This window comes from Ceratotherium simum, chromosome 3 (assembly GCF_057802395.1).
Source record: "Ceratotherium simum simum isolate JZ-2026a chromosome 3, ASM5780239v1, whole genome shotgun sequence".
NCBI classification, from domain to species: Eukaryota; Metazoa; Chordata; class Mammalia; order Perissodactyla; family Rhinocerotidae; genus Ceratotherium; species Ceratotherium simum.
In genome coordinates this window covers 46577447-46649535 of record NC_141902.1, presented here as the reverse complement: position 1 = coordinate 46649535, position 72089 = coordinate 46577447, and the positions used below count along the sequence as shown (strand labels likewise).

Here is a 72089-nt window from a genome sequence, read left to right as displayed (position 1 = left end):
AGACACAGAGCGCTTCACCAGGTGATGGGGATGGAGAGTGTTACAGGCAGATGGAGTAGCCTGTGCAGCTACCACGAGTGCACGAAGGGCGCTAAAAACAGGTCCACATGGCTGGAAGGAAGAGCGAGGATCTGGGAAAGGTGAGAGCGACGCTGGAGAGGTGGGTCCGGACTGTGGTGGGCCCTGCAGGTCATGTACAGGATCTGGGTCTTTAACTGAAGGACAGCGAGGATCACCGAAGCTGGGACAAGAAGATCAGATTCAGCTTTCAGGAAGCCAGTCTTGAAGGCTGTGTGGAGAATGGGGCAGAAGGAGCAGGGGGGCCGGGCAATGCGGGTGGGAGGCCATACAGTCATCCTGTGTCCCGTAGTGGCCACAGTGGCAGTGGGTGTGCAAGAAGACAGAGGACAAAGGGGTAAGCCTGATGGCAGAGTGAACTCTCCCTTGATCTCCACGAAATCTCCAGGGATGTTCGCAAAACTCACAAAAGGCTTGCCACGATGGGTGTCATGTGGAAACTGGAGAGTGGCTGAGCTCTGCAACAGGGTGGATGCGAGAGAAAATGGGACAGAGGAGCCAGAAGCTGAGCGGACCACAAGACTGTCACATCCCAGGGCTTCATCAGGCTGTGGAAATAGGTAGGATGGCAAGGAGGGGTGGGATGTCTAGGGAATTTCACCTAGAATGCAAGGAGAGGGAGACCCCTGATTCACCTCTGAGTTACGTACGTCCAGGCCTTCAGTACAAGAACTCATTTGCAGAAAGAACTCCATTGCATTACCATCATCCCCTCAAAAAAAGTTTGAAAACAATGTCATCAAAGGGAATAAACTCCTAATGGTGGAATCTTAGTTACTATAGCAGGTTATTGGGGCCAAACTTGGTGGCAGAGGGAGTATTCTGGCACCTTCTAAACCACACCCCCGCTGGCAGCTGACTCCCTTGTGCCCACAGATGCCACTTGAAGCAATGATCTCCCCACAGCACCCTCTGGGGATGGCCCAACCATCTCCCAGCTGGTCACGAGCCTCACCAGCAATCCCTGGAAGCAGGAAGACCTGAATGAAACAGCAACAGAAAACAAATTACACTAAGACATCTCTAAACGAACTGAGGGAAATCGTGTACAATTCTATGCTTTTGCCATTACCTGGAAATGGGGGGTCGACTTTCCCTATGAGTTTTACATCTGGAGACTGAACGAAAACAGACTTAAGCAATTGCACAGAAACTTCATAATCTCCTGGAAATCTCTTGAAAAATTATGTGAGGTAAACGTGGAAATTTTTCCAAAAAAACCAGTTTACTGAAAAATAATTTGCAGTTTGAATGTTATACAAAAAATTTTTATATCATGTGCATTTTCATTTCAGGCTCATCTTGTCGAAATAGCACTGCCTTTAGTTAATTTTTGTTTTGTTTTGTTTTTAAGCACATAGCTCAGCAAGAAGAAGCCTATGTTCTGCCTGCTAGCAGTTTTTTGGTACTTGTCTTGCACACTCCCCATCTCCCCCCACCTCAGTCTAGCTAACTGACTCCTTCCTACTGAGAGGGTCCCAATTCTCACTGTGTTCTCAGCAAGCCCGAGACCATACTGCACAGAAAGAGGTGCTCAGTAAGAACCTGTGGATCTGAAGGGAATTGTGGGGGAAGGCAGTGGCATGCCTGTCCCAAAAACAAGATCATGGGGCAGCTGTCTCAAGAAGTCACTTGATCTTCTGTTCTGGGTGCCCCATGATAGCAGGGACCAGGCCGTAATTAGTTTTGGGTCCCCAGTCCTTGGTACCCAGAAGACACTTAGCGAATGTTTGATGTAAGACATTAGGGTCATACATTGGGAAAATTTATGCTTTTTTCTCTTGGCAATCAGGGAACTCCAGACCAGAGGAGCAGCATCTTTCCGGATGCTGGCATAGCAGATCTGTCACCAGTGAGGGATGGCAGGAGACTTTCCAGGATCTTCATTCCTGGCGGGCGAACAATGTGGGCAAGATGCACCGATCAGCAACTCCATGCCTGGAGCTGCAGAGCTGTCCCTGTTCTAAGCCTCAGTTCAGAACCCCATTCTGAGTACACTCAACTGTTACTGTTTTTCTGGGAAGAGCTCTGGGGAAACACAGATTTGAGATTCAACCAAAACTTCACCGTTTACCAGCTATGTGACCTTGGGCAAATGCCTTAATCTTTCTGAACCTTCATTTCCTCATCTGTAAAATGCCTTTCTCATTGGGACATCTTGACACATGTAGAGCACAGTGCCTAGCACATACTAAGTACTTAATGAATTTCCCAAGGGCGGGTGAAGCTCACCCAGGGTGGGCTCTGGCCAAAAATGTGAGGTGGGAGGTGTTTGCGCACCAGCCCTCTCATAGCCCCTTCCCCCTGCAGTGATTCCATGCAAACAGGCCCAACCTCAGGAATGCAGGGTGGGGGGCAGGGGGTGGCAGAGAAGCTGGGACAGGGCAGGGCTGGGGCTAAGGGGAATCAACCTGCGAAGTGGCCTGCTCCCACCCAGGTGTCAGGGGTGGGGGATGGGGGTCCCCAAGTGAAGACTATGGGGCCATCCCCAGTAGAGGGATGGTACTTGCAGATGCAGAGGGGAAGGAGGGGGTGACAGCCCCAGAGGAATTGGCAGGCAGTTTCCAGGGCCTTGTCCAGGCAAGCGGGGGCTCTGGTTGGAGCTCCCTGGCCCTCTGGGAGAGAGGTTGCAGCGTGGTGAGTGCTCATCCACCAGGTTTACTCCAGGCCTTCCAGGCACTCAGACTGGGAATCAGGAGTAACTGCTCCTGCCCACCCCCTCTCTGTCCTCCTCACCAATCACCCTTCCCATGCCTCTCCCAGCCCCCAGGCCTCCAGCACACCCTTCACCCTAGCTGCTCCCTCTGCCTGCAATGCCCCTCCCTATGTCGCTGGCTCACTGCGTACAGCTTCTGCCCAGATGTCACCTCATCCAAGAGAACTTCCCTGTCTGCCCCTGTAAACATCACACATGCCCTTTCCCATCCCCATCACTCTCCAGCCCACTTATTTTCTTCTCGGCACTTATCACCATGTTACCCATGATTCACTTATTGGCGAACTTGTTGTCTATCTCCTACATCATAACTTGTGCTCCATGAGGGCAGGGACTGTGTCCACTCCAGCATCCCCAGAGTCTAGCCAAATGCCTGGCACCTGAGCATGTAGCTGCTCAATAAAAAAATTTGATGAATGAATGAATGAATAAATGAGTGAATGAGTAAACTGCCAAACCCCCTCAGCTGGTAGGTGAAGGACACTGACATTCTGAATCGGCTCCAGGACTGGCCAGGACTGAGCCAGGACCTCACGAAGGTCCTATGGACTGGTCGCCAGTGCATTGGGAATGGGAAGGAGGGGCTGGACGTAGAGAAGGCAGCAGCTCACCTTGGGTCTCCCGTACACCTGCTACAAGTACCCATCCACGGATATTTTTGTTAGGAGACTCTTGTACACTGAAAACATACTTTGATTCAGTGGCATGAATCCCTGGTGGTGGCACTTCAGACACCAGGGCCAGCAGGGGAGAAGGTGTCGAGCTGTCTGGTTCACCCAAATCACACCCCTTGAGTCACTTCATGCCTACTTATAAGGCCAACTCCAACAGCAACCGAAAGGTCATTTATGCAGACAAGTCATCAGAGAAATTTGAGAATAAGTCATAGTTTCGGTGGCATCACCAGACAAATGACAGCTTGTGGCTGGAGCTTGGATGGAGTTCTTGCCCACAGGTCAGGGTTTTTCTCTCTGGGGCTTAAAATCACTGTCTGGCAAAGGACGCAGCCAGCAGGGTATCATTACCATGAACAATTCGTGACACGAAACGCAAGAATGTCCAAGCCCCACCCAGCAGCCCATGGTCACGATGCTTGCCCAGTCTGCCCAGGCTGAGCCCATTGAGAGGAATTATTTTGGTACCAAGAACTCATTCCTCCAGTTCCCGTCCATACGTGGGGAGAAATGGCAAACGCCTCTCCGTGTGACAGAGCCCCAAAACGAGCGGGCCTGTCACCCTGGTGAGTGGGACAGAAACCTCATCCACAGCCTGGCCAACATCTGAGAGGTTTTCCAGGGAGCCTCCTGGAAAAAGCAATGATAATTTCCAGAGAAGGGCGGGGCATGGTGGTGATAATACGGAAGGAGAGAAAGAAAACAAAACACCCCATTCTGAAAGCGTGAGCTCAGACATGGTGGTTGTGTAAGAGGTTGTCCTTATGGGCGTGTCACTGCTCCCTCTCCTGCGGCTCAGCCTTCCCTGCCTGCTGCACCCCAGAGCACGGAATCCTTCAGCCGTGACTAGTTACAACAAAACCCCACTCCCATGAAAGAGATGCATCTGCACAGTGGGCGCTGGAATAGGATTTGATCTATGCCTGGGGAAGTATTCTAACTTACGTGGGCCTCTAAGTTGTCACCAACACCCACCATAACTGGAAAGTGAAAGGAGTTTGAATCTCAGCTCTCTCACTTAGCTGTGTGGCCTTGGACAAGCTTATTAACCTCTCTGAGCCTCAGTTTCTTCATTTGCAAAATAAGACAACTTTATGCCCATGGAGTTGCTTTATCAGGATTAAATACAATTAAATGAAATTGTGTACATAAAGGATCCAGAAAATGCCTGGGAGTGCTCTATAAATATTACTTTCCCTGACTAAGTGCCTCATTGTTTTGCTTATGAAATGAGCAAATGTGGTGGATTATCATTTCTTTTAACTTCTGGTCTACACTGCCCCTTTTTAGCTTTTTGTATTTTTGTTTTAGAGAATGTAGAGTATGTTTGGTTTTTAGTTATAATAAAGCTTTATGTTGGAACTAGCTCAGTTTAATAACATTCTCAAATACTAGAGTGATTTGAAGGACATTTATTCTCCCATTAATTCATTTATACCCTATGTTGTTTCAAAAGTATTTTGAGGGGGCTTACAAAAATAAATACAGCAGGATACAAAAAGATAAGATTAGTTGTTCCAAGTTGGTCACAAAGTTGGTTCTGAGCTTTCCAGAAGCCAAAGTAAAGAGGGAAAGCTGAGCGATAAGCTTCACAGTGTTTGCAAGATACCAGTTGTTTCTAGGAAACACAATTTTTCCTGCACTAAGCTCTAAATGAACTCTGTCCCATCCTCAACAGTATCTCTACAGAAGCTGCCTCTGATCCTGCCTGTTGGTACAAAACAGGGCACCACACCTGAGGGCTGCTCAAGAAAGATCCAAGAAGGTAGGTTTCTGTTGGTCTGGCTTGATCCAGGGGTGAGATTTTACCCACAGAGAAATCAATGAAATGTACATCTGTTCCAGTTACTATAGATGCATAACAAATTACCCAAAATGTAGTAACTTACAACTACCATTTTATCTTGCTTCCAATTTTGTGGGCCAGGAATTAGGACAGAGTACAACAAGGATAGCTTATCTCTGCTCCACGATGTTGGGGGCTCACCTAGGGGCAACTCAAAAGCTGGAATATGGAGGCATCTACGCTTACATGCCTGGTGGTTGATCTGGCTCTTGGCTGGGACAGGAATGCTCACACGTGGCTTTCTACATGGCTTCCTCACTGCATGGAGGCCTCAGGGTAGTTGGAATTCTTATACGGCAGCTCAGGACTCCGCAGGTGGGTGTCCCAGAACCAGCTGCATAGTCTTTTCTGGCCTAGCCTCAGAAGTTACGCAAAGTCTCTTTCACTGCATTTGGTTGGTTACAAGCAAGTCAGAAGCCCACCCAGATGGTGGGGAGAGGACATAGACCCCACTTCTTGATAGGAGGCTTGTCAAGGTCACATTGTAGAAGATCATGTGGATGGGAGATATTGTTGCTGCCATCTTTGGAAAATACAATCTGCACAACAACATTTATGCAATCACACATAAACACGTATCCCGCAACTAAGCTTTTGATAAGAATTAAGTAGATCTAAAGGGCTTTAAGGGTGTCTTTCTGGTGCCAAACACCAGGTGAGGAGGTCTTGCCTTGGTCTAAATGGGTATACAGCAGGTTTGAGAGTCACAATAACCGTATGCTAAATGGATCAACAGATCTGGGTCCTCATGTGTATTATTCTGCTCAGGCTGCCCTAACAAAATACCGTAGACGGGTGTCTTAGACAACTGAAATTCATTTTCTCACAGTTATAGAGGCTAGAAGTCTGAGATCAAGGTGCCAGCATGGTCAGGTTCGGGTGACGCCTCTCCTCTTGGGTTGCAGATGGCCCCATCTTCTCACTATGCTCACATGACCTGTTCTTTCTGTGAACACAGGAGGAGAGAGGGAGAGAAGAAGAGAGGGAGGGAGAGAGAGAGAGCACGCACTCGCTTTCTGGTGTCTCTTCTTACAAAGGCACTAATCTCATCATAAAGGCCCCACCCTCAGGCCTCATTTTACCCTTATCACCTCCCAAAGGCCCCACCTTCAAATACCGTTATGTTGGGGGTTAGGGCTTCAACATATGAATTTGAGGGGGACACAAACATTCAGTCCATAACACCATAGTTACAGACGTGCCAGCATTCAGTGGAAAATGACGTCAATTCGTGAATATTTCCAAATATCTGGAGTCTTTAATCAAGTAGACAAATCACCCACACACGTGAATTTTTCACTTTCTTTCCAACATAGTCTTATAGCTAACACTCAAGCCAGAGACTATGACATAGATATAAATAGACCCAGAGCACCATTATATATAATTTGGAAAGGATTTCACTGGCGTACATCTGTAAGCAGTTCAGGAACACTTTCAAGCTGTGTTTACATGATATCAAACATCTGGATGAAAATTGAAAAAAATAATCAATTTGGATTGGAAACAAAACAGAAGTACAAATCTCAGGGCACTGGCCCTTGGAATACTGAATGCAGAGCCTATCCCCATATCCCAAAAATGAGATAATGGTGCATAAGCAGGGCCACTGAAGTGGCCGAGGGGACAAGGGGGCTTCCATGAGAAGGCAGAATTTAAAAAAAGAACTCCATTATGCAAACGGGAGATGGGAAGGGATGAAATCAAAGACTATGAAAAACATGAAGAATACAAATCTTAAAGAAGCAAGCTGCTGGAACTAGGAGCTTTGAAGCTTGAAGGCAATGATTTTAGTTCAACAGAAAACCCAATAAATCCCGGCTATCAGGGAACAAGGCATCCGGGAAACTCAAGCTTCTAGATAGCCAAAGAATTATTCCTTTAAGCATCACAACCTATTTTTAGTCTTTCAGGCAGAAACCTTTCTAAAATGTGGTACTTATTTTCCAAGCCTCCTAAAGAGAATACACTATACCCAGGTCACCACTATAGCCCTCAGTGTGTACAGTAATCATGTCACATACCCTCAAGTCCCAGTGGCCCCTGCTAAATGACCCTGGGGTCCCAAAATACTTTAGTTCTTGTCTCTGCTTTTTCTGAGTTCTTCTATTGTCTCTTTCCATCTTTTGTGGGCTTTTTGTTCTTGCAACATGACTTAGGACAGGTTCTGGAGATGCAGACCCTGAGATAAGGATTTGACGGCGAGTTGTTGGTTTGGGAGGTGATCCCAGGAAGCACTCGTAGGGGCTGGGAATGCGACAGGAAAAGGGAAGGCTGCCAGTACAGGTGCAGAACTTACAGGTGAAGTTACTTACCCCAGGGGTCAGCTAGGGCTCAGGGCACTGGGGCATCTACAAGACTGTGCAGAGCTGTCCCACACAAGGGCAGATTTTATCCCCAAACCCTGGCATCTTTCTTTGAGGGCTGGTCCCCTCAGCTCCCTGGCACTTCCAGAAGCCTGCAAGTATCCGCAGTAGGAAGTCAGCAGGACACAGGGTAAGGTGAGTGCCAAGGGGACATGGGCGAGGACAAAAGCTCCTCCACCCTCGCTCTGGTGCTGCTGGAAGTAGCCGCTCCATGCCGTCTTCTTGTTCTCACACCTGACAGAATTGAAAACTAGACTATGATTGAGAGCCAAAGGGACTCTCCTCTGAGTAAAAGACACCTTTTCTGATAGCTCAGGGGCCTTTATTTTCTGACTTCTCCTGGTCTTGGTTATGTTCTTAAAAGGTGCTGTAAAACAACTGGTAGTTAAAAAAAATTGGGGGGGCGGCACTCAAAAATACCTAATCAAATTAATTTTTTAAGCAAAGTAAGACTCCACAAATGGCAAGTTGTATTAGACAAAGTCTCTGGAGATGAAAACTGACTTAAGTTACCTCAAGTAATAGGAAATGGCCAGACCTCAGAAAGAGTCAGTGTTCAGGGGGCTACTGCCCCAAGAAGGACACATGAGTGCAACTGGGGAAACTGAGGCAAAACCCAAGCACACTGGTTTACACACTCTGTGGGGCAGAGTCAAAGGGGAAACTGGGGTCAGTGGATATGCAGGGGCCCAGTGTACACTGGATGCCAGGATACAAATAAGACACATCCCCACCCTCATCTCGTGGGGGAAAGGGATTTGGTCAGTACAGGCTCAGACATCAGCAGGAAGCAGGGGGCATGTTCAAGGCATGCAAGACGGGATGCTGAAGGTCTTCAGAACTGGCATCTGAAGAGCTGGGACAGGCTGCCCTGACTTATTTAAACTCACATATCAAGTTCACGAACAGCCAGCACAAAAATCCAGGTGTCTTCACTCCACCACGGCAGAAATTACCCAACACTTTGTGGTCCAGAGGCAAAGCCAAGAAGAGGATATGGGTTCCAGGAACACCAGGGCATGCTGGCCAAAAGTTCCCAAGAGGATAATTCCAGTGAGAAGAGCCCAAGGCCAAGCCAGAGAGTCAAAACCTCCAGCCCTCACAGCTAAGCTCCCTGGCTGGCAGGAAGGAGACAGGCTTTATGTTGGGGGGAGGATAAGCGAGGAGCCCAACACCAGGGTTGGGGCTGCAGCAAACAGAGAGCCAGAGAAATTAAATGTGGGGCTAGGCAGGAAGCAGGGAGAGACCGAAATGGAATGGACATGGGACAAACCCATCACTGCTTAGTTCTGGCTAGTTCTTTGTTTTGATACGTACTCAGGGCTCTCCTGTGCGTGGGGAGCAGAGCAGGATAGTAAAGACGCAAGATCTCAGATGAAAAAGAGAGGCTCAAGCTCTGGCTTGGGTGCGGCGGATTTGGGTAAGCCTGGGGAAAGTGTTGTTGCAGCAATCAGGACACAGGTGAAGAGCTGGGAGGAGGGAGACGGTGGATTTGGAAAGGAAACGGTAAAATCAAGAGACTTGCGGAAGAAATAGCATTAGAATTTGATAGGACTGTGCATGCCAAAGTAGAAGGTAAGACAAAAATCAGGGAACTAATCTGAAGACTAGGAGCCTGGAGAACTGGGAGGTTTTTGGCACCTTGGGTGACGACGGAGACTTTGGAAAGATGCAATTGTTTGGAACTGAGAATCAGCGTTGCTCTGATGGAAAGATGCAATTGTTTGGAACTGAGAATCAGCGTTGCTCTGACCCCACCCTCCACTCTGTCTCTAGGAAAGGAGAGCATAATGGGGTTAGGATCCAGTGTCTGAGGCTGTCCTCTCTCCTCTGGGTCACTCCTCATTCTTGTTAACTCTTATGGCAATATCACTGTACTAAGGAAGGAGACAGGTGTCCCCTACACTTGCTTTCGGGGACAGAACCAATACTTGATCTTCTGACTTACCAACTTCATCAAGAAAAATTACATTGTGAGTTACAGGAACGTGAAGGGTGAACTGAGTTCCCGGACTCTTGACAATTATGTGACTTGACAAAATCCACATTGGAAAAAAGTAACACAGAATTTGAAAGGATAGAAGAATGTAATCAAACCAACTGGAAATATCGTGTCAATGTGTCTGTTTGTGGCGAGGCTTAGTTCATTTGAACAAGGTTGCTGTGACTCAAGTACTATATTGTAATGATGTTATCCTGAAAGAGCTTCAATAACTAACCACTCACAAATGTGTAAATAACACAAATTTGGAAAGATCTAAAAACCAGCTAAGATTGATACTGACAGCCAAAGGAGAAAGTTATTGAAACACTGGAAACTCCCATGGGATGATATGCGTTAACGGTTTGAACTAAAATAAATGGTTTGATGTTCTTTGCTATGGGAGGATTTCCCACCGATGCCATAACCTTTGAGGTGTTAAGATGCTCACATCCACAGTCAAGAGGCCAGGGAAGTAATAGAGATAGGCCCAGGGGTCCTGCCAAGGGATGACATTAATTTATGGCTTTCTTCAGAGAATGATCAAAGGTTTATGGCAACCAGGAATCAGATCCAGTGCTTGAAAGATTCTTTCCTTAGAAATGTTGATGGCTTCAGGAACTGGCCCAGTGGCGCAAGCGGTTAGTGCGCGCACTCAGCTTCGACAGCCCAGGGTTCGCAGGTTCAGGTCCAAGGCGCGCACACACGCACCACTTGGTAAGCCATGCTGTGGCGGCGTACCATATAAGTAGAGGAAGATGGGCATGGATGTTAGCTCAGGGCTAGTCTTCCTCGCACACACAAAAAACAAATGTTGATGGCTTCAACCAGCCAGATTGGCTTTGAACACAGAAGAGAGGGATCAATTAAAGAACAATGCCAGTGGAAGACTTGGTAGGATGGAAAACGTTGGCTAGAGAGGAGAGAGAAATGGAAAGTTTGAGAATCCAGAAGAGACAGGGAGGAGAGGGGAGAAGAGGGAAAGGAAGGAAACGAAGTCGTTCATGAGATGAAGAAATTTAAAAGAAGGGTTGGTCAAGTCCTGCTTTTGATGATTCTATTCCAAACAGTGGAGATGGGCTCTAGAACATCGGTATGCAGGAAGTGAAAAGAGAGGAAAGATCAGTACTGGGGAAAGAGATTTGGGAGCTGAAGGCAGAAGCAGATTGAAAACTGGTTGTAGTACAGGAGAGTAAATGGCCCATAAAGGAGTGTGGCAGTATGATGGGTGTCCTGAACTAGGGCTAGAGACCTGGGTCTTGTCCCACTTCTGCCCCTAACTGTAGGCAAGCCACTCCATCTTTCTGGACTTGTTTCTTTATATGTGCAGTGATGGGGTTAGACTAGTTGACCTTGAACATTCCCTTCCTCTTCTACAGCCCTTTAATCAACATAGATGTTACAAAATCAGAGACTTACATAAATGGAACCCCCCAGATTGGAACATGTACTTAGCTCTTCTAAGTAGAAAATGCTCTGAAGGCAAGAAAAAAAGATTCCACTCACCACTTTGCAAGTAGTATTTGTTCTGTAAAATAATTAGCGAGTAAGCATTATCAAACTGGGTTATCACATAATTACAAGAGAATTAAAAGAAAAAAAAATTTAGGAGACTCAGTTTTTCCTCCCATAGATCAGAAGAATGATTAACATAAACTATAAGTGGATGGTTAATGAAGATATATGCAGGAGGAGAGAGCTAACATCAAATGAAAAGAGTGCTGGTCTAGGAGTCAGGAGCCTTGAATTCTAGTCCCAACTCTGCCACTTCCAGGGTTTGAGCATGTCATTTCCCTTCTGTGCCCCAACTTCCAAAGGAATCCTGAAGATCATGGACTCCAGCCTCCCACAATACAGTCATCCACCTGTAATCATTAAAATACTTTCTTCTTTCTGTGTATCGTACTAATAAGGTCCAACTAGGAAAGCAGAAATTATTTTATATTTTTTCAAAAAGAATGATACAGGAACTGGCTACAGAGGTGATGGAAGAGTTGAGAAGCCAAACAGAGGACAGTGAGGCAACCTAGATATTAGCAACAGCAGGAAGCCATTGCCACTCTGGGCTAGAGGGACAAAAGGGAAGAGGTGCTATTGCTGGAGCCCAGAGGCTGTGGGCACCTGATGGAATCTGGAACCATCTGGATCCATCTGGCGGGAGCTGGAGCCACGGGGGAGATGCAGCCACTGTCAGAGGTGCTGAGATCTGAGGGAGAGAGGATTGGAGAGAATATCCCAGCTATGCCTTCCCTTGCCCTCCAGTCTTCTGCCAGCGCCTCGCACTGGCTGGATCCAGCTAGAAACCAGCTGGCACAGGAGCCTGGAAAATGCAGCCTGCAGGGGTCAGCCTGTCTTCCATACAGAGCAGGGAAAGGGCAAGGAATGGATCTGAGGACAATCAGGCCAGGGCTGGCAAAAGATCCACATTCTATTTTCTCACAACGTCTACCTATTAATCCTGCATCAGCCTAGAGTCTAGGTCTTCACACATTTGAGGCCATCCATCCTATCAGGCCTTTTCTTTCTTCCCCAGCCTGAGACTCAAACTTTCTCATACAGAATGTTTTCCAAACCTCCTTCATTGTCCTGGTTCCCATCCTCTGGGAGCAACCTGGTATGTCTCCTTAAAATGTGGCACCAGATGTTCATAAGACCCCATGTGAACATAACACCAGCTCGAATACAGGAGGACTATTCTGCCCTTCTTGTAGCAATGCAGCTGTTATCCCACTGTTGACTCATGCTGACTTTATGGACAACCAAGACCCACATATCCTTTCCATGTGATTCCAAGTCATCCCTGACGTGCCCTAGCAGGATAATCTACACATTTGATAAGCACAACCAAATCCATCCTCTAAATAATTGATTTTTTTAAAAAAAGTAAAGTAGGGGCTGGCCCGGTGGCGCAAGCGGTTAAGTGCGCACTCTCTGCTGTGGTGGCCCAGGGTTCACCGGTTTGGATCCCAGGTGCGCACTGACGCACCGCTTGTCAAGTCATGCCATGGCAGCATCCCATATAAAGTAGACAAAGATGGGCATGGATGTTAGCCCAGGGCCAGTCTTCCTCAGCAAAAAGAGGAGGATTGGCAGATGTTAGCTCCGGGCTGATCTTCCTCACAAAAAATTTTAAAAAAATAAAAATAAAAAGTAGAGTAGACCAGAGCCAAGGACAGAGCTCTGTGTCACTCCACTGGAAACCTCCATCCAAGTTAACTCAGAACCATGAATCACTGCTCACTGGGTAGGGTTGTTCAACCAGCTCCAGATCCACCTAACAGCAAGGGAATTATGCAAGACGTCATCAGATCCCTTACTTAAATCACAGCCTATGGTACCTGTAGCAGTCAGTTCCCTTCACTTTGCACCTGAAGCACAGAGGGTTTTCAACTCCTACTTGCTACATTCAAGTTGAATGAAATTATCTTGATTTATACACCTAATGACCCCGTTTAAAGAAAGTTAACATTGTCATTCTAACGGGACATGATAATGAACCCATATTGGCTGCTGGTGATCACTGTTTTCTTCTTAAATGTTTACAAATCTGTTTGTTCCAGATTTTTGCTAGAGAAGTGACAAAAATGCCACCAATCTGTTATTCCTGGAATCTAATCCTTGCTTCCTTTTGAAATCTGGGGCAATACTGCCCCTATCCAGTCTTTGGGTACTCTCCAACCTTCCTGAAACCTGTAAGAACTCTAGTTGCTGCTTCAGCCTTGTGGATCTTGACTCCGGCTTCTCCCCTGTGGGAAGAGTATTGATCCCTTCCATGCCACAGAGCTGTGTAAGGATCCAGGAAGTTGGGAAGGCACTGGGCACAGCTAAAACAGTCACTTAGGGTGGGAGCCTTGTGGATCCTTGTAAGAACAGCTCCAATACAGCACAGTAATATCCTGCAGCCCCCAAAGTGACGGCTACAAGAGGGACCAGACACCATATGCAATCACAGGCTGAACCTATGATCCTGGTCTTGCTGTTTAAAAGGCTTACAACAGCCCCACAGGAAGCTGGGCCAGAGCACAACAGAGATTGGACCCGTAGAGTTTTCTTCTCTCTCCCTCTTTCTCTTCCTCCTCCCTCTTTCTCATTTCCCTCTGCCCCTGAATCAGTGCTTTAGAGTCACTCTAACTGCATTAGCTGCTCAGGAAGCTGTCCCATAGGCAGTTCATGAGGGCAGAAGCTAAGAACCTGGGAGAACAGCCTGATGCCCAAGTTGCCAGCCTCATCCACCCCCTGCCTCCCACAAGGTGTCTGGACTTGGATGGGGCTGTGCAGAGGACACACCGCCCACAAGAAAATGGGAAGAAAATTTTCCACTCCTCTCCTCAACCCGTAGGAACCCCCTCTGGACTCAATCATCCTTGATAAATGCAAGAATGAACTGAAATAACCCACCCTCTGCCAAGAGGGGGTCATGCCCACAAAAATTCTTGATAACCTTAAAGTCTCGGGATACATACAGCAATTATTGTGTTAGCTACAATTTTCCATCTTGTTTCTCTCTCCCAAGAACAAATGAAGCTGCTGAAGGTTCACAGACATTGATTAAAGGTATGTGCAAAGATTTAGACATGAGGATGTTCACTGATGCTGTCTATTATAGCAGAAATTGGAAACAACCTATATGGCCAACAGCAGAGGGTTGTTTAAATACATTATGGTATATCCATACAATAGAATACTGTGCAGGTATTAAGAATCATATTGTCAGAGAGCAGATGGAATGACATTCACAACATATTGTTAAAAGGAAAAAGCAAGTTACAAAAGCAGAATGTTATACAACAAAGAGGGAAATTTTTCAAAAGATATGTTAACAGTTATTGCCACTGGTGGAATTATGAATGGATTTTTAAATTTTCTTCTTTCTTTGCTCATATGTGTTTTCCAATTTTTCTACAGTGATGTGCACTGCTTTTGAAATAAGGGGGGGGCAATAAAACTTATTTTTGCTAGCCAGGAAGAAATAGGAAAAGCCCTCTCTTTCAAGGCTGTCTTCTGGCACCTTTTTTGCCAGATGGATATGAAGCCGGCTCAGACCCCGCTGTCCAACTTGCCCAGAGCCCCTCTGGGCAGAAGTTCCCTTGCATCCCAGCATCCGCCTTGAGACAAGTTACTAAAAATGGGACTGTCCCAGCCAACCTCTCACTCAAAGTACCAAGGGCCACTTCAGCCCAGAGAAACGGCAACTCCAGAGCCCTGTGGGGTTTTGAAGCAGAGCAGCAGCCCTAGCTTGTCAGAGGAAACTCCCTCGCTCGTCCCGGCTGCCTGCCGAAGGTTTGCAGACAGCTTCCTTTCCACCCCACAGGAGGAGACAGGCAGATGAGTCATAGCACTGGCTCAGATTAAAGGAGTATTATTGTGTTAGCAGAAATGGATCTATTTTATTATCTGTTTCTTGACACCTTACAAACAGATATGTTTTTCCCACCAGACAGGCAAGTTCCTTAAAAAGCCAACGATTTCGTTAGCTGAAGCTAAGAAATGACCAATAAGAGTTAGCAACTCGCGGGTCTGAAGAGCAGCCAGGCTGAAAAGATGTAGTGGAAACATTGAGGAAAGTGGTTTATAACCCTCAGACTCTAGATTCAAGTCTGTGAAGTGATGCCATACTTCTAAAAATATGCAGAGGAACTACGGAAATCCTTTCCTCTTTTCTAAGAGCTTTTTCTCTCTTTCTTTTTTTAAGAAATATGCTAGGATGGGTTTGCAAAGGAGATTCACCACCTCAGATTTCACTGTTTTCACAGAGGTCGTGGGATACTATTTTAAGGACTTCCTTCTCTTATACAGATTTTTCCACACTGGGAGGACAGATAAGGTATGTTTCACTAATGTTCCTCATTAAACAGACATGCGTGCCAGCAGTCATTTCCCCTTGTCTTGCTATCCCATGACAACAGACTGCATCTCATAGGAAATTGGAACGGAGACCTTATTTAGTTTGGATCTCTCTTCTCCATTGTTTAATTTCACATTCAATTTTTCTTTCTATGTCTGCCTCCTTTTGCAGAAATACGCTATGACTGAATATAGGAACAGAGAAATGCATAAGTGTTGTTTATCTGAAAACTCACCTCATAGATTTTTCAGGAGCACTTTGACCAGTGCCACTCCCCTAACCGCCCCCACTCCTCCCCCTCGCAGCATTTTATCTCTTGCAGAAATGTACTCATTACTCAGTGAAGATCGAATGACTGATGGGCTTGTATGTGTCTTAAACGTGCGCTCCCAGTACTGTGTTCACTGTTGATCAAGTTCCAGTAGATCTTTTATGGCTGTGATGCATAGATGCCTCAGTGGCATTCCTGTCTTCCTCGCTCTTCAACCCATATCACCTGCCCATTGAAACAAACAAACAAAAACAAAAAAACTTCCACCAAGTGCCAGGAAAGGAGGGCTAAAGGAGCAGAGAAAGTTTTACATTTCCTGTTGTTGAATCTCGGCTTGGCCTTGAGAGGAAGCTGGATGCCTTTTCAATCCAATATGCTCTGTTCTCTGACGCTATCATCGTTGTTTATCCTTAAGACTGCCAAGCTATCATGGCAAACTTATAAAATGATCCCAGCTATTCTTTGAGTATCAACTTTTATCCAAATGTTGCTGTTAACTTTTTTCTTCTTGTTTAAAAATGTGATTTTAAAATATTTTGTTTTTCTAAATGGGATCCATTAGATCTAAGAACTCATGTTCTTTCCATTTATTAAACAGTAACTGTGTGCCAAGCATTGGGTAATAGCTTCCACACTCATTATTTCGTTTACTCCCTTACAACCACCCTATGAAGGAGATGCCAACACATGAGGAAACTGAAGGAGGTTAAGCCATTTGCCCAAGATCAAACATCTAGTATGGGGCTCTTTTGACTGTTCCATGGAAATCCATCCAACTTCTGTCAACTATAGTCCCTGAGTTTGGCCATCCAAAAAACGTTTTCTGAGAACACAAAGTGGAGCTGTATTTGCACTCTGTAAAGCCCACCCATTCACTGAAGGAGGCAGGACCCAGGTAGCCCAGAGGCCAAACTCAGTTGTGACACCATACCTTACCGGTTATGAGCAGGTCTGGACCTCAAACAGCCCTGATTTCAAGTCCCAGTTCAGGCACTTGCTGGGCCTGGGACCACAGGAAAGTTATCTACTCTGAGACCCAGTTTCCACACCAATAAAATGGGGACAACAGTACATATAGGTTGAATTCTATGAAATTGCCAACTTCCAACCATTTTTAACCTCCAAAAAAGCATTTTCAAATTGTTCGACCTAAATTCTTCATTGGGTCATCGTACAGATTAAACGAGTGCACATAGGAAACAATAAATGGCACTTTTTAGTAGACTTTCTCTTCCTGATTTCATTTTGCTCAGGTCAATAAAGTTAGTCTGCATTCTCTGTGTGCACTTTATATGCAGCAAAGCCGGCCTGAGGTTAAGTGTTGGAGCTGATAATTCAGGGAGACAATAAGACTGTGTAGATAATCAAGAATTAACAACAAAGGATCTCCTGCGGTCTGACTGCTCCTGCCCCCTAGTTTAGTCTCTTACTTACTAAATAAATTTACAAATTCTTTTTTTAGGAAGTGGAAGGTAGGGGGATATTGAGGAAGTTTAGCGCTCTACGTTACAGACAAAGAAAAGGTTTTAAAATCAATTCTTGCCTCTCCAGTGGGGGCCTCACGTGGCCGGGCTCCTCGACTGGCAGGGCGGGTCCTGCCCTCGATGCGAGCTAGGGCTCCGAGCCCTCGGAACCGGCTCCACCGCGCTTGCCCAACCCGCCCCGCCCGCGCCAGGAGAAGAACTGCCAGAGTTAGCATTATCTGCCGGGTGGTGTTTACTTCCTCGCTAGGTGCCAGGCCCTGCTCTTGGCCCCTCACAGGCGTTACCTGACTCCCCCACAACATTCCACACAAAAGGGGACTCTCATTTTCTCCATTTTCCAAGTGAGGAAACACAGAGGGTCTGTCACTCGCCCAAGGTCTCGGACTGGTGGAGTCGGACTCGAACTCCGGCAGCCCCAGGACTCCCACTGGGAGCCTCTCCTTTTCCTACTTCGATAGAGGCGCTTTTTCGCCTAAGAATCCTCCAGACTTGGCCACACGCAAGGGAAGGGGCCTCGCCGACGCCCACGACCTCGCTGAGCTCCGCAAGTTCAAGGCTGCGGGCGGCCGGCGCGGGGCGCGGGTAGGAGGAGCGGCGCCGCCCCCGGGGTATTTAACCTCAGTCTGGAGCCCTGGGGGCGCGGGGCGCGGGACGCGGGACGCACCCGCTCCTCCCAGCTCGCGCCTCCCCTGCCTCCTCCCCGCTCTCTCCCGGCGCGCCCCACCCTCCGCCCCGCGCTCGCCTCGCGCGCAGGCACCGGCCGGCGGGCGCGGGGAGCGGGGCGCGGGCGGCGCTCGCCTCTGCGGAGCCGCCCCCTGGCCGCGGCCGCCGCGCGCTGCCCAGCCCGCGCCGCCCGGGCTGCTGCCGCCCGGCTGTCGGCACCGAGTGCGCCGCGGCAGCTCCAGCCCGGACGCCGACCCGAGCGCCCCGCAGACGGGCGGTGGGCAGCTGCGGACGCCCGGCCAGCAGCCCGCAGCATGGATTCGGATTCCGGCGAGCAGAGCGAGGGCGAGCCCGGGACCGCCTCAGGTACCGAGGGGCTGCGGACGCCCGGCTGGGAGGGCTGGGCCGGGAGGAGGGGAGGCCGGGGCAGGAAATCGCGAGTATTTCTCGGAGCTGCCAGGCGGGAGGCCGATCCCCAGCAGCCCGATCCCTTCCTGGCCGGGACTGGGGACTGCTCCGCGCCGCGAGTTTGCTTCGGGGCTTTCTCCTCCGTTGCACTTGGGCGCGCGGGAGGGAGAGGAGGTGCGTCTGCGGCTGGCTCTCAGCGCTGCCGGGCTCCTGCTGCGGGCTCGGGTCGCCCGGGCCGGGTGGGGGCGGGGAAGGGTTCGGGAGATCCGCGTCCTGTAGTCTGCTGCAGCGAGGGTTGCAACACGTCTGCCTTTTGAAATAACTTTCCGAGCGCCAGCCTCGTCCTCGAACCCGGGGCGCCCGGGATGCTGCGGAACAGGTGACCCTGTTCACGAGGACGTGACAGGGGACTCAGGGAAGGAAAGACCCGCAGGTGGACGACCAGGGGTCAAACCACAGGTCGTGGCTGCGCGTCCCAAGGCTGCTACACGAGCCGGTGCAGGAGCCTTCGCGCATCGCTGCCCGGCCCCGCGGAGGAGGGCCCGGCGGAGGGTCCCGGAACGCAGGCGCGGGGGCGCGCGGGAGACGGGCTTCGCCTTTAAGAGGCGCCGCCGGCTTCTCACAATCGATAGTTATCAAAGCAATGGGTGGATGCTTCCTTAGGGAAAAATGAATGTCCTCCCCCGCCTCTCCCTGATACTGAGCAACAGGAGGAAGCCACCCACAGCCTTGGGTCGACTTACCGCCGGGCTCTGCCCACCTCCACCGGCCCGCTCCGCCCGCCGCCTGCGGGTCCACGCACCGGAGAGCCGCTCGCCCTCCTGCCGGGTGCCCGCGGCTCCCCGCGCCCGCGCGGCCCTGAAGGCTAGCCCTGGCCGGCAGACCTGTGACCTGAGAACTGGGACCCTCCTGGTACGACTCGAGGTCCCAGACTAGTCCCCATTCTTCCCAATGTCAGACCAGAGTCCTGAGGGTGGGGACCAAGTGACAGGAGGCACCATCAGCCCAGGCGTGGGTGTAGGAAAGGCAGGCTCAGGAACCAGGCACGACAGCGCCAGGCGCTGTGCCAAGGGCCTACATATATTATTCCCCTTCATCCTCACAGCTCCTAGGCAGGTGGTTATCTCCATTTCACAGAGGTTCAGAGAGGCTAAGTGGCTTGCCGACGTCTCACAGCCAGGGAGTCGCCGAGGGCGGAGTGACTCCCTTTCCACTGCATCATACCCCTCAGCCTCTCACAGGGCGGCTGTGGTCAACACCTTTGGGTGGGTGGGAAGGGATGAAGCTGTCAGAAAGGAAAAGCGGCATGAGGATTCCTGTGCGTGTGCAAGGGCCCCCTGCTTTGTGTAGGTGTTTGTGGATATAATTAATAAACATGAGCCCTCTGCCTACCTGTATGTTTCTGAGACTATGAAGCACCAAGATTTTGTTTCACAGGTGGCTTGTGGATCTCCTCACATCATTTAAAAAAGTTCAGTGGTGTTTTGTGTGTATCTGAGTATATCTCCAGAGCTCAAAAGGAGGAGGGACATTGACACTGACACTGTTCTCTCTCAAAATCCCAGGATCTAACATGCTTTCCCTGCCCCCACTCTCAGATTTCTGCGGGCTGATGGAGAGGGGGAGGAGGCTTAGAGAAAGAGGGAGGAGGAGGAGAAGGGGGAGGGAGAAGGCTCTCCAGAAGAGTTGGTACTTGGGTGAAAGGGGAGGGAAGGAGTTCTTAAGGGCACTTGTGATTTCTCCCGCCTCCCCTCCCCACCCCCACCTCCTGCCCAGTTGGGAGTATCCCCATAGGTTTTCAAGTCTGTTTGTGTCCGAAGGCCTCTGCACAGCTAATAGCAAAGGTTACCCCTGAGATGAGATGGGTCCCCTGAAGAACAGGGCAGCCAGCTCTCCTGAGCTGTCACCATTTGTTTGCACCTTACTGTCATTTCTTCATTCTTCATGTGCTTGAATCTCACAAGATGAACATTTATTTGAATGTCACAAGCCATTCTGCTAAATGGCATTCAGTCTCACTCATTATTTTCAGTCTTCAAGTATTTTTTGTGACCAAGCTTCAAAACTAGATGCTAATTCATTGCCTTGCTGTGGCTGCGTCCTGTCCAATGGAAACCCTTGTTGCGGCTTCAGATACAGGTTAGATGACAGGTATGTTATCCATAGGGGTTGACCTTTGTCCCTATAAGGAATGTGGCATTCATCTGTGTTCCTGTATCTGTGCAAGCTGGATGGGTTTGTAGCTGAGGACAGCAGAGTAAGTGGGGTCTCTTGGAGTATTCATGTGTGTGGCTGTTGTGTACCTACCCCACAGGGGGTTGAGATGTAAGGGCTGCTTGCCCCCAATGCCCTTCCCTTCCTGAACTTGTGAAAAAGCCCTGCTGTACAACGGACCTGATTAAGGTCAAGAGCCTGGACTCTGAGATCAGAGAGACCTCAGTTTCAATCTCTACTTGATGGACCTATTACTTACCCTCTCCAAACCTCAGTTTCCCCCTCTGTAAAATGGGGATAACAATAGTACAAGGCTGGTGTGAGGATTAAATAAAATAACACATGAAAAGTGTTCCTGGTAATCATTCAGTAAAAGGTAGCTGCTATTTTGATTATCACCTGATTGGATTATTTGTTGTAAGAGTACTGCTAAATAATGTACCCCAGTGCTTTTAAGATGTAAATCACTAGGCATGTGTAAAACAATTAGTATTGTTGTCATTATTATCACATTAATATAATTGCCTAAGGAGATTTGCTTTGAATTTTCTCCTTTTCACTCTCTCATTGTCTCTCTCGTATGTCTCTGTGCGTTTGCATGTGTGTTTGTTTGTTTGTTTATTTTAGGGAGGTTATTTTTAATTTATCTCTTCTCATCCTCATCATCTTTCGCTCAAGGCATGAAGATGAGGACTTTCAAACCTACTGCTTTCACCGCCTTTTCCTCCAGCTCTAGGGAAAGTTGTAAAAAGCAGAGGAGCCCTGACCCAGTCCACCTGCTAACCTGGAGATTTGTCACTTTCATGCCACTTCCAGTGGAAGAAGGGGGGGTAACAACCCCCACCATGTGAACCTTTTCTCTTCAAGGTAGCAGGAGGCACAGGAGGTACTCACCCTTCTCCTTTCCATGTTTTTTTTGTGTGTTTGTGTGTGTGTAAGGAAGATCAGCTCTGAGCTAACATCCATGTCAATCCTCCTCTTTTTGCTGAGGAAGACCGGCTCTGAGCTAACATCTATTGCCAATCCTCCTCCTTTTTTTTTCTCCTCAAAGCCCCAGTGGATAGTTGTACGTCATAGTTGCACATCCTTCTAGTTGCTGTATGTGGGACGCGGCCTCAGCATGGCTGGAGAAGCGCTGCGTTGGTGCGCGCCCGGGATCCGAACCCGGGCCGCCAGTAGCAGAGCGTGCACACTTAACCGCTAAGCCACGGGGCCGGCCCCCTCCTTTCCATTTTTGCCCATTTCAGCCACCTTCCTGGTCACAAATTGGCAGAGGAGTGAGGAAATCTCCCAGGACCACCAACTCTTTACTGTGCTCCTTTCAAGAGACTTTTCCAAAGGTCTCCGAGTGCCTGCTGTGCAGCTCTCATCAAGCAATACCTGCTCCCTGCATAGGAGGGTGAAGAGAGGGCAAGAGATTTGTCTCAGTCTGCATTTTCTGTTTTTCAGGATGCACAAGATGATGCTTCTGTGTCATTCTGCTGCCTGCAGCTCTCCTCTGCCTTTCTGTTGTTTTATGGTTCTTTCTATGATTAGGAAAGAGGCAGGGTTTATGGAACACTGGATTCTTTCCAGAGACCCAACTTGGCAGTCTCTCCTTTGGCAAACCTACCATCCCTCAGAAATCCTAGAGTTTGGTGTATTAACTCGGCAGCGATTGAGAGTCTTTCCCAAGAAGCAACAAGCGGGTAAACATTAGCGGTGTCAGCTTTTTCCCTTTCTGGCTTGTAAGACCGAGATAGTCTACCAGCTAGAGGCAGATAAGCTCCTCCTACCCACAGCTAGATGGTCCAGGGCAGTCAAGCTGCTGGGGCATCCTTGTGGCTGGGTAGGTACAGCAGAAAAGCATTTCCATGTGATGAAGTCGGGATGCGGTAGGGGAACTTCAAGACAATAAAAGAAGTGGGAAAACAGCAGGCCCATAACTTTGCCTTCCTGTCCTTCCCATCCCCTAGGTCCTAAGCTTGGTCTATGTAAACAAAGTAGCCAGGAGTGGGTAGGATTCAACAGGCGGCCAAGAGGAGAAAAGGCATTCTAGAAGTCAGACACTGCGTAAGCAAAGGCACAAATAAACAGAGAGGTGACTGGCGTGGAGGGCATACTAGGAAGTACTGGGAAATAAAACTAGATGAGTGTAGGGAAGGCCAATTATAAGAGGATCTTAACTTGGTCCGGATGCTGCCTAAGGAGCCCCCATTCAGCTGATTGTTGAGCAGAGATGTGACGACTGAGAGCTGGGTTGTCTGGCAGATGTGAAGCGCGGGCATTGCCTGGGCTTGGAGCCTCAGATACCAGAGTGTGGCCACAATATCAGAGCGGGTGGTAGCACTAAGGCAGGCAGAAGAGGAAGGATGCGAATGCCGTTTCAGAGAAACAAACAACAGAAGTTGGTGACAGATTGTACGAAAGCAGTGAAAGGAGAGGGAGAGGGGAGGGGACAGGCGTGTTGAGTTGGGGTGAGGGCAAGGAAATGCAGGAGACGGGCTCCCCAACCCACCAGTGCTTCCCAGCCCCTCTTCCCATCAGGCACTTAGCAGTATTTTGCTTAAAGGCACTTTTCCCCTGTAGACAGTAAATCATGCCAGGGCATTGGTTTCAGGGGATCATGAGGTTCTGGAGTTTATTGATTCTCATTGTTAGGTTCCTCATGGAGGCTGTTCAATAATCTCGTCGACTGACAGATTGATGATTGATGGACTGGCCAGCCGAGGGCAGGGACTGCCTGGGGATAATGTACCACTTGGCTATTAGTCATAGTCCCGTGTCTTGTTCCTGTTGGTGGACATTTTCCGGGGCCTCTGTGTCGTCCACACAGTAGGCTGTAGCTGCTTTGAGGGTCAGGACCTTGTCTCATGCTTTCATGTTCTCGAGATTTTATGGACATAATAAATGAATGAACATCTTGAGGAGCCTCCTGAGAACTCTGCACTAAAAGGCCAGACAGGCAGCCAGAAACCTGTCCTATAAAGTGGAACTGCCAAAGCTTTCCTTCAATGTTTTGTTTTGCTTCAGTGTTTTAAGGTTTCTTGTGCTGTCTGGGAGTCTGTGTTGGGAAATAGGGAGAATGTGGAAAGAGATAAGGACACAGTCCATCCTGTCCTCCAGGGCTTGAGATCAGATGGGGAGATAGGACTTATATACCGATGGCCACAGCCTAAGCCAGGGCATGAAGACTCCTGACCCTTGCCCTGGGATTACTCCCCAGCCACGTCTCTGTTTATGTGTTCCCTCTTGACACCAGCCTTTTTCCATTGTGTGCTTTATGGTTATTCCTATACATGTCTCATCTCTTGTACTGGACTGTTAGCTCCCTAAGGGCTAACCTGTATCACCTCCCACCACCACCACCCATGTGCCCGAAACACAGTGCTAGGTTGCTAGCTGGCTGGCTGGATGCGTGGATAGAAGGATGCATGGATGACATTGTAGGTTGGTACCCCAGGAAGCAGACTCTGAGATGGAGGTTAGCACGCAGCAGGTTTATCTGGGACTGTTCTTGGGGTCAATACCTGGGGAAGAGAAGGGGAGGAGAGGGATGCTGGACTGGGCAGAGCAAGAAGCTGAGCTGCAGTGCAGACCCAACGATAGCCTCGAGCTCTGGAGCTGGAATAGCCCTTCAGAACTGCCTGAGTTGGGGTGAGGGCCAGGCCTTTATATCCCCTGGTCATTATATATATATATACACATACATCCCGATTATTTTCTATATAGACCCTGATATATAATGATCAACCGTTAGATGCAGGCCATCCCAAGGAATGGGGTATGACTTTGGGTGAAGCTGTTCCCTTCAGCAGAGGGCTGTGCAGGCAGCACTCCCAGCAGCTTGTGCAGTGATGGGTCCTTCATTCCTGATGGGGAACCTGGGCAGTGCATCGCAGCATCCACCACAGGTGGCCTCCAAAACTCTTCAGGGATGTTTCATTACAGATGGCAGCCCTGTCTACTGGCAGAGTTTAAGGGATGGTTGTTGAGCTGTAAACTTTATCTAGACCTCATCAGGGCAATTTAAATTGCCAGATGAAATTAGCCATTCTGGACTTCATAGCTCTCCACCCAACTGTTCAATCCATACAATCCAATAGGTATTGGCTGGCTGATCATCTGCTTTGTGTTCAGAGTGGTGCAGGGTGCTATGGTAGCATACAGAAATGGAATTCAGTGTGGCCCTGCCTTCAAGAGGCTTGCAGCCATGGTAGGGAGAGAAAACACCCACCCCAAACTGAATCTGCCAGACTGGGTAGCATCAGCAATAAAAAGTGTTAGATTTGGAACATGGGGTATCGTGGTTTAGAGTTCTGGTGGGAAGGCTTTATGGAAGAGATGGGCCTTAAGGATAGCATTGAAGGAGTGAAGGATTTAGATGGGGAAGAAGAAACAGCAAGGGGAAACAGAAGATGGCAATGCAAGGAGCCTGTGAGGAGCCTTGCCTGGCCCAATGGGAGCCCCCTTAGAGGGCTAATGGAAGAAGAGGGCTGTCGTACGCAAAACGTAGAATTGGGTGTGGTGGTGGTTGTAGCCAACATGTGCGTTTCTGGAGATGGAATGAGAATGTGTATGAGTATGTAAATATAAAGCTCTCTTTCCTCTGTTATTTTCTTTAAAAATAAAAATATGGCACCTGCTTTTTTATTTGTCAGCAAAACCACATTCTAGTCCGACTTTCCATTAGCACTTTTCTCTAACTGGTTCATTTTCCTCCAGTTTCCATTGGCTCCTGTTTGAATTTACATGTAAATCTTTATAAAGACACTATAAACATAATTTTGTTCTGTTTTTCAGTCACTTAGCTTCAAACCCTTTATGTAAAATGCCTGTGTAGGTGGGTGTTTGGGCTGTATTCTGTACAAGTATAGAAATAAAGGATAGAGAAGAAGAATTTAAAAATAAGTTTCCTGTAACAACCCAATTCAAGAAAACATGTGAGGAGAGTAAATACCCTTTTCCCCAACGTGCATTAAGGCATGCCAAAAAAAAATAGTATTTTTTTATACATCAGAAATGCTCTTTTTAGGCAACTTCATGGGACAAATCCTGAGGCTGCTTTAGAACAATCTTCACGTTCATATTGGGTTTCCTAAACATCATCGCCTGGGAATAAATTTGAGCCTGTTCATGGAAAATCTACTAGTGTGCAGACTATAAAAATGGAAGGCTTGACGGCACAGAAAGTGCTAGACACACCCTAATAGAAACCAGTATTTTGTAACGCAGTTCTCCAGGAAAAAAATGAGACGCTTTGGTGGTGTCCAAATATTGGTTTAAACTGTTGAAAAACCACATGAGCATTCACTAGCTTCTAGGTTCTCTTCTTAAAAGTAAAATATGCTTTCTGTGAAAGTGTCCTCGCCCAGAAAGGAAGCATTTTGGTGATACGTAGTTTTATGGAGACTCCTAGTTGATACTTTTATGGTAGAGGCATCCAATTTCACGTGCGGGAGGAAATTCTATAAGGGCTTCGCTGGTGAGCACACGTCCCGCCTTCCTGATTTGGGGCCTGTGGGTTATGCTGGGAAGGTAAAGAGATATTTTGGCGTAGACTATGGGACGGAGGTGATGGGGGCCATCTGCAGGGCAGGCCTCTGCCGCAGCTCTGTCCTACCATGTTTGAGTCTGGTTCCTTGGTTTCCTTGGGATAACATGGAGAAAGGCAGGGAGAGAAGACTGGGATTGGGGTTCCAGGGTGAGAGAAAGTAGGGTTTAAGAAGTTGTGGCAAATATCAAACAAGATGAGAAACTATGGGGATGGTCTTTGCCAGCCAAAGTCCAGCCCCAGAGGGTTAGTACTGAATGTAAAATGATAGTGATGTTTTTGATTTTTACTTATTTATTTTATATTAATTAAGCACATACAATGTATTTGGGACAGGGTTGACTGTTTCTATGGTGTTTAGCCCTTATACTAGCCTGTGGGCTAGGTACTATAAATAGCCCCATTTTAGAGACCAGGAAACTGAGGCACAGAGAGCTTAGGTAACTTGCTCAGGGTTGTGCAGCTTATCAATGGATATGGATATGAAGCCAGTCTAACTCCAGAAACTCTGCTCTTGTACCAGGTAGGCTATGTAGGTAGGTCAATGGATGCTGCCATCCGTCCTTTGCATCCCCCACCAGCTCCCATGGGACCCAGATGCCTGACCGTTAGGTTCCTCCGTTAGGCTCTTTCTGTTAGGTTAGAACATGACATCTCCTGAAGGCCCTGTTTTAAGCTGCAGACATTACCTGCATTCGCCCAAAAACACGTGGGCAGGGAGGCTGGCCTGGGTTCCAGAACAGGGGCTGATGAAGGTTGGGAGGGAAGATGGGGAGAGCTGCTGCCAGGGAGAGAAGGTCCTGGAAAGACCCTGCAGCCACGCACATCTGCAGGGTCGTGGGGACCTGGTGGCTGGGGAATGTGACAAACACTGAGAAGAGAGAAGGGCTGAAAAGAGTCCAGAGAGGTGCCGAAGACAAACATCTCTTCATCCGAGTGTACTTAAGCTGGGTGCTAGGACATTTTTTTCCACTCCAGCATTTAGAAGCATTTCAGATATAGAATTCCTAGGACATGGTGACCAGTTGGATTCGAGGGCGAGAGAAAACTCAAAAATGAGACTGTAGCACAGTGACGAGAACTTTACATTCAGAGCTAGACGATTCGGGTTTGGGTTTCTAGTGCTGTCTCTTGTTGCTTTTTAGTAACAATATTTTCTGACCAAAGGAATGCAAGCTCATGGTGGAATATGTGAAAACAGTACAAAGAGGAAAATTAGATTGAGCCCTAAGAAAAGACGTGCTTTTCCAAAGGAAAGAGTGCAGTCCAAAAGCAATCCTGAAAAGGTGTAAGAGAGCTTTACTGGGGGAGGGCAGCGGGGAGGGTTGCTATATAAGAGAACAAGAGCTCCCCTTCTGAAATGGGCCCCAGAACCGGAAGCCAGATCCTATGGCTGTCCTTCCCCCAAAACGTATGTAATTTAAGAAAAAGGATCAGAGTTATTCTGGGTGTTGGGATATCAAAAGGACCCCTGCTCTGTTTCCTTCCGACACCTTCCACTGTGTCCTTGCTGCCGCCTCCCCTCCCCTCCTTTTCATCTCCTGAGGTTTCTCCCTCTGGGACACATCTGCCCAGAGGTCAGCCCACCACAGGCCTAAACCAGGCCTGCTCCTCTTTTTCAGGAGAGCCCTACATGGAGCCCTCAGAAGGTTTTTACTTTTTTTTTAATTCCTGAGAGGTATTTGGTAGGTTTTACAGATGCCTATGAGAATTGCAAAGGTTAATTTACTTTGAGTTTAATAGCTCCCAGCTTCAGGAATAAATTTATTGGCCTCCAGTTCTCCAATTATGTTTTATCTTTGTTTAGATCGATCTCTTGTTTTTGTAAGGAAACAGGGAAATGTGTTCATCTGTGTTAGCCTCTCTACCCTTAGGATTTAACTTCACCAATCAGTGATTCAGTCTCAGTCAAACAAGGCAGGCAGAACTAAGTGAATACAGAGACAACTTCTAGAGAGCCCAGAGCAGTATATAATGGGCAATATACCTTAATTTTCTTGACTTTTTTTCCCTTTAACTTCTCTGATGGTGTATAATCCTGGTTTCCCTGCACCCTTCCTCCAGTGCCCCTCCTGCACCCTCATTAATACCTTTTCCTACCTGTGTCTCCTGAGGCTGAGCCCTTGGCCTTGTTCTTCTCTGACAATACACTTGCACTTGGAAAAGACCATCCATTCTTACAGCACGAAGCTAAGGAAAACCAAAGCTGTGGTCTACCCAGTTCTCTCGCCTGAGGAAGAATCCTGCCTTTTAAAGGCCTCCGGGCCTCTCCTCCTCACTGTCCAGGAGATATCTCAACTCAACACCTCCACACTCAGGCCATTACCTTTCCCTTACCTTTTCCCGACTCCTCTGGTGGCCTCACCAGCCACCAAGTCATTCCAAGTTAAACAACGGTGAAGTCATAACAATGAAATACCCTAGCAAAACCAGGACACAGATACAGCAGGTATTAGCCTCAGTTTACAGATGAAGAAACAGATTCAGAGAGGTTAAATAACCCCAGATCACAAAGTAAGTGGCAGATTTCCACTATTTAAAACTGCTCAAGGTTGGGGAGAGGGGGTGTGGGGAACAAACCTAGATATCCAACCCAAACAAACAATTTAAATATGCAGTCAAATATTTATTGAATGATTAAATACATAATGATATTTCCACACAGTGTAATCTTATGCAACTTTTAAGAAAAATTAATTCAAAGAACATATAATGATATAGGGAAATGTTTGCATTATAACGTGTAAAGAAAGCTTAATAATCTATGATCTCAATTTTATACATTTATTTGTTTGTATATATGCACACACACACACCCCTAGACATACATCTACTTACACCCCTTTTTATATAGAGAAGGGGGAGAAATCCCCTCACATTCACAGACAAACACTTGTAAGAAATTTTTTTGTGATGCTGGAACAAAATTAACCACTCTACGTGATGAGTTTACAGGTGATTTTAATTTCCTTCTTCGTACTTTCCTTCCAGATTTTTCCTCAATGAGTATATATAGCTCTCAGCAGGAAATGTTATTTTAAAAACAACAACCAAGTGAGATCCAGTGGGCTGTTCCACTGCTCATCCTTCTGACTTTCTTGCAGTTTTCTCCCAGGTCCCTCTGTCCTCTTCCTTGACTCCTTCCCTCAGTTCCCCGTGATCCTGGGCCCCCTCAGACCGGTCCTCTCTCGTGACTCCTCCTGGCCCCCTGGTGGGGGCGTAATCCAGGCTTCTCTCCTCAGCCCTCTTCCTGCTCACCCACTGGCGGGCGTCCACTCTCCGCTCTCTCTGGAGCCTCCACCGCATCACACCCTCCCCTCGGAGCCCGCCTGGCCTGGCCCTTGTGGGCCCTCATACCTTGGAGAGAAAGTGTAGACAGTCAGGTGGGTAAGGAGCTTGTAGATTTGAGGCCGACAGACCGGCCAAGGGCACCAGAGCCTCGCAGGCCAGACGGACCTGCTGGGTGAGCTTGCTGACTCAGCCAGCTCGGCTGTCTCGGACGCGGCCTTGCAGTGGCTCGCTGACCAGAGTGTGTGCAGCTGGCAGCCCTGACCCTCACTCCCTCCGTGACCTGTCTCTGTCCCTGACCCCATCCTGAATATGAGTGACCCTCACTTTCTGCTTTTTCATTTACATATCGATTTTGGGTCTTTATTATTTTTACAACTAGAAAAAAAATAAGGGCATTTAAAATTCTGTTATAATAGGATTATTAGCTTTTAGGAATTATTCGTCTGCCACCATCACCGTTGGTCTGCCATTCTAAAAAAAATCATTATTGAGGAGTTAAATGATATTAAATATAATGTGTATCCATTTCTGAAGGAATTAGACGGAAATTTAATTGAGGATTTCTTGTGCATCTTGGAGCTGAAAGTAAGAGATCATATCATGGCTCCAGTATTCACTGACTCCCTGTCTCCGCCCCACTCTATTCCAGTCCACCAAACAGGGGTAGCCCAGGCAGGGAGCTTGTAGGAAACAGAAGTGCTCACCCTTTAGATTCACACTTAGAGTTTTTAACCCAGCTTTAAATTAGCCCCAATCACCTTTAATGATTGGTATTCCCCAGAAGCCAGGATTTTGACTATTCTTACTTTGTTGGTTTATATTATAAAAAGTGATTATTTTTACCCCTTTTCAGTTATAAAATTTTATATTGACTATGCATTTTCACCCTTCTAGAAAATTCCTCCTTCCATTAAAAAAAATTACTTTCCTTAGTTTTTGAGTGGAAAGCACTATCATTTCCCTTATTGATAATAGCAGTCATATCTCCTTATTAATTGCAGGTAAGTGAATATGACCTCTGTGATTTTTAGAGAAGACATCAGAGAACACGAGAGGCACAATGGTAGAAATAGGAGTGAATTCTTAGAGAAAGCAGGCATTGATGCTAAGAATGGTGGATGGCATATCCTAAGACCAGCCAGTGTAGTAAGCACCCAGGAGTTATCTTCAGACAGCTGTCACCAAACACCCCCACCTCAGCTTTCTCTTCACCCCAGAAGAGAGGTCAGTAATGGCTAAGGCTTACGGTTGGGGTGAAGAAGTCTGGTTCTAACCATCCTTGGTTTTTTGTTTATTTGTTACATTTAAAAAAAAATACATCTCCACATAAAAATAACTCTGCCAAATTATCATAACCCAGTGAGAGTGGCTGAGATCTGAGCAAAGTCTGAAGCGGGGTGAAAGTTGATGGTAGCTAGGGGCTGTGACTGTGCTACAGGCAGGATGGAGGCCGGGCAACGACTAAGAGCAGCTGGTCCGGTCGTCAGGACATCGCGTTTTGTGGCAGCGAAGCCAGAGGGGGCAGGGGGCCATAGGACAGGCCCATTCTCTTGAGAGTCACGTGGCCTGCAGTGGGTTTGTCAGTCATGGCTGCCCTAGCTTGGGCCTCTCCACCTAGAGGGTAGGCCCCCTAACCTTAAAGAGTCCAAAACTTTGAGAAAAGCTGGCTCCCCAGCAGGGGCCTACTGACCTCTCACCTCCACCCCAGAAATAAGTCCTCTTCTTCACTTCTCCCTTCCACCCTGTCTCCCTCGCCCCAGATCTCTGCCTTGTCCTTGATGCTTCCCTTCCCTGCAGCCTCTCCCACCCGGATGCTCCTCTCCACTTTCTCTGCCTTGACCCCACCCACCTGACAAGCCCTCCTGGGCGCTGGGGGACTAAAGCAGTAGAAACTCTGAGACCTGTGGCTGTGATTGGAGACTGGTCATGAAGCAAAGATCTTAAAAGCTTCCAGAGAGAAAAACCAGGCCCTTACCAATGTACCAGTTTTCTAAACAGCAACGCCAAGAGCTAAGCAACAGTGGCGCAATGCCTTTGAATTCTCAAGGTAAATGATTTCCAATGTAGAGTTCTGAGCCCAGTCAAACTATCAATCAAGTGTGCGGGTGGAAGAAAGTCATTGTAAGACACGTTAGATCTCAAAAAAAAATTACCTACCATGGTCCCTTCCTCAAGGAGCTGCTGGATCAGGGGTCTGGGGACTGGGGCCCCCAGGCCAAGTCCGGCCTGCCACCTGTTTTTGTATGGCCCTGAGCTAAGAGCATTTTTACTTTTTTTAATGGTTACATTGTAAATGTTTATAGAAGTACCTTGATCTATTTTGCCTTTTGGCCCTTTATTCTCTGGCTCTTTAAGGTAGTTGCTGATGCCTGTGCTAGACAAGGTGTTCCACTGAAATGGGGATAAAGAAGGAGGACGGCCGTGAGAGCCGAGCACCAGGAGAGAAGGGATGGAGGATGAAGGGAAAACCAGAAAGACAGTCTGGAGCAGGCTAAGAGGGAAGTGCACCCAGACTTGAGCCAGGGCCCCGAGTGCTCCCAGAGGTGTCTCCAAGAAAGAAGAGTGAAGTGGCAGATTCATTGATGTGTTTGAACTTATTGAGAAGAACTTTATATTCTGCTGGGAACTTTGGGTGTGAATTAGTGCTAGCTAGATAGAAAACTAACCAAAGGGAGAACCAGGTGGTGTTCAATTCCCAGGGGAAACAAGATGAATAAGAAAGGAAATGCAGTCATGGAAGTGATAGAACATACATGACTCAGCGATGAATGATATCTAAATCATAGTAATGTAATCGCTGAAGTTTGATTTAACCAAATATTAAAATCGAACCAAATTGGAAGGTGGAAGGAGAAATGGAGAAGAGAGCTAAATTCTGAGCTTCCATAATAAGAAGTTAAAAGCAAATAAAATCAAGAACAGTATAAGCATGTAACTTAAATATAGACAGGTAATTATTAGTTGAAACAGCTAAAATAGTTTAAAGTATTTTGCCTCTGAAATGCCAGCATCCGAAGTGGGCCAGAGGATGCTGCATTTTGTTATAAGCCTTACAGAATGACTTGACTTAAAATAACGTACCTCTATTACTTTGAAAATAGATTTTTTTAAACAATAAAACTTTTCGAAAAAGAAAAGTGACTGGTCAGCCCATCAGAGTGGTGTCTGATGACCATGCCCAAGTGGGGAAGGGGTATAGTCGGGGGTACCTTAGGCCCATAGGTGGAGGAAGCAGGCTTCAGTCCCAAGGCCATGCTAGCTCTGATCATCGTTATTGTTCCTGACATGAGTGTGAATGCATTTCAATAAAATGTCAAGACTGATAGCGATTCATTCATGCCATGAACATTCTCTGGGTTTCAACCCCTTGCTTGAGTTGCCAGGATGAACAAACCATGATTCCTGCCCTCAAGGAGTTCGCAGACTGGTGGGATACAAAGTCACTCATCCAGCTAATGGATGCTTGCGCTACACGGTGATAAGAATGTACTAGAAGGAAAGGTGATTGCAGAGAAAAGTGCTCAGAGGTCGGAAGTCCTTCAGTGGAGCCCTGGAGGTTGAACAAGAATTGGAGAAGGTGGGGTGAGGGAGGAGCAGATGTCAAAGTACAGGGGGACAGAATGTACAAAGGCACAGAGGGGACCCAGGCATGACAGAGCCTGGTACGGGTGACGCTTGCATGTGGCCTGGAGTCAGGAGCTCAGAGTTTGTGGAGGATGAAGCTGGAGAGGTGAGCAGAAGATAGATCGTCAGCTCAGCGACCTGGCATGCCATGCTAAAGAGTCTGGACTTGTCTTCCAAGTTATGGGAAGCCAGTCAGTGTTCTCACTAGAGGAGTAACGTCATCAAAGCCAGTTCTCAGCCCAGTGTGGAAAACAGCATGGAAGCTGCGGCAGAGAGATGAGTGAGGAGATAGACAACCATTTGGGTGAGAAGTGATGAGGGTCTGAACCAAGGTGGTGTCATTGGGGCAGAGAAAGGCAGATGCATTTAAAGATATTAAGGAAGCTGAATCTACAATTTGATGCTCCCTCATTAGATGTGGAAGGTGAGGGAGAGAAAGAAGGCAAGGATGGCCCCCAGATTCTTGTCTGGACACTGGGTGGGCAGCAGAACCACATATAACACAAGGAGGAGGACTGCAGGGGGGTTAGAGAAAGGAGATGTATGAGGTTTTGAACATGCGGAAGGTGAGGGGTCTATGGGACTGCAAGTGGAAAGGTCTGGCAAGCAGTAGTATATGTGGCAGTGAGCCTCAGGAGAGACTTCTGGGCTGGGGGACATATCAGGAAGGGATCAGCACCTGGGCAAGGGGTGACATCTTACACTCGGGGAGGTGTGTGGCAAGAGAGAAGAGGGCCCTGAGTAAACTCAGGAGAACAGCCAGGCTTCAGGCAGGGACAGAGGAAAAGGAGCCCTGGAGAGGCTGAGAAGGACCGGGAGTGGGTCCCATGCTACTAGAGTTCGGGTAAGCCAGGGACTGAGGTGTGTCTTGGGGGTGCCATTAGCATTCCCTGTCCAGAAATTACAGAATAGTTAGCATATCTGGCCCCACCCACTAATGCCTGTAGAACCCTCCACTCACGTGCTGTGACAACAAAAATGTCCTCCCTTGTTTCCAAACACTCCTCAGGGACAATTAGAAGGACACTGGGTGACCTTGGCGAGAGCAGTTGCCGTTGAGTTTGGGGTGAAACCAGGGAAGGACAAGACCACAGCTCCCCTGTCCTACTGCGGCCATCCCTCCTCCAGCCTCTTCCTGAGCCCCAGGGCTCTCCTCTCAACCCATCCTCTCCCCATGACCTCACTCTCTGGGCTGACCAGCCACCACTGGTTTTGTGAGGTTTAAATTTATGATTGAGCTCCTACTATGTGCCAGGGATACCACAGTGGACATGGCCATCCAGGTCCCCCCTCTCCTGGAACTTGCAGTGAACAAACAAGTGAAGCCAGGTTGGAGTTTGTTCTGGATAGAGGGTGGTGCAGGGGAGGGGTGGGAGGGAGGGTGCAGGGGATGCTTAGATCTGAGGAGAAGATGCACAGAGCAAAACAGTGAGACTGGGGAAAGGACGAGCCACTTTCTCTTTGGGGCAGAGAGGTGGGACGACAGGGGTGCGAGGCCAAGCGGGAAGAGCGGGCCCTGGGGTTTTGGACACAGCTACCAAGCGCAGCTGCGTCAGCACAGGCGGCCTGCGGGGGCTGGCAGTCTGCGGCTTGTCTGTGGGCCCTGAGGCCAGCACAGGGAGAGGGCCTGGGGGGAGCCTGTGGATCGCCTGCTCCGCGGTGAGCACAGGCCGAGGTCTGACGGAGGAGTCAGGGGCCCCCGGAACTCAGGGGAGGGGAAGGCATTTTGGAGAGAAGCCACAGAAAAGGCGAGCTGGAGGCTCCAACGTCAGCGCCCCGGGTTTTTCAGGAGGGAAAAGCAGGAGGCATTACACTGCTGGAGCATGCCGGTTGCAGACAGTTGCAGAGCTGGGAGAGAGCCTGCTGGATGGAGGGGACTGAGAAGGAAAGCTGATAATCCATCCCACAGGCATCGGCTCACATCTCATGGATGCCCAGGGCTGTTTTTTAATGGATTTAAAACTCACTTCTGATTCTGAAGAAGTTATTATTAAATTGAGAATATCAAACAAATTAGCATAATCATTTCGTCCAGCTCCCTCAATTAACAGACAAGAAACCAGGAAAGTGAAGACCTGGGCCCATAGCACACAGTTGAGGGCACTGGGGGTGAGCAGGGGCAGGCCTGGGGGTTCTCTCCTCCACACCCTGCTGCGGGCTCAGTGGCTAGAGATAGGACCAGGGACTGGCTTTCCAATTTTCCCTGTATTTGGGGTTTTCCTTGTATTTGGGGAGCGACTCCCTGGCCACAGCCTTGGCATCCTGACTCCATGGGACAGCCATTGTCAGCATCTGGGAGTGACAGCACCCGGTGACTTGATTTGAAACGGTCAAACCTTTTGGTGGCTCTGTCTTACGTTACCATGAAGTATAAATAATTTTATTTGGAGACATTTACTGCCTTGGAGACAAGTATGGGGAAAGTTTAATTGAGAAAGAAAGCCTCAGAGAAAGACACATTTATGAGTAACTTCCAGGAGGGCAAGTCTCCACGGCTAGTTTAACTGTTCCCTGTGAGTGTTGTGAGTGGGACTCCCCCAGCTCAGAGTAGTTCCCTCAGAGCAGGGGTCCCTGCAGCACTTAGGAGTCCAATCTTGGGGCACCTTGCAGGGGAGCCAGCTCTTTGCCTTCCCACCTCCCATCTGCAAACTGCATCCCTCAACACTGTCATTCCACTGTGCCACATATTGACCGTGGCAACAGTGGATATCCAAAATGTGGCTTGACCCATGTCTCAGATCTCAAATCCATGAACAAAAACCAATTATTACAGAATATACGTCAGGGGTATTATAAGCGATATATTATACGTGCCCCTTTCCTGCTGTTCTACTTTCAAATTGACTGAAATCCAAAAAAGTGACTGTACAAAATTCATATTTCACTAAAAAAAATTAAGTAGAACATTGAGCAAGGCACCATGCTGTCTGCCAAATCGTGTCTCCCATCCAGAAGTACCTTCTGGTTTCTTCTCCCTCATGTGTTCCAGCCTCTCTAGTACAGCTAATCATTTATCTTTTTTTTTTTTTAAGCTCAGTAAGCTGAGGGTCAATGCATTACTGAATTAATCTAATTACAGCACCTTTTAAGAGCCTCAGTTCTTTAGGCTTAAATACCCACCGTCTCAGGCTATATTTTGTTTATTTTTTCCTGTATAGACTGGAGTTTGTTCCACTTTATTGCCTGCTTTTTAAACATTTTAGGTTTTATATCTACACTCCAAAAATTGAAGAATTCCAAAGACTGACATTTTTATGCATCGGTCTATTTACTAATTTCGCATCTTACCAAGTTGGCGTCCTCCCCCGGCTCTGAATGCGGCATCCTATCGCTGTCCTTGTTAGCAGTCTGGCGGCCTGAGCCTGGGGTTTGAGCGCCTGCCTGCCGTGGTGAGCGATTTGGGAGCTGCCAGCAGAGAGAGAGGATCACCCAGAGAGACAGACGTGCCCTGTGCTGTTCTGATCCCCAGCAGCTCCTGAGCATTAAAATAGCGTGTGAGCGTGAAGGGACGTGAATGGGAAGGCTCCGGGGGTGGCAGGAGGGATGGGTGCTGCTGCCATGGAGAGAGGGTTCCTGCTGGAATTGAACACCAAGGCCGTGGTGGGCAACGCCTCTGGTCCCCCGGGTGATGCTGCTACTTGCAGGGGCGCAGGCAGGCAGAGCCCGACTGGGCCGGGCAGGCAGCTCCGTGGCAAAGGCGAGGGGCAGACCTCCTGCTGAGTTCAGAAGGCATTTGAGTGCATTCAGTTCAGCCTGTGCTTCGTGAACATGCACCTCATTCCAGTATGTGTCCTGAACAGATAGAATGTGGGCCTCAAAGAATGAGAAAGAACATGCTAAATCATTCATTCATTCATTCATTTAACAGACATTTTTGAACAACTTCTACATGGTGAACACTGCCCTAGTTGTGAGGATACACAAGTCCTCTGAGCATCAGTCCTATAAGAACTCAGCACCAATCAGCGCAGCGTGGGAAGAGGACTGTGCTGGAGTTGGGTGCGAGGGCCACCCTCCCTGGGAAGAAGGATGTGAGGGTTGGCCAGGGGCTCACAGTGGGAGGCCTTCAGCTGGAACAGACAAGCTGTCGCTGTGCCTCTTCCACCTGGGCCAGGGTCCATTGGATTCATCTGTAGGCACGAGAGGGCCAGGGCAGCCGGAGGCAAGGCACTACTCTCAGGGAGAGCCGACTTGATTTCTGGTACTGTTTGGTTCTCATCCTCCTGACTATCTCAGCCACTTGGGCTAGGGCAGAGCCATTTTTGTGAAAGGGTGAGCCCTTTGGCTTCTGATTTCAGCAAGTCCTCTGACATTGCACAAGCAGGCCTCTGGTGGGAGGATTGGGTGGGGGTGGGCAGAGCCAGGGGGGTCTGTAGGGCTCTCCCTCAGTGTCACCTGCCACCTCCTGGCTTAGGAAGGAGCATTAGTAGGGAATTCTGCTATGTGCCAGTAGATACCTTTGGACACCCTTTCCCCCAACATGCAGCCTAGTGCTGGGTTATTTGTTACTTTCTGCAGACCCTTTATAGCAAAAACTATAAAGTTTGAAGTCTATCAAGAGAGGACTCATAAAGGAAATGGTGGCACAGGCTGTCATCAAAAAATGATGAAGTAGTGCATTTATTGACATGGAAAGATATCCTCAGAGTGTTGAGTCACAATGCAGATTAGAAAATAGTGTTCATTGATCCCATGTTTGTGGATATGAAAGTGCATATGCCTGGGAGAATGTTTGGAAGAACATATGCGTGCTAACCATGATGCATGGTGGGATTGTAAGGGACTCATTTTCTTCCCTTAGCTTATCTGTCTTTTCTGACTTTTCACAGTGCTCATGTATTGTTTTTTGTAACAAAATTATTAAAAAAAGAAAATATTTTCAGAAATAGCTCCTCAGTTTCCCCTCTTAAAATAAAACAAGGAGAATAATAGTGAAAATTATACCAGTGGATGGTGTTTATCACTTTATTCCTGAGAGTGATCTACCATTCAGAGGAACTACTTACTTTGTGGATGCTCTAGGGAAAGAAAAAAAAATCTAGAGAGCTTAAAATAGTTGTTAAATAAATTGTAAGTGTTGTTTTAGGGGATTACTACTCTTCTACACCTGAATAAACATTAGAGAAATTGATTCTCCACTCATCCCCTCTCAAAATACACACTAGTCTTAAGTGGCTTTATGAGTGAGTTTTACTAAACCTTCAGAAAACAGTTAGTCTTCATCTTACACAGTCTCAAAGAACAGAAAAAGAGAGAAAGCTACCCAATCCAGTTGAGGCTAGTTTACTCTGACGTCAAAATCAGACAAGGGCCGTACTAGGAAAAAGTTATAGACCAGTCTCACCTTTGAGCATAGTTGCAAAATGCTAAATACAATATTTATTAATATAATTCTTCAGTGTATTAAATACATATGCATCATGACTAAGTAGGGCTTATCCTGCAAAAGCAATGACGATTTAAATCAAGTCCTTTTTTTTTTTTTTAAAGATTTTATTTATTTATTTTTTCCCCCCAAAGCCCCAGTAGATAGTTGTGTGTCATAGCTGCACATCCTTCTAGTTGCTGCATGTGGGACGCGGCCCCAGCATGACCGGAGAAGCAGCGCGTCGGTGCGAGCCCGGGATCCGAACCCGGGTCGCCAGCAGTGGAGCGCGCTCACTTAACCAACAAGCCACGGGGCCGGCCCTAATCAAGTCCTTTAATAACTGGTCACATTCACATATTAAAAGGGAAAAACCTTATGATCATCTCAATAGGTACAAAGAATGTGTTCGATGAAATTAGATACACATTTCTACCTTCAAACAAAGAAAGCATTAGCAAAACAGGAACAGAAGGAAGATTCCTTAACTTGATAAGTGGTATCCATCAAAAACCCACAGCAGACATCATACACAGGGGGCAAATTTTAGAGGCAGTTCTGTTAAAGTCAGGAACAAGACAAGGATGCCAAATAGCACCCTTACTATTCAACATTGTACTGGAGGGTCCCATCAGTGTAATAAGGCAAGAAAAAGAAATAGGACATAGAAGAAAACAATCATTTTGTACAAGCAATGTAGTTGTCCACATAAAAAAAATCCAAGAGATACTACATAACATCTATCAGAACTAATAACAGGACTCAGCAAAATTTCTCAATTGGAGATAAATATACAGGAATCAGTTGGATTCCTATATATCATTAATAACCACTTAGAAACTATAATAGAAAAAAATTATACTGACAATAGCAACCAAAACTATATGGTACCTAGAAGTAAATCTAATGAAAGATATGCAAGAGCTTCATGGAGATGACTGTAAAACACTGAAGGACACAGAAGAAGATCTGACGAAATGGAGAGATATATCATGTTAATGAATGGGAAGCTTAATATTATAAAGATACCAGTTTACCTCAGATTAGTACAGGGTATTCATGGCATTTGGTCAAATGATCCTAAAATTCATTTGGAAGAGTAAAGGCAAGAATAGTCAAGACAATTTCTAAGAAGAATAAAATTGGAGGAGGGAACTTCCCTGTGACTTATCAAGACTTATTATAAGTGACAGTAATTAATACAGTGTGGTGTTGGTACTGAAACAGACAAATTGATCAATGGAACAGAGTAAAAAATTCAGACCTGTGCAATATGGAAACTTAATAAGAAAAAGGTGGCCTAACAGATCAGTAGCAGAAGGATGAATGATTCAATAAATTGAATAAATTGTGAGGAGATAAATGTACCTCATACAACATGCACAAATAAATTCCAGATGGATTAAAGACCTACATATGAAAAGCAAAACCTTGCAACTTTTGGAAAATGTACAAGATTCATTTATCACATCGTGGCAGGAAAGGATATTTTAAAGCGAGATACAAAAACCACAAACCATAAAAGAAAAGATTGATAAACTTGACTATGTTAAAAATTTTAATTTCTGTACAACTAAAGACACCATAAATAAAGTTAAAAGGTAATGCTTCAGACTGGGAGGAGATAGTTACAACTCATGTGATCAGCAGAGGATTAGAATCCATAATATATTGAAAGCTCCCACAAATTAGCCAGAAAAAGACATACAATCCAATTGAGGGGAAAAAAATGAGTAAATTATATGAATATGCAATTCACAGCTGACAGACCTGAATGCTCAATATACACAAAAATATATTGAATCGCACTAACAATCAGAGAAATGTATATTAAAGCAAGATACCACTTTGTACCTATCAGATTGGCAAAAAATTAAAAGGTGGACTATTTGAAGTGTTGATGAGGAAGTGGAACCATAGGAACTCATACACGGCTGCTGAGAGTGAAAATTAGAGCAATCTCACCAGAGAGCAATTGGCAGCCTCTGGTTCAGGACCTGGCAGTCGCGTTCTAGATATAGAATCCGGGAGACTGTTGTGTGTGCGCAGAAAGAGACACCTCTGTGGACTTTTTTGCTTGCAGAAAGTGCAAAGAACTTAATGTCCATCAACAAGAAACATGGATATATGGTATATTCATATAAGCAACTAAATGACTAAATTAGATAAATCTTGAAAGCATGATGTTGAATGAAGAGTTGCGGAAGAATCTTTGTAGTACGACACCTTTATCTGAAGTTTAAAAACACTCTAAACAATACAGTGTCAATGGATGCATACTCCTGAGGCAAAAGTATAAAGACATGGATGAGACAAACACACCAGCTTCTGAAGTGCAGTTAGGTCTGGGGAGATAGAAGGGAAATGGGAGGAGTTGAAAACAGAGGACTTTTCCTCACTCTGTCTCTGAGGACAAACTATTAAGATTTGTTCCCTCTGAGTGGTGGCCACACAAATAGAGTTTGTTACATTGTCTTCTGTTTTGTCTATATATTTGAAATGCATCATAGTTTTAAAAAAACATAATTCTTCTGAGGAAAAAAACATGCTCAATTTCCACCTTAAGGTGGGCAATAAGTCAAAAAAAAATTTAAACTAATTAATATTTGTCACCTCATGAATGGCAGTTTAGTACGGCAGGTTGACGCACAGGACTCTGGGGCAGCCTGCCTGGGGCTGAATCAAGCTCACCACTTCCTAAATGGTGGCTTGAGTCAAGCGACTTCCTCTCTCTCCGCCATGGTTCCTTGGATGTAAAATGCTGCTGCTGCTGATAATGGTATTAGTGCCTACTCATAACATTGTTGCAAGGATATGATGAGTTACTGTGCATGAAGCACTACAGAAGTGGACGCTATTATTATTATGCCTGAATATGATCGACCATTCAGAAAGACACTGGTTATTTGTTAGATGCAAGAGCAAGTGGGGGAGGGGATGAATAAGCTTTGTTACAAGAAATCATGTAAGTAGATGTTTTTAGTGAAGGTTGCTCTTCTACTGCAGTGAGACAAAAATATCTTTCAGATCTCCAAAATTAACCTGTTGAGTTGGAGATGATTCACCCCCCAGTGACTTCACAAGTATCTGCTTCAGTTAGCTCTGGTAAATAAAAGGATCACTCATTCACTTTTCGGAGCTGGCTGTAAAATCAATATGAAAAACAAGATCAATATATAACTCTGTTGAAATGTATAGAATTCCGTCTAAAAATGAAAGCTACATCTATCTTCAAGTTTTGATGAATATATAGTGTTGTTCTATCACATAATAAGACTGGCTTTTTTTGTATTTAAAAAAAAAATGATGAAATGTAAATCTCCTTGCCAGATGGGGATTTAAACTGAGTCCTATTTAATGTCTTAAATAAGTGAGAAATCAGTCATCAGGGAGCCAAGGACAATTTTCCAAGAGCAAATGCAGGAAGGCAAAGACTGCGGGTTTTGTCTGGAGTTGATTTGAACTTGGGCCCAGCTGCAGCTCTGCTCCTTACTAGCCTTGTGGCTTTGAGTGAATTACTGAAATCTGCTGTGCCTCAGTTTCCTCATCTATAAAATGAGCCTCACAGTCCCTCCCTTGCAGAACTTTTGTGAGAACATGGTATGCACTACCTCGGGTACATACTCTGTGCTCAGTAGTTAACATTCTCTCTGACGTGATTATTAGTTGAGTTACGGAATGGATTCCTCGATGCTGATGGATAGGGTGGGTTGGGGAGGTCTAAGATAAGAAGAGATAATGAGCTGGAAGGTCTTACAGCTGACCCTGCCAATCTCTCTTGGCTTCACCCAAAACAATGTTATTTCAAGGCCCAGGAATTTCTTGAAATGAAAAAACTTGGTCTTCATCTTAAAGATGATTAAATGCTGCTTTTAAAGTGTAATGATTCAATGCAAGGGATTGCAACGATCTGAATCTGCTTTCCTATAGGAAGTGTCCTGTTTTGACTTCCTTTTTTTTTTTTTTATATATGTCCTTACACAGCACTCTAAAATGTCCAATATAGCTGGGAAGTTTCATCATGCCTGGTCCCCCAAAACACTTGAATCCTCATTCCTGACCATGGGATGAATGAATCTCTAGGACTGAGCAGCCGTCAAGGGCAAAGCCAAAACCCTGTGTGTGCTCCCAGTCCTGAGCCACAGGCAAGAGTTCCGGGGCACCCAAGCCTGAGCTGGAGCCAGGACGACTGGCCACGTGGCAAAGGGGTGAAGACTGGCTAAGGCAGCACCCCCTCCTCTGTGTTTGGTTGTCTCTGGCAAGTCAGTCCTTCCTCCTTCCACCCTCAACCCCAGTCCTACTGTACCCAAGCCTGCCTCTCACTTCCCACCCTCAGTTTTAGATAATCCATTCTCTTGGTAGGGGAGGAGGGGCGGTTTGGTGATGTGCTCCAAAGGGGAGAGAGAATCCCTAGGAGGGATACAGTGTGGCTCTGAGTAAAGTGGAGGACTTTACTCTGAGGACTAAAGACAATACACGAATAGAATATTGAGACTACACTTTCGCCAGCTAAATAGGTCTTTGCATTTTAAAGAAAGAACCATTTATCCCTCAGAATCCCTAATTGGCTAATTATTTAAGGAAGATGAGTCTTTTCACCATCTCTTGCTTGATGGAAAGGTTTGGATGGGAAAACGGGAAGCTCAGGGTAGCACAGGTTGAGTTGGAGGTGCCTCCCACACAGGCTCGCGTGACTGTCTCCAGCCAGATGCCCCCCAGGGCCCCTCGGACTCAGCGTGCTCAGGACTGAAGGCATCTTCCCTCCACGCTCCCAGATGCCTGTTTCAGTTGGTGCCTTAATGTCCCCCCGACGCATCTCCTAAGCTAGAAGAAACACTCAGCGTCATCCTTGACTCATTCCTCTCCCCATCACCCAGAAGACAAGCTAAGATCAAAATCACAATACATTGCACTGTCTTGTTAATTGTCATCGTTTCCTACTGCCTTGGGGAATATCTCAAGGTAAGTAAAAGTGTTTGAAATCCGTATTTCAAATCATCTTATTAGAATTTTTGGAATTTTTATGGCCCATTTCTTGTCAGATCTGATTAGATCATTACTCTTACCTTATAATTTGGCTGCGGAAAAGCTCTGATGATGAGGAAGATAATTGTCAGCTCTGCCATTTTCTTGCTATTCACTTATGCTGGCGTGATTAGTGTATTGTTTTCAGTCCTCAGTTTTGTTTCTTGCAGGAATCTTTTGAAATCACTCGTCTATTTTGTGAGGGTTAGTTTAGTTAGAACTAAATAATATAATCAAAAAATCAGTGGGTCTGTTTAACCAAGCACACATAAACATGCTGAAATAAATGAAAACTGCTGAGAGGGAACAAATAAGTGAAGGATACACTAAATACCCTCAAACCCCTGGTGGGGGACCTTCCCCTCCTCCTTTAGAATGCCACACACCAGTGGGTCCCAGGGTCAGCCTGTGTGTTAAATATTAGTAAAGCTTAATTTATCTCATTAGAAAACAAGGAAACAGAAATAGACATTCTAATATTTTCATTTTGCACACCCTCTAGTGGCACCTGGCGGAGGCTGCTACCCTCCAAGTCATAGTGACTGCACCCTTAGGACGCACAAGCTGCTTGCTTCTTATTGCACTTGGTGGAGATTTGGGGACCTCAGGTCTCAGCAGCAGGGGTGAGCCCAGGGGATATGTCCCCAAGGCAGGTGGCTCTCATGGAGGGGAGGGGAGGGCTAGTCCCAAGAAAGCCTCAAGAATGTGGGTTAATCCAACCCACAGTCAGAAAAATACATTTCCTAACTCTCCCAAGTCAACTAATGATGCCTTTTAAAGTATCCCAAAATACCTTTCTTAAGCCTTTAAAATGCCACCTCATTCAAGTATGAAAGAGATTAGACCAACAAAATGCATTTTTCATGAGCCTCTAAGCTTTGGTCATTTCTCCTTGGGGGAGGGAAGGATCAAGGTTTTTGCTTGTCCCTAACTCAAAGGCCCCACCATCGCTTGACAATTTCATTTCATTGTACTTCCTCCAGTGCCATGTTTTTCTTTAATACTCCAGTGGTGTACAAACCACAGTTTTATACATGGATGGAAAATGCTTTCCAGTTTGACTCCACTGGAGATGCAACAATTCAGTTAGTCTTTCTGGAAACTATAACTATGTTAGGTTTGCATTTCAACACACTACTTAAGGTTCCTTAATAATTTCATCCCCACAGCTACATGGGAACAACCAAGAACTAAAGCAGAGGCAATGTCTTCTCTAGAAGCTGTTTTATCATTGTCATGGGTATCCCATCCTGCAGACCACCTCACACACACACACACAACATGCACACACAGTGAACTCCTTCCTCATCATTCAGACAAGGAAGCAGGAAGTGGAGGAAGAGGCTGTCACTCTCCCCACTGGCTCCTGGTCCCTTATCAGTGGTGAAGGATGCAGCATGAGGGACATGACCAATCCAATCAGCTTTTCTGGGTGCATATGCAGGTGAGCAGAAGGATGGGTGCTCATCGTGAAAGTTCAAATTCAAAGTAGTTTGTGAGGCTGTGCCATCTCAAGGAGGTTTACTTGAGCATTTTTTACAACAGTTAAGTGTAAGTGATTGAGTGCCAGAAACTTGGACTACCCCAAATCACCCTCTGCCCAGGATCTTACCCCTCCACATGCCGTGGGGACTCCTCTCCCACCTTCCTTATACTCTGGGTCTCCTACTTTGACAGATGGTGCTTATTAAGTACCACAGATTGTTTTTCTCTGGGTACCATCTCCACTCCTAACTTCTACTTAATGCTTTTAGCTAACTCTCTTCTTGCTATCATCTTAAGCTGTTTACAAAAGTGAAGTGACAATGTCTGTGCACTGGCTATTACAGCTAATTTCCAATTTTATAATTTTGACACAGATATCCATACTCATATACAAGTTTTCCATACACTCCTTAAGTAGAAGTAGAGAAGTTACTGAGTCCTGAGAGGAAGGAGAGAAGAGTTGAGGCTGTCCCCCAGCCTCTTTCTACCACCACACATCCTGGGGTGATGCTCAGAGCTCTTCTCTGACCTGTAGCTGACAGCTCAGAGCCCATCATCTCTCATAACCATCATTTACTTTATTTTTCCTGAAATTTATTACCTTGTTCTTACCATGCTGAAGTTCATCTGCCTCTTTTCTGCCCACTCACCCATCTTGGGAAGATTTTCCTGCTGTTTATCACCACTAGCTTGTCATTTCACCCTCTGGGAAAGCTTAATGTTTTCTAGAAACATGGAAACATCACTTGTACTATGGCTGACCATCACTTCTAGAAGTATCAGCTCAGACTGGCCCCAGGACCTTTCCATTCAGTGAAGGGCCCACTTAACTGATCTTCTGCTTTCTCTCTCCAAACTGGTTCACTACCATTGTCATGCTCTTCTCCCAACGTAGTTCTGGTACTTTTCTTTCTTTGTAAATGCTCTAAGGGTGCTTATTCTCAGAGCACTGACTTCATATTCCTTTCTCTTGAGCTTCTCCGTCAATCTTGGTTTAGGAAGCCCCTATGTATTCTCCAAGGATGAATTTTGCAGCTTCCTCAAGCTTATCTATTGTGCTGGTCAGGTGAGCTATACAGTAGCCTCATAATCATGTTTTTATCTCCATTCGCAGAGATTCTGAGGTAGTGTAAACAATTCATTACCTTTTGTGGCTGGGGAAATTTTGTACAAACATGATTAAGAGAATTATCCCTGGTCGAAAGAGCCTTCCTAAGGCTTGTACACAGGAATGAGAGAACAGTTTTTGCCAAGACCTAACCTAGATCTCTTTGTGTTTCGCCAAAACAACGTGTGCCCACTAGATAGGCCTGTTTCTCCAAATATCCCAGGTGCACTCCTGACCTTGGCTTCCAAAGCTCTCACCCTTCCTCGCAGCTTTCCTGGTAGATCACCAACATGGTCCCTCTGCCAAAGGTTGAGACAGAAGGATGGATAGAATGAAGCAAGCCCAAGGTTTCCATGTGCAAAAAGTCTTCTGAATAGGACTGCCCCACCAGCTCTCCCTCAGTGCACACACTCTCCCTTTTTTTTCTTTTTTTTTTCATAATTTTATTTATTTATTTTTTCCCCCAAAGCCCCAGCAGATAGTTGTATGTCATAGCTGCACATCCTTCTAGCTGCTGTATGTGGGACGCGGCCTCAGCATGGCCGGAGAAGCGGTGCGTCGGTGCGCGCTCGGGATCTGAACCCGGGCCACCAGCAGCGGAGCCCGCGCACCCAACCGCTAAGCCACAGGGCCGGCCCACACACTCTCCCTTGAATCATGCATGTGTGTTGGAAACAGTGGCATCTCCCCACCCCTCCTCCACAGATCCCTGGGAGTTGTAAAGGTTGACCAGAGTGTCCTGATTTTATTTCTCTCAATCCTATCCCAGAATTTTCAATAAAGTATACCACAGGAATACTACTCAGTCATAAAAAAGATGAAATCTTGCCATTTGCAACAACATGGATGAACCTTGAGGGTATTATGCTAAGCGAAATAAGTCAGAGGGAGAAAGTCAAATACCATAAGATCTCACTCATAAATAGCAGATAAAAACAGCAACAAACAAACACAGAGAGACAGAGATTGGATTGGTGGTTACCAGAGATGAAAGGGGTAGGAAGGAGGGCGAGAGGGGTGATTTGAACATGTGTGTGGTGATGGACTGTAATTAGTCTTTGGGTGGTGAACATGATGTAATCTACACAGAAATCGAAACATAATGATGTACACCTGAAATTTATATAATGTTATAAATCAATGTTACCTCAATTTAAAAAATTAATTAATTTAAAAAATGTATACCACAGGATGGTGTGTGTGTGTGCGTGTATGTACAAATTTTGTGAGGTCCAATAAGTTTGAGAAGTGGTAGCCTAAACAAAACTACGCAGGTATTTTTACCGCAGGACTTCTCAAAGCCTTTAATAAGCTACCTGATATGGCAAATCATCAAGAGCCAGCCACAATATATAGTCATCTACAAACTCATTTAAGGGACCACAGAACCCTCTTTCCTGGAGCATCTATCAGGACTAGTGTTCTATAGGATATACGTCGGGGCATGTCATGATCAGTATGTAGCATGTCAGAATCACTTAGGGAGCTTGCCATTACTGACCCTACTCCTGAAGATTTTGATAGTGGCAGTCTGGGGTAGAGTGTTGGTTGTTGTTGGTTGTTGTTGTTTTCTTAGAGTTTTCCTGATGGTTGTAATGATCCATATCACTTGGGTTCCTCTGCTCTAGACTCTTGATCTTTAAGGCTTCAAAGATGCTATGACCTGTGACCCTCCTGGGCCCTCACCATAGAAGCATAGAAGCTTGTACCCCAAACCCTCTTGTAGGTAAATAACACTTTCTTATATCATACAGATGTCTGAAAACATCAGGAAAGCCACCCAAGGCCTGTGTGATTTGGGTAAAATTACTGGCCTGTATCCATGACTTTAGAAACCACTTCCTAACATCATAGTCATCCCCATCTACCCACATCCAGATCCACCTCCAGCTTCCCCCAACTGTTCTCACTCCTGCCAGTTTGGGTGATTTCACATATTTTCTGTATTTTGTTTCATTTGTCCATATCTCACATCCCCGCAGGACCGTATTCAGAATGGGACCCAACTGAATACTTTTTTGGGGATTTCCCCCATACCACTTCATACAGAGCCAAACTAATAGTAAGTGCTCAACAGCTGTCGAGAAACCAAGGAACAAAAGGGACTTTGGCCCAAAAGGGACAAAAAAGCTCTAAGGTTGACTCTAGAATTAAAAAGCAAATAGAGAGGGCTGGTAAATGTGGCAACATGGGTGTATGGCTTACCTGCTGAGATACTAGTATCTTAAATGTTAAGTATGTATCATATTCTTCCATCTTCTGAAATTTTTTGTTACTTCTCTTTTCTTCATTTTTTAGGTCAATGAATAGGGTGACCAACTTGTCCCAATTTTCCTGAGACTTTTCCAGTTTTAACACTGAAAGCGCTATGCAGGAAACCCCTCAATCCTGGCAAACCAGGGCAGTTGGTCAGTCTACTCTGAAGACAAAAAGAGTTCTCTGACCAAAGAAAACTGGGAAACACTACATCAATGCACTGGTCATCAAGCCATGCTGTGGCAGGCATCCCACATACAAAATAGAGGAAGATGGGCACAGATGTTAGCTCAGGGCCAATCTTCCCCACAGAAAAAAAAAAAAAAACAAAAGAATATTTTAATACTTTATGTTATACCCAAAATAATAAAAATGATAACACACTCCAGAAGAAATTTTTCTTTTTTTAAATCTGACCACCGCTAACCTCCTTCATTATTCCTCATTCACGCCATGGTCTCTCCCTCTTTTTTTTTTTTTTTTTTTTTTTTTGCTGGGAAAGATTCACCCTGAGCTAACATCTGTTGCCAGTCTTCCTTTTTTTTTTCCCCTCCCCAAAGCTCCAGTACATAGTTGTATATTCTAGTTGTAGGTCCTTCTAGTTCTTCTCTGTGAGCTGCCACCACAGCATGGCAACTGATACACGAGTGCTGTGGTTCGGCCGCCCAGGAACCAAACCCGGGCCGCTGAAGTGGAGCACGCCAAACTTTAATCACTAGGCAATCAGGTCTGGCTCCAGAAGAAATTTTTTAAGGCCTGGAGATTTATGGTCACTGGAATCTTTTTTTAATTTAAATTTCAATTTGTATGCATCCTTTGGCTGTAGAGAATAATGATGAATTGATCAAATAAAACATTTTCAAGCATAAAAATATGAAGTTAAGGTTCTCTGGGTGTCATAGAATAGCGATACAATTTCAAGGAGAAAAAAGAACAAGTAACATTTCTAATATTTAAAGAAGAGCTTTCTCCTGTCATTTTAAAATGGATAATAATGGGTATTAGATCACTGTAGTATTTATGTTATTTGGACACATTTGAAAGAATGATTTAATGGGCTAATTTTAAAATATCAATATTTACAATATCTAGAAATAATATCTATTTACAAATTATAACTATTTAACCTTGAGGTGAAAAATACTTGCTGTCAAGTTAAAAAGTATGCAAGGAGGTACATAGTTTTTCAAAATTCATATGGGAATATATGAGCAAAAGGTGTGATGGCCACTGCTCCAGAGAAAAATGTTGGGAATGCTGGTGGTGAAAAGAGCAGTATTTGGAGTCAGGCCAGCAGGGAGGTCCCGCGAAAAATCGCAGCTTCACCTAGCAGTTAGGGTTAAAACCACGAAGTGCCTGGCACAGAGCCAGCGCTCCCTTCATCCCACCAACACCTGCCGGGTGCCGCCGTGCGCCAGGCATGGGACGTACAGTAGTGCTTACACACAGTCCCTGCTCTCACAGAGCTCACGTTCCAGGGGCGCATATGTCTTTGATCCTTTGCTTCTGTGTAGATGTATGTTTGCTGCATTTCTAGAGAACCTCTTAAAATACCTTATTCTCAGGCAGTTTTTAGGAGCTGTGTCTACAAAGGAATGACTCATTTTTTGATATTCCAGAAGAGATCCATCTAGATTCCATTGTTCCCCTCGGAATAGTCACCTGAGGAGGCATCCACTATGTCAGTGACAGGGCCACTACTCAAAAGTCTTTAAGCTTCTCCTGTGGAATTGACTTCAAAGCATACAGCACAATATTTTGAACATCCTTCATGCTTGTAAATATTTGTCTTTGGAGGAGGAATTTGATGTTTTTAGAATAAAGGTTATTCACACAAAGGTCTGGTAACTATAGTAGATGGTCAGACTGGGCAGGGATATTGTTTGTCACAAATTCTGGGAGGGCATAAATCAGGCAGTCCGGCTTTCTCATCGTAAAAAAGAGTCAAGAGATACTCATATGTTCTCTTTGCACTGAGGCTAAAGGGACAACTCCGCCCATGTCAGGGTCACTTGGCTGTGAAGTTGCTTGAAGAGTCTATGGTCTCAAACTTTAGGGAGCGAGATTCCTGGGGCTGTGGGAGGCCCGTGCGACCACTGCTTTAGTTCTGCTGATCCCACTGCAGCGATCCCCTCCAGGCCATGCCCCTCAGGCCTGCACCTGGAAAAGGCCCAAGAGCAAAAGTAGCTGCCTGGAAGGACCCAGGGCTGAGGGAGCGAGGCTGGGCCAGTGGGGAGCGGCATGCGGGTGGAGGAAGCACCTGGACCTGTGTCTAAATTGCATTTGAGTGTTTACTGAGTCTGTCTGTGAGACCTGAGCATCCAGGGATTAGTCACTGTCCACTGAGGGAATGAGTCCGGGGTGGGCAGAGGGGGTGGAATATGAGATGGGGAGGGACCAGACAAGGATAGCAGAAGCTGGCGTAGATGGCCGTCTGTCTGTCCCCTCTGCCTATCACATCTGTCACTTCCATGTGGCCACCGAGCACTGGACAAAAGCTCTAGGGATCCTAGTGGGCCCTCAATTCTCAAAGAAAAATTATTTTTTTAGTATGTGTTTGCACTATATTTTACTACTTTCTGATTCTGCAGTATTTCTCTGGTATTTTACTTAGCAGACACCATTCCACCCCTGTGCCCCGAACCAAGCTAGATGCTGTGGGAGACATTGTCTCTGCTCTCAGGCAACTGGCATCTCCTTGGGAAGACAAGAATGATATGCACACATACTGTAGATAGAGCAACGGTGGCCAGTGGGTTTCATTTCAAATGTCAGCTCCAGCTAATTGGTGACTTCATGGAGTATTTCATCAAATCTAAGACACCATCAATTTAAGATGCTGTTTTATGTGCTCTTAAGAAAGAAAAAAAAATGCTTTCCATTAAATTGTGAATTATTGCTTTCTTATTACTTATAATTTTTGTTTTACACTAGTCCTCCTTTATCTGCAGGGGATACAGTCCAAGACCCCTCAGTGGATGCCTGAAACTGCAGATAGTATTGAACCCTATATATACTATGTTTTTCCTATACATCCATACCTGTGAAAAAGTTTAATTTATAAGTTAGGCACAGTAAGAGATTAAGAGCAATAACTAATAATAAAATAGAATAATTATAACAATATACTGTAATAAAAGTTATGTGAATGTGGTCTCTCTCTCCAAATATCTTATTGTACTGTATTCACCCTTCTTCTTGTGATGATGTGAGATGATACAATGCCTATATGATGAGATGAAGTGAGGTGAATGACATACACATTGTGAAGTAGCGTTATTTTCAGACTGCGATTGACCAGGGGTAACTGAAACCACAGAAAGCAAAACTGCAGATATGGGGGGACTACTGTATGCTTATTGAAAGATCCTTTTTGGACTTACTTAGACATAGTGTTATTTTTTAACATATTTTGTTTTTGTTCATTCATAAGGTGGAAACAGGGAAGTAAACTGGCTTTGGTTTTCTAAGCATCTTCACATTCAGGGTACTACTCATTGGAAGCATCTTTGACTTGGAGTTGTTGATATCTCTGTTTCCCACACAGTGCGCTTCTCTATGCCAATCGAGAGCATCAGTGAGGCAACATTTCTTACAAGAGTGCTCTTGACTTTTCTCCCAAATCTCTGGCTCCTGTTGTGTAAATTGATGCACACGCAGGTCATGACAACCCCAGCACAACTGCCACCTGGCAACAGTGACTGTTAAGACACATCCCAATTTCAAAGATATCAAATGTTCAATGAAATATGGATTCTGAGACTCAGTCAAATAAATGACCATAATCAACCACCTATGTCTGTCCTGGGAATGGGGTTAGTGTTGGTGCTACATTCTTGTCATTAAGCAACAATTTGCTCCTATATAATTTGCAAAACTGAATGGTTTCCAATGCAGCAGCTATTGTAGGAAGTTCTCTGTGAGCTAATGGAGTCGGGAAGGCTTTATGCATGAAGTAAATCTAAAAAGGTGAGATTTGGCCTGGACAAGAGGAGACCACTTGCCTGGATAAGAGGTGGGAAGAGTGCAATTTAGAAAGTTCAAGGGGGGGCCGGCCCTGTGGCTTGGTGGTTAAGTGCGCGCGCTGCGATGCTGGCGGCCCGGGTTCGGATCCCGGGTGCGCATCGAGGCACCACTTCTCCGTTCATCCTGAGGCCGAGTCCCACATACAGCAACTAGAAGGATGTGCAGCTACGACACACAACTATCCACTGGGGCTTTGGGGGGAAAAAATAAAATAAATAAAATCTTTAAAAAAAAAAAAAAAGAAAGTTCAAGGGGATAATCAACCGTCATGTGGAGAGAGAGGACAGTGGAGAAACCCCGGGCTGAGGTGGGGTTTAGTTAGGAAGTTGTGGGCGATAAAGGCCTGAGTTTTTGCTCTAAGAACATAAGTTCAAATTAGTGTGTTTCACTTGTAGAAACATAATAAACAGGTCTCATATTCCTATAACTTTTCTTTCTTCCCTTACTATAGGTCCCGATGTTTTTAGTTCAAAGAGCCTTGCCCTTCAAGCCCAGAAGAAGATTCTGAGCAAAATAGCCAGCAAAACCATGGCCAACATGTTGATTGATGATACCAGCAGTGAGATCTTTGATGAGCTCTACAAAGTCACCAAAGAGCACACCCACAACAAGAAGGAAGCCCACAAGATCATGAAAGACTTAATCAAGGTGGCGATCAAAATTGGGATCCTCTACCGGAACAACCAGTTCAGCCAGGAGGAGGTTGTTATCGTGGAGAAGTTCAGGAAGAAGCTGAACCAGACCGCCATGACCATTGTCAGCTTCTATGAGGTGGAATACACCTTTGATAAGAATGTGCTCTCCAAGCTCCTACATGAGTGCAAGGACCTGGTGCATGAACTGGTGCAGCGACACCTGACGCCCAGGACCCACGGGCGCATCAACCACGTCTTCAACCACTTTGCCGATGTGGAGTTCCTCTCTACACTTTATAGTCTGGATGGAGACTGTAGGCCCAACCTCAAGAGGATTTGTGAAGGAATCAATAAATTGCTAGATGAGAAAGTCCTTTGAATGCTTTCCCTCCTTCTGGACTTTGCTGCGTTCAAGTTACAGCATCCAACATGGTCCCAGTGAGAGTCAAGAAAACAAGAAGAAACCCTTGTCGAAGATGCCCATGTTCTGTCCTGTTCATCCCTCTGATGTTGATGCCAAATTGAGCTTGGGTGTGTTTATCCCCTGAGCTCACTGATGAGCTCACTTAACATCACCTTTGTTTGCAAGCCCAAAAGACATTTCATCTACTGTAAGCAGAAGGGCTGCTCTGCTCATCAAGATGAGCTCAGTCCATCTTGTGGAGTAGAAGGAGCCCTGGACCAGGAGTTGGAGGGCATGGATTTGGTCCCAGCTCCACCAGCTACAATTCCGTCCTTTAGATCCTGGAACCATCATGCCTGCCTGCCTGCCTCCCAGGGCTGCTGTGAGGATCGAATGAGATGATGCATATTCATGCTTTTGAAAACGCTGATGTAAAGTCTTATTATTTTCTCTTCGGAATGTGGATCTCTTCAACCTGGATCTAGAAAATTAAGCAGCAGAGAAGAAAAGAACAATAGTATCTAATGGGCTGGGTTTGCAATCTGTCTCTAGATGTGCTGTTTCACACAGAACAAAAATGAATCCAAAGGTGTGACAAAGTATAGCTGCAAATTGGAAAAATGTTTTTCAAGAGTTGTGTTTTTTAGGTTTCTGATCCTGCAGAGGGAAACTTTCTGGGAGGGTGAAGAGTTTCCCACCCATAATGTAGAAGCAGAGAACTCTGCTCCCCTGCAGTGCTGGCCCTCCCCCTTCAAAGGGGCATCATCCGTGAGGCACAGGGAGGATTTATTCCAGCATGCACGGGAGAGTCAGGCAGAATGAACCCCTATCTGTCTGTCTTGGCCTTCCACAGTCATTTTGTGCTGTTATCTGGTTCATTAATAAATTGAAACTACCCTTCAAACAAGAGGTTTTGGAGTTGTGATTCAAAAGTTAAATTCCTTTTTATTAAAAATAAAATTCCTGGAGTTAGATCCAGTGTTAAGAATAAAGGATGGAAAGGAGGAAAAAAATGAAGAGTAAGAGCTGTGCACTCAGACCCTAAGGGGAAGGGGCCCCAGGGAGAGCGCCATGGGGTAGGGCTGTACAGGGGTCACTGGGGGGCTAGCTCATGGACACGGTGACCGCCTTCTCTGTCTCACAGCCTCGCTTTCACACTGTAGCTCCTGACATCTGTTCATCATAGTCTTAACAAACATCAGGCTGATGCATTTATTGCCTTATAATGTTGTCTGGAGGACGCCACACTAAGAGACTTGCTCTTCCTGCATCACCTCTCGTCCTGCTGTGCTTCTCTCGTATCTGATGATAATGTAAAAATACATCAGCTCAGCCCCATTGTTCATCCCACCCCGTGGTCTCGCTCTAGCAAGAGCATGGAGAGATGGTTTGTGAGAAAGTGTGAAACCATGTCCACTGAACCTACCAGTGGCCGTTCAGCCTCAACTGGCTCCCGTGTTAACATCCGTACAAACCATCCAGTAAATTCTTCAGCCACCAGCACTCAAAATTAGTTCATAGGAAGGATGTCCAGTATGGAATAGAGAATAGTTGTCAGCCCCTGTTCTCCACATTTGACAAGCATGGCCTAGCTCCTCTTGCAGACCTGAGGATGGAACAATGGAGCCCTGTGCACATCTGGGCTGGAGAGGTTGTTGGTCATTTGGGCAGTGCTGGTGGAAGCTGCAGGCAGCAGGCTCCTTCCTTCCCACCTGCCCACTAAGCAGCTAGCATCCCAGCACTGGCCAAATTTTCACATACAGAGTCCTCAATACCTGCTTTGAAGTACTCGTCTGATTAAGAACAATTTTCTAGGGGCCGGCCCTGTGGTTTAGCGGTTAAGTGCATGCACTCCGCTACTGGCGGCCTGGGGTTCGATCCCAGGCGCGCACCAACACACTGCTTGTCTGGCCATGCTGAGGCAGCGTCCCACATACAGCAACTAGCAGGATGTGCAACTATGACATACAACTATCTGCTGGGGCTTTGGGGAGAAAAGGGGGGAAAAAAAAGGAGGAGGATTGGCAGTAGACGTTAGCTCAGGGCCGGTCTTCCTCAGCAAAAAAAGGAGGATTGGCATGGATGTTAGCTCAGGGCTCATCTTCCTCACAAAAAAAAACAAAAATAAAAAAAATAATAACTGCTTTCTACTTTGAGGGAATGGTTCTAGAAGCGGGTTCTTTTTTCACTAAGTTGGTGGACCTATCCAGAAAACTCAGACCCAAAAGGAATGGGTGGAAGTGTCTTCTGTCCATCTGAGACACAGCAGGGAAGAAGGGGGATCCCCAGCCAAAGAGGATTACAGGTACTGCCCGCTCCGCAGGCCGCAGCACACAGCAGTGGCAGCAGAGGAGGGCTGAGCGGGTCCTGATAACCTGTGAGTCTCTAAAGGAACCGGCCCTCTGTGTTCTGGTCAGAGATAGAACAGCACTTCCACCAGCAGGTCTCAGCAAGTGCAACAGCAGAATGTAGATAGAAACATGTTCTACTGCCTTAGGCCTCCCCACCCTGAGGCAGCTGAGGGGCTCTCTACTGCAAGGTCAGCTGGGTGTATCTCAAGCTTATCAACAGTAGCCTGGGGGAGTTGGGCTACCCATGTACAAGTAACCCACCACAGCCTCTAAAAATAGCCAAAACCAATCCTATGTGTATGTTTCAAACACACCATTGGCATGTAAATTCAAGTGATTATTGAGTTTCATCAACCAGCTGGGGGCCGGCCCAGTGGCGCAAGCGGTTAAGTGTCCGCGCTCGGCTGCGGCAGTCTGGGGTTCGCAGGTTCGGAACCCTGGGCGCGCACGGACGCATCGCTTGTTAAGCCATGCTGTGGCGGCGTCCCATATAAAGTAGAGGAAGATGGCCACGATTGTTAGCTCAGGGCCAGTATTCCTCAAGGAAAAAGGGGGAGGATTGGCATCAGATGTTAGCTCAGGGCTGGTCCTCCTCACAAAAAAAAAAAAAAAAGCATCAACCAGCTGAAAAGCTTACAAATTTCAAATACTTTGCATAACAATCTAGTGGCCAGAGAAAGAATGTCTTTATTGGTTTATCCTGAGGACTTCAACCACGTCACTTCGTGGCCCTGAAAAGCTGTTTTGGCTGGAAAAAATATGACAGTGGCCAGCAGATGCTTTCAAAAACAGGACTCTGTAGATGTGCATTTGTGCTTAGAACTCTGTACAAAATTTTCGATAATGAGAACCCACAAAAGCGAATGTGGAATATCTACATTTAGGTGGCACCCAAAAGAAAACTGATTTCAAAAGAAGCAGCAGGGGGCCAGCCCCGTGGCTTAGCGGTTGGGTGCGCTCGCTCAGCTACTGGCGGCCCGGGGTTCGGATCCCGGGCGGCGCACTGATGCACCACTGGTCCGGCCATGCTGAGGTGGCGTCCCACATACAGCAGCTAGAAGGATGTGCAACTATGACATACAACTATCTACTGGGGCTTTGGGGAGAAAAAGGGGGAAAAAAGGAGGAGGATTGGCAATAGATGTTAGCTCAGGGCCGGTCTTCCTCAGCAAAAAGAGGAGGATTGGCACGGATGTTAGCTCAAGGCTGATCTTCCTCACAAGAAAAAAAGAAGAAGAAGCAACAGCACAAAATCACTCAGTTGATCCAGCCCCATACAAGCTTCAGAGAGCAGTGCCTGGCTCAGCAAACAAGAGCAGAGACAGGACTCGTTCTTTAAGGAGCAGCTTGTCACCTGGAAACATCACTGAGTCTTCAACCATCCCTGAGCAATCAGCTCTGTCCCCACAGGGGGACACTCCACTCCTGGTTACGTGTCCTGCTTCGTGTATCTGAAAGCTGCGGAAACACATGCCCTGCTGCCTGTGCCTGCCGTGTGTCCACATCACTTAGTCCACACGCTCCCTGTGTTTGCAGCTGTGAGTCTTGACACCCTCAGCAACTCCAGGTCTCTGCTCAGTGACAAATCAAAATGAAAAGACTTCTCCATCTGTGCTTCTCCTTCAAACTCCCATCTCCCCCATCTGTACATTTTTCAGAAGCAAATCAGTGCTTTCACTGGCTGCTCCAATGAACTTCTTGTATCCATTTATATTAAAAAAGAAAGGAGCTCAAATCAGGCCTACATGCCCTCTGCCCCAGAATCTTTGGGGCCTTTTTTTTTTTAATTCAACATGGCCCCAGATGTCAATAGCAAAACCAATCAAGTGAAAATTCTAGATCAGCCAACTTTGGCAGCCAACTTTGCATTAGCAGGAGCTGTCCAATAATGGACTGAGATGTTGACAATAGGGTCATGAATTAGATGGCCTTGAAGGAGAGGGTCACCAATGCCCTCCCAACTCAGAATTGTGTGGTCAGTGGGTTTCCTTTGTTTAGTCTGACCCTGCTGTGGGGCCACAGACCCGGCCCACCTCCTGCTGTTTCCTTGGAGGGAAGTCTTGCTTGTTAGGAGGAAGGACTCTTCTACAACCCTGTTCCTCAAAATGGCATCTAGGAATCCTTGAGAGTTCTAGGGGAATAGGGTGGAGGAGAGGGAAGAGACCATGAGTTCTAAAAGAAGTTATAGATTTTTGTTTCATTCTGACAACTTTTTTTAAAAAAAATCAAAATCAACACAAGTACCTTCTGAATCATGTGGGGATGACTACTTTAGAGGCAAGTGATGGCATCTGGCTTCAGGGTCTGAGTTTCTCTGTGTTTACAATGTCATTCATGCTGATTGTTCAACTCAAGTGAAAGAAAAGAATTTAACTGAATGTATTTCTCCAACTAGGCCTGGCATCCTCATCCCCTGGGTCTGCAGGCATAGGTTGGGGGTCCATAAGTTCTCAATTTTGAGAAACATTACTACAACATATGAAAGTGTAGGCTTGCAGAGAATGAATGAGTGTCACCCTACCCTTGATGGTGACTCATTTGTGAGAGACCAAAGGTTGAGGGGTGAACCAGCGTCTGAGGCATAGACCAGCTGCAGAAAGAGGGGGCCTCCCACATGTCCTGCCTGCCCTTTGAAAACTGGCCAGGAAGAGGTACTACATATAAATCAGAGAATTGGCCAGTCCATCTTGGCAATTCTAATCACAAATCTCAAAGGTACAAGAGAGGCCATCGCTGGACACACCCGGCACTGTTCCTCTCAAGGAAGGGAATAGAGGAGAAACCTTGCAAAGCTTCATTGCGAAGAAAAGTCACCTGTACCCGCTCACACTCCATCCCAGTTCCAGCTTCACCTGCTGGAGTGCAGAGTCCCAGGTGTCAAGGGTATGTGTCGTTCAGGATCCCAGGAGCGAATTCCTTGGCTGAATTTAAGAATAAGGCACATGGCACTTGGATACTGGAGGCACTGAATTCCTCCCAGTCCCAGAAGTCAGCCAGAGCAAGGACTCTCTCACACCCCACCCCCAGCAGCACCTCAGTGCAGCTACCAACCTGTCCCTTCCTTTCCTTGTGCTTCCATTGCTGAGCTGGGGCAGGTCTCTACAGAGGAGGGGTCCTGGCTGCCCACCCCAGCAGCCAGAGCTTGGGCAGCCAGGCCCCCCAGGCTTTGGTATAAAGCTCCTCCTTGCTGACTGCTAAGACCATTCTGGACTGCTTCCTAGGACAAGGGAGTCTGGGGTTTGGCTCCACCTCAAAGAGGGGCTGGGTGGGAGCCAGAGCTTGGTACAGAGTGAGTGCTGGAGGCTAGTGGGGAGGCAGCAATTAGGTTATGTTGTGGAGGGAGAGAAGTGCTCTTCCAGACTCTGTCACTTGTAAAGGAAGAGCCTGTGGCCTAGTCCTCCAGGAGTGATTTGGGTTCCTTCCACCTCTCAGAGCAGCCGCTTCCCAGCCGAGAGGGTCATATTCCCTCACTGCTGGGGACGGGGCTGCCCCTGCTCTGTGTTCCAGAAACAGTTACAACTTGATTTTAGAAACAGATTGTTGGGTTTGGTGTGGGGAGACAGGGGAGATGGGTATTTTGAGTTTTGTTTTCTTTTCAGCTTTCATAGGCAGCACAAAGCCTAGAACGTGGAACGAGCCACGGGTCAGAAGGTTTAGTCTCAGCTGGCCCGCTACCTGGTGATTTCCTTATCCTTCACCTCTCTGGGCCTCAGTTTCCTCAACTGTAAAAGCAGAGAGTTGCACAAGGTCTCTAAGAATCCTTCCAGTTCCATAGTTCTGTGTTCTGAGCATCATAGGAGAGATGCTCTGGGGCACTTCTGCATTGTAGGTTTCTTAGAAGGAAAGCTATTATGAATAGTGACACATAGTGAATTATATATTCATTATATATATATATATAATATAAGTATAAAATATATATAGCAATAGCTGCCAAATAGACTAACAAATGGCTCCTTGATGATCCCCTTCAGGACTTTTGATCATAGATCTAAGTTCATGATTTCAGAAGGAAAAGCTTTAAGCCAGAAAATGCAAGGTAAAATCAGGACTCCATGAAGACCAGAGAACTGGACAATGTGGGCCCAGGTGGTCAGCCAGTCACCAACTTAGCTGGAGCCCACTGGGATTCAACGTCAGGACCGACCCTCTACTGAGACATACATTTCAAACTGAACTATGTCAGACTCCAATACTGTACTTCTGTAGAGATAACAGGGTAATAAGCAAAGTCATGAATAAGTCATTACTAATTTGAATCAAATATCACAGGAATTATCAGAATTATTTTTAAATATATTAATAAATTCCCCCAACGAATGGGACATTTTATGGAATTCTCAGACCTTTTTTTCCCTCTACCGTCTGAAACATTTTTAAAACATGTCCCTTTACTTAGTGTATTCCATGCACCCCGGGGCAGTGAACACATTGTGTCACTGAAATAACACTATCCTTATTCATATACACAACTTGCATTCTTTGAAACATCTTTAACATGTGTCTTTAGTGTTTTCCATGCACCTCAATGTTGTGAACTGACTTTTTTTTAAACAGCTTTATTGAGTTACAATTCACAAAACAAACTATTTACCCATTTAAAGTGTACAATTCAATAGATTTTGTTATATTCACAGATATGTGCAACCATGACCACATTCAATTTTAGAACATTTCATCACCTCAAAAAGAAACCTGATACCCTTTAGCTATCCCCTGCCTCCCCCCTTAGACCTTACTAGCAATATAAAAGTTGCTCACCTCCTCCATAAATATCACAAATAATAATTTCTCAATATTGGAATTGCACTATGGCCATAGATTCAGAGCAAGAAAATCTCATGTGTGACTAATAAGATTCATTGTGCTGAACCAAGTTGAGCCTCAAGCCTCATCTGTGTCATTCCCATGAGAACAAGCCTCCTCAGCCTCTTAACAGGGGTGGCCGCTGCCGGGAGGTAGATTTGGCTAAGTGTAATGACAACCGGGCTGACTGCAAGAGACGCCTGAGTTGGCAGCACTCTCATCATCCTGCCACCCCATCACTGGACACAGAGTCAATGGCCATGTGCTGGAGGAGCCACAGAAGGAGCTCAGTCATCACATGGGGCAGAGGGCCTCAAAGTGAGGACCACGAACCACCTGCATCAGAATTCCTGGGGACAGGGGATGGTTGCATTAAAAACGCAGAATGCTGGGGTCCACCCCCAAAACTATCTGAGTCAAATCTCTGGAGATGGGGCTTGGGAATCTGCATTGTGAAAAAGCCCCCTGGTCATTTTTAGACAAGTGAAGTTTACTGACTCTAGTATAGAGAGCTCCACTTGAAGTCCTTTGCATTTCTTAGTCTATGCTTCTAAGAGAATGTGATTCCCCATGAATTGTTTTTACATCCTCCCTTTTCCAGCTTTGAGACTGAGTCCATCCCATTCTCCCTTTGTGTCCATGAGGCACCCCCGGGGCACTCGCTGTTCTCCTCGTGTATTCCATCACTCTGGGACTGTCATAAGCCCTGTCCTCACCAGCTGCAAGTGCCCCAAAGACAGCTGCCTTCACTGCAGTGGACATCGTCAGTTATCTCCAATACAGAGAGCCATGGGAACCACGGGAAAAGTGGCACGAGGTGACCCTTGCTGTCCTGGCAATGCCGTGAGTTTCACATTCGTTGTTTTTTCTATTTCTCCTCTCTCAATTAATTGATTACCTTCTAAAGTAGCTCTCTGAAAATTTTCTTCCAAGGTCAATGACCTGGGATGCTGATCTGGAAATATAATTTCCAAAATTATAATTGGTCCAATTGCTCCAGGAAGAATAAGAGTCCCTCAGGGGCACATTAAAGATGGCATCTTCTGCTAGACTCCTCTTTGGCCCTTTTCTTTCCAAGACCCCCTCTCTAGTAATGTAGGATGACCTGGAAACACCAGTGAGGGGCAGGGTCGCTCCTGGAACCTGGAAGTAAAAGGGAGCAGAAAGAGCCCCCCAGGTGACCTGCCTTTCTTTCAGCTAGTGGAGAAATGGTCTAAAAGTTGAACCTGGGCTCAGATGAGCCAGCCATGGGACTCCCCGACAGAAGGGGGAGAGGAGCCAGGGGCACACAGGGACACACGGAGACACAGGGGAGAGGACCCCAGGCACATGGATGTTTGGTTCTATGCGGTTGCAAGTTGATCAGGGCTACCACACCCCTTCAATGGTCCCTATCCAAGCTCTCTTTGAGGAGAGGGGAGCTGGCTTTTTGCCAAAGGAAGACAGACAGGGGCTTCCTCTCAGAAAGGGACCTTAATGAAGCAAAAAAAGGAATGAGGGGGGCTCCACCCATGTTGTGGGGGTGAGTGCTCATAGGTCTCCCCAAAAAGCCAGGTCCTCCTCATTGTGGGTCCCCTAGCACAGGGCAGGACTACAGATGCTGGTATGCCAGGCCCTTCCTGGCCAGAGTTGAGTAAGGCCCTGCAAACATGAGGGCTTGCCCCAGACCTCCTGCCTCTAATCTGACAATGGCAGCTCATTTCTGGAGAGATCAGCCAAGTGATGGTTCAGGTTACCAGGCCATATCCTGGCTACGCCCCAAGCTCAAGTGCCTAGAAAACAATGGAGTGCTTCTCTCCGTTCTATGTAGATGGAGGCACATTTGCTCATCATTTATTTGTCAGGGGCAGAGAATTTAAACTGTGTTTCCTTCTTGCTTCTCCACACAATGACAAGCACATTCACTTTTTTCCCCCAACTTTTTTTATTGTGATAAAATACACATAACATAAAATTTACCATCTTTACCATTTTTAAGTGTACAGTTCAGTGGTATCAAATACATTCACATTGTTATGCAACCATCACCATCATCCATCTCCATAACTCTTTTCATCTTGTAAAACTGAAACTCTATATCCATTAAATGATAACTCCTCATTTCCCACCTTCCCCAGCCCTTGGAAACTACCATTCTACTTTCTCTGTCTATGATTTTGACTACTCTGAGTACCTCATAATTAGTGGAATGATACAGTATTTGTCTTTTTGTGATTTATTTCACTTAGCATAATGTCCTCAAGATTCATCCATGTTGTAGCATGTATCAAAATTTCCTTCTCTTTTAAGGCTGAATAATATTCCATTGTACATATATACCACATTTTGCTTATCTATTTACCTATTGATGTACACTTGGGTTGCTTCCACGTTTTAGCTATAGTGAAAAATACTGCTATGAACATAGGTGTACAAAAATCTCTTTGAGACTCTGCTTTCAATTCTTTGGGGTATACCCAGAAGTGGCATTGATGGATCATATAGTAATCCTATTTTTAATATTCTGAGGAACTGCTATGCTGTTTTTCACAGCAGCTGTAGCATTTTACATTCCCACCAACAGTACATACGAGTTCCAATTTCTCCACATTGTTGCCAACATTTATTTTCCGTTTTTTTGCTAGTAGCCATCCTAATGGGTGTGAAATGGTATCTCATTGTGGTTTTGACTTGCATTTCCTTCATGATTAGTCATGTTAAGCATCTTTCATGTGCTTATTGGCCATTTGTATATCTTCTTTGGAGAAATATCTATTCAAGTCCTTTGCCCATTTTTGAATTGGGTTGATTCTGTTGTTGAGTTTTAGGAATTCTCTATATATTCTGGATATCAATCCCTTATCAGACTTATGATTTGCAAGTATTTTCTCAGATTCTACGGGTTGCCTTTTTACTCTGTTGATAGAGTTTTTGGATACATACAACTTTTTTAATCTTCATGAAATCCAATTTGTCAATTTCTTCTTTTGTTGCCTGTGCCTCTGGTGTCATAACCAAGACATCATTGCCAAATACACTGTCATGAAGTTTTTGCCCTATGCTTTCTTCTAAGAATTTTATAGTTTTAGGTCCTACATTAAATCTTTGAGCCATTTTGAGTTAATTTGAATAGCACTTTATTGTAGTTTTCATTGTACAAGTCTTTCACTTCCTTGGCTAAGTTAATTCCTATTCTTTTTGATGCTATTATTAATGAAATTGTTTTCATAATTTCCTTTTCAGATTGTTCATTGTTATTATATAGAAATGCAACTGATTTTTGTGTGTCAACTTTGTATCCTGCTACTTTGCTGAATTATCTATAAGTTCTAACAGGGTTTTTTTGTGGAATCTTTAGGGTTTTCTACATATAAGATCATATTATCTGTGAACAGAGATAATTTTACTTTTTTTCCAATTTGGATATCTTTTAATTCTTTTTCTTGCCTAATTGCTGTGGTTAGAAGTTTCAGTATTATGTTGAATAGAAGTGGCAAATGCAGGCATTCTTGCCTTGTTCCTGATCTTAGAGGTAAAGCTTTCAGAATTTCACCATTGAGTATGATGCCAACTGTTTTCATATATGACTTTTATTATGTTGAGGTAGTTTCCTTCTGTTCCTAGTTTGTTGAGTGTTTTTACCATGAAAGAGTGCTGAACTTTGTCAAATGCTTTTTTTGCATCAATTGAGAAGATCATGTGTGTTTTTTCTTCATTCTGTTACTGTGGTGTATTACATTGATCAATTTTCATACGTTGAACTATCTTTGTGTTTCAGGAATAAATCCCACTTGGTTATGGTGTACGACCCATTTAATATGCTGCTGAATTCTATTTGCTAGTATTTTGTTGAGGATTTTTGCATCAATGTTTATAAGGGATATTGTTCTGTAGTTTCTTTCTTGTGGTGTGTTTGGCTTTGGTGTCAGGGTAATGCTGCCCTCATAGAAGGAGTTAGGAAGCATTGTCTCCTCTTCAGTTTTTTGGGAGAATTTGAAAAGGACTGGTGTTCATTTTTCTTTAAATGTTTGGTAGAATTCACCAGTGGAGCCATCAGGTCCAGGGCTTTTCTTTGTTGGGAAATTTTTTTATTACTGATTAAATCTCCTTACTAGTTATAGGTCTATTCAGATTTTCTATTTCTTCATAATTTAGTCTTGGCGGTTTTTGTGTTTCTAGGAATTTGTCCATTTTCATCTAGGTTATCCAATTTGTCGGTGTACACATGTTCATAGTACTCTTTTACATCATATATATCTCTTACTTGTATCCTTTTTATTTCTGTAGAATTGGTAGTAATGTTCCCCACTTTCATTTCTGATTTTAGTACTTTGAGTCTTCTTTTTTTCTTAGTCCATCTAGCTAAAAGCTTGTCAATTTTGTTGATCTTTTCAAAGAACCAGTTTTTGGTTTTATTGATTTTCTCTATTGTTTTTCTATTCTCTATTTCAATTTTCTCTGCTCTAATCTTTATTATTTCCTTCCTTCTGCTAGCTTTGGATTTACTTTGTTCTTTCTCTAGTTCCTTAAGTTGTAAAGTTAGGTTGTTGATTTGAGATCTTTCTTCTTTTACTTTTATCGTGGTAACGTTGGTTTATAACATTATATAAATTTCAGGTGTACATCATTATATTTCGATTTCTGTGTAGATTACATCATGTTCACCACCCAAAGACTAATTATAATCCATAACCATACACATGTGCCCAATCACCCTTTCACCCTCCTCCCTCCCCCCTTCCCTTCTGGTAACCACCAATCCAATCTCTGTCTCTATGTGTTTGTTTGTTGTTGTTTTTATCTTCTATTTATGAATGAGATCATATGGTATTTGACTTTCTCCCTCTTACTTATTTCGCCTAGCATAAAACCCTCAAAGTCCACCCATTTGTTGTCACAAATTGTTGTCCACTGTTTGTTGTCACAAATAGCCAGATTTCATCCTTTTTTATGGCTGAGTAGTATTCCATTGTGTATATATATCACATCTTCCTTATCCATTCGTCCCTTGATGGGCACCTAGGTTACTTCCAAGTCTCGGCTATTGTGAATAATGCTGCAATGAACATAGGGGTATGTTTTCACATTATTTGGATAAATACCCAGCAGTGGAATAGCTGGATCGTATGGTAGTTCTATTCTTAATTTTTTGAGGAATCTCCATACTGTTTTCCATAGGGGCTACACCAGTTTTCACTCCCACCAGCAGTGTATGAGAGTTCCCTTTTCTCCACGTCCTCTCCAACAGAGATCTTTCTTCTTTTTTAAAGATTTTTTTATTTATTTATTTTTTCCCCCCAAAGCCCCAGTAGATAGTTGTGTGTCATAGCTGCACATCCTTCTAGTTGCTGTATGTGGGACGCGGCCTCAGCATGGCCGGAGAAGCAGCACGTCGGTGCGAGCCCGGGATCCGAACCCGGGTCGCCAGCAGTGGAGCGCGCTCACTTAACCACCAAGCCACGGGGCCGGCCCCTTTCTTCTTTTTTAATGTAAACATTTATAGCTATACATTTTCCTCTTAGCAATGTTTTCGCTGTATCTCATAAGTTTTGGCTTGATGTGTTTTTCTTTTCATTTGTTTCTAGGTACTTTCTAATTTCCCTTGTGAGTTCTTCTTTGATCCACTGGTTGTTTAAGAGTGTGTTGTCCTATTTTTAAGAGTGTGTTGTCCATTGTCCTATCTTCAAGTTTGCTGATTCTTTCTTCTGCTTGCTCAAGTCTGTCTTTGAATCCCTCTAGCAAAATCATTCCAGTTATTGTACTTTTCAGCTCTAGAATTTCTTTTGGGTTTATTTTTAAGTTTTCTGGGTTTATTTTTAAGTTTTCTATCTCTTTATTGATATTTCCATTTTGTTCATACATCATTTTCCTCACTTTCTCCATATCTTCCTTTAGTTCTTTAAGCATCTTTAAGACACTTGTTGTAAAGTCTTTATCTAGTAGGTCTGCCATCAGGTCTTTTTCAGGGACAGTTTCTGTTTTTATTTTTTTCCTTTGAATGGGTCATACTTACCTGTTTCTTCGTATGCCTTGTGATTTTTTTGTTGAAAACTGGACATTTGACTCTAATAATGTGGTACTCTGGAATTCCCTCCCTTCCCAGGGTTTTCTGGCTTTTGTTATTGCTTTTATTGTTATTTTTTTATTGTTGTAGGCTGTCTCTGAGCCAGAATCAGCCTGAGATATAAACATAAGGTCTTCTCATGTCTTTTCTGAGCCTGCACCTTTCCCTGGGCATGTGCACTCACTTTCTAATTTTTCCCGTATATGCAATTGCCTTTGAATGTCCTAGTCTTCAATATCTGGCTCCCGAAAGAGGGAAAAAAGAGAAATATAAAGGAGGGCGGGCACTAGCCCTTTGAATCTCCTGGAAGTTACTTCAGCTGGAGGAGGGGTTTGCAACAATGGCAACAGGTGAAGCAACAATGGCCACCTGCCTCTTCATCTGCACCTCTGTGATCAGAAGCAGCAATCAGTGATCAGAGCACAGATCCCCAATATTTGGAGGACAGGGTACTTTTTGCCTGCCCTGTTTCCTGCAAGCTGTGTGCACAGCTGCCTGCTTCATGGCTGGGGATGGGGGATGGGTAGCTGCTACTGTGCTAAGAGCTGAAATTGACCAAAATTAACCATCTAAGCCTTTCCCTGGAAGTTGCAAGCCTTATTCAATAAACTCCAGGGCTCTAAAATAGTTCATCGGACAGATTCTGCCAATGCAATTGTTGTCTCGCTGGGGAGACAGATTCCTGGTGCTTCCTACTCCACCGTCTTTTCAGAATCCCCAATGGCACATTCACTCTTAGGTCTCCTGCCTACTCGCCCCATGCCCTGTCACGCCTATATATTTATGACCGCCAGCTTTCCTGCTCCACCCCCTGCTTGGATGTTAAGACCATTGAAGTGGTCATGAGTCTGCTCAGCAGTGGGCACCGGCCACATGTCAGGATTCATCAGTCCAGGAGAACCAAGGACCCACCTCTTTAAACCTATCTCACTCCTCCTCCTCACCTTTTTGCAATCATGTATCCTTTCACATTTTTGCCCAATTTTCTACCACTGTGATCAAAATCCCAAGAAAAGGAGAGGGATCTCCATGCTATGTATATGTGTACACACATGTGTGGGGCACATGCACCTTCTCCTCTAACTCTCAAAACCACAGCAAAATATTTTTTTTTCCATTTTTTAAAGTCAAATCCAGTTGACAAATTTCCCAAAACTCGCTGAGTTAACTACAAACAACAGGAGTGCTTGGAAGATTCTTGGCAAAACTTATCTTGGAGAACTTGAACAAGGAAAATCAGTCCATGAGCACCCATGCTTGATGCCTCCAAGCCTAGAGCAGGTCCTCCAACCATCACTAGTGGAAGGAAGAAGTGGTGACGTTTTGCCTCCCATCCCTCCCCTTGCCACCTCTCTCCGTCGGAGTGATGTTGGTCTCATTTGTGGACTAATTAATGCCGGGTTGATGTGAGGGGAGATTATAGGCCCTTTCACCCAGGAGAGAACTGCAGCTTGACTGCGCTGCTGAACTGGGCCTTTGTAGGGGATGGGTTCCCCCTGCATCTCCTCCCCCACCTTGTAAATGCCCAGGAGAAAGAGCCCACAGGGGAGTGGATGACCCTCACAGTCGTAGCTGGCCAATTCCTTACTTGCCTGTGAGTTCCCAGAGGAAATGCAAACAAATCAGACCACACTTGGCTGCTGGCCAATGAATCTTTGAACTTCTTCAATAAAAGTCTTTAAAACTTTGGTTCTGCCCCAAATCTTTTGCTCCAGCATAAAAACTGCTGGGTCTCAAGTCTCTCTGTTTAGGGAAACAGTGTGTCTGTGGCATTTGAATAAGGGTGTTTATCCCAGAAATGGTTCCTTGAGTTCCACCAGGTTCTATAATAAGTTGACTGTGCCTCACCTTCAGCCATCAAACCTTCCTGAATATTTAGTATGTTTCCCTACACCCCTTACAGTGGTTGTTGGATGTATTTACTTGTGAATGTATCTAACTCTGTCTTCTTTCTTCGTAAGCCCCCAATTGTGCTTTGTAAAATGGCCCAGAGATTGCTGAGTTTCCACTGAAACCAGGACGAGAGAGAACAAACTCTCCAGCAGGAGGCGTTTAAAAGGTATTCATCACTGGTATTCACTATACAAAGCGGTCCTGGAGCTACTACCATTACAAAAAATAAAAAATAAAATTTAGGGAATTGGTGAAAAATAAGGTGTAGGTTTTTACTTTTAGACTAAAGGGTACATTAGATTTTCTTTTCATTCCCCATTTGTTGCTGCTTACTTCCAAAGCAGATTATATGGCAGACACCCGCTCTCCAAAGCCACATCTCCTGCTAAACAGAAGTCTCAGGAGGAGGGAGAACCAAGTTTTCCAGACCTAGGCATTCCTCTTAGTCCTATGTGTTCTCCAAATTAATACCCTCACCACCTCCACTTCCATACCTTCCTAGAAATAATATTATTGAGTCCACTTTGAGCCTTTGAGAGGAAGTCTGGAGGAAATGAGTTGCCAGCAAGCCACTAATCAGTGGTTTTTTAATCTACCCTATCACCAATTACATATACAACATGGACATTCAAACAGCAGCCGAACCCACCCCAGTGTGTCGCCTGGGTACTACGCTTGAACCTTCTCAACCTGAAATCTGCCGGCTCCAAACCTGCAGCACATCTGGGGATCAAAGGCATCAAGAAAGTTCCCCAGAATCCCAAGTAGCTGGAAAAGTAACTGGGAGCGGAAGAGGATTCCAGACTCAAGGAAAGAAGAGAGAATCACAGATCATACTCTACGCATATTTTTTAAGAAAAGTGGAGTGAGCAGTAATTGTCAACCCACTTCCATAATTGCTCCCTTAATTAACACCTTCACAGAGTCAGGCCCAAACTGTTCAATTTCACCTGAATGACTTCTGGTGACAATAGACGGGAACCAACTCCATTTCAGAATTAATTTTCTTTTATGGCACATTTTCAGACATGTCACAGGGCATGGAATGTTGTAAAATAACATTTTTTGTTACTCTTAAAGTGTCAGTATAAATTTACATGTACATAAATGTGCTGGTATTTCAAGACACCGCCAAATCATTTACAAAGACGGACATCATTAACTAGAGAAAAAAAGAGGTTCTAAAGATGCCTGCTCCTTGCTTTCCCTATTTTTAGGCATCCTTTCTTTCTTTTTAGACTGGTGGCAATATACATAACATCCTCTCCTCCCCCACCAAAAAAGGTTTACTTTAGCCACCCATAAAACAATTTCATATTCTATCATAACATTTGTGGATTAAATGTGATACTTGAACTCATTTTGTTCTGCTTGTCTCATTTTTTTACCATTATATTCATATATTTACATGGAAACTTCTAAAATTGGCCAGAACTCTCTTGAAGCAGACAAATTATGAGAACAGATGAAATAACATATTCATAGATATTTATGATGTTGTAACTTTCTAAAGCACTATGAAGTCAACTCTTCGTATGAAGATAATATTGCTAGCACTGGTATTTATGCCAAGTCATAAACGAACGTGTTCGATGCCTATTTTGGGTAATGGCTGCTTTTAAGGCTTTGGAAGAATCCCTCACTGTAGGTCACTTTGTTTACATTACTCCTTCCTCTGGGGAATTTCTGGATGGCTGATCCTGGAGGGAGACCGCCAGAGCTACATATAAGGGGGTGCAGTCATTGTCACCTGCCCGGGTAGAGTGGTTTCTGTTGGTCTCAGGTTATAATGTGTCCTATTTTGGGCTGCCCTGAACTTTCATACATTGCTGGTGGGAATGTAAAATGGTGCAGCCACTGTGGGAAACAGTGTAGCAGTTCCTCAAAAAATTCATCATAGAGTTACCATATGACCCAGCAATTCCACTCCTAGATATATACCCAGGAAAATTGAAAACATATATTCATGTAAAAACTTAAACACAAATGTTCATAGTAGCATTATCCATAATAGCAAAAAAGTGGAAACAATCCAAATGTCCATCAATTTGAGTGGATAAACAAAATGTGATATACCCATACAATGGAATACTATCTGGTCATAAAAAGGAATGAAGTGGTGTTAAATGCTACAACAGGGATGAACCTTGAATACATTAAGCTAAGTGACAGAAGTCAGACACAAAAGGCCATATATGGTATGATTCCATTTTTATAAAATGTCCAGAATAGGCAAATCCATAGAGACAGAAAGAACATTAGTGGTTGCCAGAGGCTGGGGAGAGGGAAAAATTGGGACTAACTGCTAATAGGCACAGGGTTTCTTTTTGGGTTGATGGAAATTTTTTTTTTTTTTTCCCCTAAAGCCCCAGGCGATAGTTGTATGTCATAGTTGCACATTCTTCTAGTTGCTGTATGTGGGACGCGGCCTCAGCATGGCCGGAGAAGCAGTGCGTCTGTGCGCGCCCGGGATCCGAACCCGGGCAGCCTGCATCAGAGCGCACGCACTTAACCGCTAAGCCACGGGGCCGGCCCTGGGTTGATGGAAATTAGATAGTAGTGATGATAGTACAACATAGTTAATATATACTAAAAACCACTGAATTGTACACTTGAAAATGATGGATTTTATGTTATGTGAATTATATCTCAATTTAAAAATTGCTAAAATTTAAAAAATATATTACGGTCTCCAGAGAACAATATCAACAATTTCAAACTTACTAACTACAAAATGCAACTTTGAAGAAGATTGTAGGCAATTTTAAGAAAAAAAATTAATAAGATATATCTTATAATGCATTCTTTGGAAAAACACCTGTGACATGTTTGGGGACAGAAATGGCTAAACAATATAAATATGTTCCAAGAAAAATAGTGCTGCTTATGTTATTTTTTAAACGACCAGATAATCAATATAAAGATGTTAACTTTTGCTTTGATGTACATAGATTTGTGGGGTTTTGTCCAAAAATTTGTTGGAAATAGCTTTTTATTTTATCTATCTTATTAATCCACCAATATAATAAACCAATTTATCGATCAATATTTCAAAAATTATATAATTTAAATTATATTTAAAGCCCTCATTCACTTTCAAAAGTGTGTTACTTTCCACCATAAATTATATGGTCATCCTACCAAGAAAGAAATAGTCCAGAGTAACAGGTTATAGCTCCTTTGTACCCTGAGGAACCAAGACACTACACATTACAAGGAGAAGGTCCCCTCCAAACACCTTGTGGGGCTCCTGCCGTTACCTGTGTCCCCACCCCCTACACTCTGCCATCTAGATATTTCCCCCAAACGGGGAACTCCCCGTTGGCAAGAACCCAGTCTCATGCTCCAGGACCTAGCACTGTGACTAACCTATAAAAGGTGCTCAAAGGAAGGAAATAAGGGAAGGAGGGAGGGAGGGAGGGAGAGAGGAAAGATTACCCCCACTTGTCCACTCTATGCTCTGTTCCAGCAGCTCCAATCCTTCGGCGGTTGTGTCCCCTCTGTTCTCTAGTGTGGGGTCCGGGGAGAATCGTGGGAAGCCTCGTGTGACAACTGGTGCTTGCCCCCTCTCCTCTCTGGGCTTCTGGGACTGGCAGCCACGCACCCCTAGACCAGACAGTGAAGCCTCACATCCAGCCTCAGACAGCCGACCCGCCCGTGGTCGAGACACGCATCCCCTGAACCCCGGTCCTGCAGCCC

General features: G+C 45.5%; 1 protein-coding gene across 1 annotated transcript; it reads left to right on the top strand.

Annotated features, from left to right (window-relative positions):
- Positions 1 to 18018: 18018 nt before the first annotated feature.
- Positions 18019 to 54198, top strand: TIPE3 (TNF alpha induced protein 8 like 3). Its single transcript, XM_014780717.2, has 2 exons — positions 18019 to 18290; positions 52711 to 54198. The coding sequence occupies exons 1-2, from the start codon at positions 18239 to 18241 to the stop codon at positions 53271 to 53273; spliced, it is 615 nt and encodes a 204-aa protein (XP_014636203.1). The 5' UTR covers positions 18019 to 18238; the 3' UTR covers positions 53274 to 54198.
- Positions 54199 to 72089: the final 17891 nt, after the last annotated feature.

Coding starts and splice junctions, on each gene's coding strand:
- TIPE3 (XM_014780717.2), top strand. CDS start 18,239: ATGGATTCGGATTCCGGCGAGCAGAGCGAGGGCGAGCCCGGGACCGCC. Junction 18,291..52,710: donor CGAGCCCGGGACCGCCTCAG/GTACCGAGGGGC, acceptor CCCTTACTATAG/GTCCCGATGTTTTTAGTTCA.